Consider the following 72,089-nt stretch of genomic DNA (forward strand, 5'->3'; position numbering starts at 1 on the left):
ATACAGTAGGTCCTTATTAGTTATCTATTTTATATATAGATATAGTTATCTATTTTATATATAGATATAGTTATCCATTTTATATATAGTTATCTATTTTATATATATATATATATATATATATAAATGTGTATATGTCAATCCCAATCTCCCAATTTATCCCTCCCCCCACCCTTACCCCCTGGTAACCATCAATTTGTTTTGTACACCTGTAACATTTCTGTTTTGTAAATAAATTCAATTTGTGCCCTTTTTTAGAATCCACATATAAGCGATCTCATACGATATTTGTCTTTTTCTGTCTGACTTACTTCACTGAGTATAAGAAGCAGAGTGTACAGATTCAATGATTAACTTGAAATGAAAACAAAAGCCCCATCATAAGCAGGTCCCTGGGAGCACATTTGCTTGAGGGCGTTGGTCTGAGCTGGGCGTTGGCTGTGGCTGCGGGGAGGTGTGCCGGCTGATCTTTTGCAGTGCCTCCCCAGCAGGATTCCTGGGTGGGGAAGCCGGCTGTCAGTGAGCCATGATTTACTGCAGGCTGAGGGGCATTCCTGGCCTGAGAGAACCTCTTCCTGCCCGACCCGCCCTAATTCCCTACAATTCTCTCATTACTGGGGGCAAAGTCAGAGGCCCCCCCAGTGAAAATGCAAATGTTATCTGGACAGAAAGACCCATGAAACCCTCGCCAGCTAGTAACCAATTATCTTAAATCATTTTCCCCAAATAGCCACCTGGCCTCTTTAGATGGCCTAGAAAGAAATGGACGCAAGAGTTATGTCACGTGTCTTCCCCCCCCCCCCCCCCCCCCCCCCCGTTTACTAACACATTATCTTGTGCTACTAAGACAATAGCCTCTTCCCCAACTCACAGTGTGTTTCTCGGTCCTGGGGCTGTTTCTTGGGTCTGGAGATGTCTTGGCTGCATCCTCCAGGACCTGGCTCAATGCCTTAGGAAGCCTTTGTGAATTCCTCCCACCCTACCCTGGGGGATTAACCGCTGCTTTTATAGCCCTTTGTAGGTCCTGTAACACTTAGGAGAGCAGAGCGGCATCTGAGAGCACAGGTGACTCATTCATTCAGGCATTTATTCAACAGGAATGGGTTCCCACTGTGGGTCAGGCACTATGCCCTGTACCCGGAATAGAAGAGAGATCCTGGACAGAGACCCAGATCAGTGTGCTTTGTATCCAATTCTAATATGCTTTTCCAGGCGTCAGGGAAGCCTAGGTTCTGGTTCTCTGTGCAGAGAATGGGGGGCGGCCCTTGTTTCTTCATCAGTAGAGTGAGAGGGCTGCAGTAGATAACACAAACTTTCTCTCAACTCTGAAAGTCTGTGAACTGTCGAAATCTAAAACAGGAATACTTCTTAAAAATGTAATTCCTTCTGTCTCTGAATTCCTAAAAAAGTAAAATACTTTCCTTGTAGAAAGTTTATATGCACAGAGGATCAAAAAGAAAATAAAATCATCATGATTCTACACCTTAGGGATGTCCACCATTAACATTCTACTCTGGTAATTATGTTTTATTATGCATACATTCCGTTAACGAGGTCAAGAGCAGCTACTGTTTTGTTTCCCCATCAATTCCCACAGGTATGGCTTTTTCCATCTGTCTCTCTTCCCCTTGGACATGATTTTTATGGTTTACTATTACTACTGCTACCATTATTATTCTTACTCTTTTTACTAAGTAGTGTTTATCAAGTAATTACAACATGTCAGGCACTGTGCTGAGTGTGTTATATAGCTTAGGCGCTTTAATGACCCAATGACCAGATGAGGTAGGTACTGTTATTTCCATTTTACAAATGAGAAAGTTGAGGCTGACAGTGCTGTGCAATGTACTGAAGATTTACCCTGGTAAGTGGGTGTCCTGGCTGTGGAACCCAGATGTCATGGGTTCCGCGATGACCTGTCACTGCACGTCTTTTCCAGGTGTGAGTGCTAAGGTATCTGGTCAGCCCCCCACTGTCAGCCCTTTAGACGGCTTCCTGTTTCCCATTGTTATAAACAATACCCTGATGAAATCCTTGGAGCTAAAAATTTGCACAGGATCTGGTCTTATTCTCTTTAGATAAATCCTTAGCTGAAGAATTGCAAAATCAAAGGCCAGGTTAACTCTGAAATATATGTGGCCAAGTTGCTCTTCTGTCCACCACTAGAGGTGTAACAATGAACACTCCAGCCAGTGGTGTATGAAGTGCTCCAAACCTTGGTGAGCAGACAAAGGGAACCGGTAGAATGCTAAAGAAAAGAAGAAAAGATCAGACACATCCAAAGAGGGACAAGCATGCTGAGGATGGAGGGAGGCAACTGACCCCAAACTGGAAGCCTCCCAATTTTACTGGTACCTGGCACCCCTGATTTACAGCAGGTAGAAGGACCACCTTCCAGGTTATGCATTGTACCCAGTTGTATCATGTCCATTGACAGATGAATGGATAAAGACGTGGTACCTATAGACAATGGAATGTTACTCAGCCATTAAAAAGAATGAAATAATGCCATTTGCAACAACTTAGATGGACCTGGAGATTATCATACTAAGCAAAGTAAGTCAGAGAAAGGCAAATATCATATAATATTGCTTATATGCAGAATCTAAAAAAATGATATAAATGAACTTATTTACCAAACAGAAACAGACTCACAGACATAGAAAACAAATTTATGGTTACCACAGGGGTAAGGATGGGGGGGAGGGATAGATTGGGAGTTTGGGGTTGACATATACACACTACTCTATTTAAAATAGATAACCAACAAGGACCTATTGTAGAGCACAGGGAACTCTGCCCAGTATTCTATAATAACCTAAATGGGAAAAGAATTTGAAAAAGAATAGATATATGTATATGTACAACTGAATCACTTTGCCATACACTTGAAACTAACACAATATTGTAAATCGACTCTAATATAAAATAAAAATTTTAAAAATAATAAAATTAAAAATAAAGTTACTGATATTCAACAAATGCTGATTTTTCATTTGCCTTGAATTCAAAAGATAATACCGCCTTCATTGTCTTCTTCTGCTATCATCAAGGCTGATGCTTTTGCCAACTTTTCCCCTATAGAAATGTCAGAATAAATTCCAGGGCCATCAAGTGAGACCTTTATTCCTCCACCTGCACATTATGACTCTAATAAACAAGTTATCAGCTCACGAGAATGATGGCAAACAGGTGACTGAAGGATTTGATAAGTCAGCAGTGAAGATTAACTGTTCTTTTCAGAGAAAGCTGTGAGAGGTTCCCCTATTTAAAACAATTGTGGCGTGTGCATGTACAGCACTTAAATCATTATCAGCAATTAGTTCGTGTCAAAAAGGTTGCAGCTGGCTTCAATTACAGGTAAAATTTTTATAATTTGAACTTAGTAGTGTGTCTGATAAGTAGGACTTAGATGAACACCCTTAGAGGTATTTACAATTTGAGAAAAACTTCAAGGCATTTCAAAATTCAAAAATTCATTATTTTCAGCAACTCTTTGTTATTGACATTTATTATTAACTTCCAGAAAAATTTCCATAGACTTTATCCTTCTGCTGTTTTCTTCACTAACAGAAAAATTACTGATTAAAAATTGCTTTTATATTATAAAAGCACTACATGCACATTATAGAAAAAAATCTGAGTAGCACAGAAGATGCAAAATAAAAATAACTTTCTGAACATCTCCTCATCCTTAGTCCTCCTTGCCCCAAAGATAGGCACTTTTACTTTTAATTCTTCTAGAAATTGCCACCATAACTTCATATAGAATTATTTTTACCCTTATATCTTGATCAATCAACTTTGGACGGTGTGTATTAACTCTTAACTAGGAAAGATATGAAATTTAATGCCTTTACATATTCTTCCATCTCTCTTTTGCTTGTTAACTTTTGTTGATTATGTATTTTAAACATTTTTCCAATAGTTTCATAACTTTAATATGATTCTGTATTTCATGATCCATTAACTGTAGATTTTCACCATTTTAATAGGTTTATAGTGGTATCTCATTGTTTTAGTTTGCATTTCTCTGATGACATATGCTGTGAGCATCCTTTAAGATACTTATTTGCCATCTGTTTATCACCTTCCATGAAGTGTCTGTTCAGATCTTTCACCCATTTTTTTAATGGAGTTGTTTTTTTTCTTATTGTTGAATTTTAAGTGTTCTTAGTATATTCTGGGTGACAAGTTTTTCTCAGATATGTCTTTTGCAGATATTTTCTCCCAGGCTGTGGCTTGTCCTCTTATTCTCTTGACAATGTCTTTCACAGAGCAGAAGTTTTTAATTTTAATAAAGTCCAACCTATTATTTCTTTCATGGATGGTATCTTTGGTGTTGTAGATCCATTAACTTCAGATGGTACCTGTTGATACTCCACTAAGGAAGGTGGAAAAATCAGCATCTTTATAACTCGCATCTTTCTTTCCTCTCTGTCCAGCTGTGCCATTATATTTTTGTATTGTCAGAATCAAACATATTTATGTTTACTACTGTAACTATAGCTAAGTTTTCTATGCTTTTAAGGATCAATTATAAAAATTAAAATAAAAAAATAGCATTTATATTATTATGATTATTTAATATTTTATGTACTGCAAAATAAAGAAAAGTTATTTCTATGTTAACCAAACTGGTGTATTTGAAGGATGATCTCCTAAGAGTCAATATTAAATCTAATTTTCTTTTCCTAAACTCCATCTATTCCTCAAATTAGGGCACCTGTAAGTTTGCTTCATATTTGGAGCATGCATGTTTTGTACAGCTATCTTCCTCTTCCTCTAATTCCTCTGGTGTTTCCTTTTTTAAAAAATTTGTTTGTTTGTTTGTTTTTTGGTAAGTGTTGACCGCAGGGACATATGTAACCAACATGTCTTTTAGACCTTTCAGGTTATCATATAACGTGTGTGATTGGATTTGTTTCTGTCTTGAAGATGTTCTTCACAAGACATCTTACTTTCTCTTTTAAGGGGTCCATTGCTTTCTAGACATGCTGCACAGCTGTCAACATTGGATTTCTTTCCATTGGTCTCCTCCTTATTTCACTGTGAGTTAAATTTTATAGCATCTTTTTTCTTGAGTTCCCTTTTCAGTGTGTTAGAGTGTAGCCTCTCTGTGCCACTGTTTCTTCGTCTATAAATTTGGGATAAAAATAACATATAGGGTCAATGTGAAGATTCAAGGAGTTAAGTGCATGCTAAGTGCTAAGAGGAGTACCTTGCAAGTATTTACGACTCTGCAATTTTTTCAGAAAGGGAAGTAAAACTCTCTGAGTCCTACAACTCTTAAAATATCTTTATTTTTCATCACCCCATTTGGTTAATAGTTTGGAATATATTTTAGTTCAAAATAAGTTTCACTTAAAATATTTGTTTTTGTTTTTGTTTTGCGGTACGCGGGCCTCTCACTGTTGTGGCCTCTCCCGTTGTGGAGCACAGGCTCCGGACGCGCAGGCTCAGCGGCCATGGCTCACGGGCCCAGCCGCTCCGCGGCACGTGGGATCTTCCCGGACCGGGGCATGAACCCGTGTCCCCTGCATCGTCAGGCGGACTCTCAACCACTGCACCACCAGGGAAGCCCTCACTTAAAATTTTGAACGTCTTGATCCTTCGTCCTTCAGTGTTACATTCTATTGATAAATACCTGGGGATTTTTAGTTGAATCTTCATGAATGAAGGACTGTGTTGTGAGCAAAGGTAGTAGATGTGGTTTCCTTTGCAAAGGTATTGGTCTGTAAAGCAGAACCACCCCGCTCTTGACCCAGAAAGCTGCCTGCAGGCTCTATGCACATGGGCAGTTCTAGTGACACATGTGCTTCCCCTGAGGTATTAGAGAAGAGAGCAGGCAGGCTTGGGACCTTCCAGAACTGGCACTTTCCCCAAATTATCCCGATTCCTTGGAGTGAAAAAATATATCAATAAGGGCGATTATATAGTTGTCTCATTGTGCAAACCTGTATATTAACTAAATTTTATATTCTCTCATTGTTGAAGGGAGAAGGCACATTACAAGGGACTGACTCGTAATAAAGGATTAGATACAGAATTTGTAGATTAGCATAAAGGTTTATAGAGATGAAGCCCCGTCGCAAGTCTTCATTCATGATTGCCTATAGTTTATCCATCTTTTTGCTGTCATTGAAGCCGAACACTTGTTATTGAAGCTTCCACAGGCGTGGAGAAGCATGACCCTGGGGCTTGAATGGTGTTGCTGTGAGAACGGCTGTTTAATGATGATGTGTTCATTTCCTATTGCTGCTGTAACAAATTATCCAACCTGGTTACCTACAACAACAGACACTGATTCTCTGTCAGTTCTGGAGGGCAGGAGTCTGAAATCCATATCACCAGCTGAAGTCTGAGGGCCGCTCTCCCTCACAAGGCTCTGGGGGAGACTCTGTTTCTTGCCTCTTCCAGCTTCTGGTCACCGTTGGCGTTTCTTAGCTTCTGGACACATGACTCCAGCCTCTGCCTCCGTGGTCACGTGGCTTCCTCTTCTTCCCCACGTGTCAAGTCTCACTCTGCCTCTCTCCTAGTGACATTGTGATGTTATGTAAAGCCCACGCTGATGATGCAGGGTGACCTCCCCACTGCAAGATCCTTACCTTAATCACAGCTGTAAAATCCCATATAAGGTAACAGGTTTTCAGGTTCTGGGGATGGGGATGTGGATTTTGGGGGGCCGCTTCTCAGGAGACCACAGGTACTCTACACTGTGTCAGTGCTGAGTGTTGGGTAGTAAAGCACGGGGCTAGGCAGGGGTTCTCTCCTGGCTTGCCTGTCCTGAGGGCAGTACTGGCTACCTAGGTGACTGTGGCTCAGTCCTGGGAGCAGAGCCTGGCACACAGTGAGAGCTGTGTGAACATGAGCCCCTACAGTTAGGAGCACATCATGTCAGCGGCTCTCCAGCTGTTGCACAATGATCTTCGGGACAGGGCTTTTCCAGGTGTCCTCCTTTTAGCTGCATCCATCCCCTCTTGGGACCGCAGGTGACATGGTTCTGCTTCCTTGAATGCCTCTGGGTCTTTGGGAAGCTGGTAACCATCAAGTTTCAGGCACCACTTCTGGGAGTCTCTGAGGGCACATGGCCAGGAGAGCCATGAGGCTGCCAGGTAGCGGCTGCAGCCAACAGAATGGAGACCAGGGAACCAGTCTTCCCTGGAAGGAATTACCTTCCCTGCTCTCAACAGACGCCACACGCCCCGATTTAACCAATTCCTATCAAATCCCCTACCTCACACCAGACGTCGCGTGCTTGAAACAGAGATTCAAGGATGGTAAGACCAGGGCCCTGTCCCTCCGGGAGCTCTTGGTCTGGGGCAGTGTTTCTCAAACTCCAGAAATATAGTGATTCCTTTTAAAGGACCAAAAAAACCCCTGGGTCACCGGGTGTTGTTTTGAACAAGTTCTGTTTGTACAAACACAGCTAGGAGTCGACCTTTTTATGCTTGTCGCTCCCACATTTCTATAAAACAAAAACAGTTCTCCGGATCAGGTGTGAACCAAACTGAAATCCTCTAAAGTTCAGGTGTGTGCGCTGATCCTTTGCTGACGCACACGGGCCCCGGTGCTGGTGGCCGGGCAGATCCTGGTTAGTTTGGCCCCATCACTGCCCAGCTTGGGGTGACTCAGCCCTCCCGCTGGAGGCCTCTGTTTGAACTGCTGTGAAACTGTCGTTCATGCAGTGCTCAGTGATGTCATTCAGTCTTTCTCTCAGCCCAAGTTCATTACTTGCGTCTGGTCGGCCCGCATCTGTGAAAGCAGAGCTCCACACTCCAACATCGCTGTAAACACAGAGGTGGCAGAGCTGGGCTGTTAGGAGATTCGCCAGGTGACCAGGAGTACGTAAAGAGCAGCCTCTTCTTTGAAAATGATGATCACAGTGAAAACAGAAAATGTTAACTTTTTCTAAGAAAAGACACAGACTGTTAAGAATATGTCCTGGGATCTGAGTCTGGGAAATGTCAATCTAGCCACCATGGCTGGCATTTTCCAGGTCGTTCCCATTTCAAATGCTCTGCTTCCTTGTCTGTCTGTTTGCTACTCCAGCTTCTTTTGGTTTGAAGAAAGATGGCCCCAGACTTGAGTTCTGACCACCCTGAGTCACCTGTTTTGTGCCTTTGCTCACTCCCGCCTTCACCCTGGAAGGCTTCTGTCCCTTTATTCCTGTTGAAATTGTCTTCTCCTTCAAGGAGACCAGCTCAGATCGCACTTCCTCCAGGAAGCCCTCTCTGCCGTTGACTTGGTTCTTTTCCATCACGCCCTGACCTTGAGCGGCCGCGTGTGATCTGTCCATCTCCTGCTCTGAATCCTGTCTTTGCCCCACGGGATGAGGCAGTGTCTGCACTCACCAGGTGCTCAGTGCGCCTTTGGGATTCAACTGGATTTGCGGGTCCCTCTTCTGCATCGTGGATCAACCAGGGAACGAGTGAAATGCTGCTGTGGGAACAGGGATGGCTGCCCCTGTGTCCCTAGAATGAGTTTAATATAATTTTGCAACACTGACATGCTGAGGAAGACCCAGGAAGAGTCCTGAAGAGGGGCAGAGCTGGCACGGGCTGTGTGTCTGCACGTGTGTGTGTGTGTGTGTGTGTGTGTGTGTGAGGGTGAGCATCTTTAACTGTGTGCTATAGGTCAGTGTACCTGCTGGTGGAGGTGAGGACAGTGGGACATTCTTTTCACCAGGGAGGTGCCCTTTCTCAGGTCTCCCCCACAATCCTTTCCCCATTTTTCCTCCTCCTTCTTCCAGAGGGACTAGCGGTAAACAAAAGGGGCAGTGGGACTCTCTAGAGGATCTTTCTTATTGGCCATGTTTAAAATGGATCCTATGAAATGATTTACTGGGTGAACCCCTTTGCCACCGTCCTTTGATGTGTGATACCCTGATCACACCCTTGGGGAGATGCCAGACACAGGCTGCTTCTGAGCCTCTCTTCTTCCCAAATGGTGCGATTTTATCTCAGACTATTCATAACACTCCGTGGCGTTTTGGTTTTGTTTTTGTTTTTAACCGGTATAAGTTAATCAATTATTTAAGGCAATCACTTTGGTCATTACCAGCTGCCGGTTTGCGGTGGAGAATCTTAGCTGTTCTCGGAAGCCCCGTCCCCTCCCAGAACGCGGTGCAGCCCTGCCCTTCAGCGGGACACTTTATCATCATGCGTCCTGCTGTGGCCAGCAGCTTTGAAATCAGTCACCAGGCACCCCTCGGAACCCAGAGCAGTGTGGGCTTCGTGGAATTCCCACAGGAGGCCCTTCATCTGAGAACGTGGGCACAGTCTAGGCTGAGCAGATATTCCAGGGCATCCGTGATGCCTGTGATCTGCGCCCCCTTCAAAGGGGGTCCCCAGGGGAAACCTCTCCTGTCATCCTGGGAATCCGGGCGGTGTGTTCTCTGAAACAACACTGACACTGGTTGGGCAAAACCAGTGGGTTAGCATTATATCATAATGCTAATCACAAATTAGCATTTATATCATATTAATGAAGTGCTAATTGCTCTTGCAATCTTTTTAAGACACAGTCTTCTAGTCCTGTTTACACTGTCAGGTACCCAGTACAATATATTCTAGCCTGTCCATTATTGTCAAAGTCATTATCAGCGTGTCCGTGGATACGTAGCATCTTTCACTGCGGCTCTCCACTACACACTTGGCATCTTTGGGGGGAATAAGACTGTTCTAAGCCTGTTGGGGTTGTTTTAAAGTTACAGTGTCTCCCAAGGAGAGGGGCGTTGGAAAGGGTGCCACAGTGACATGCTCGTGTGGGATTTGCGTGGACGGGATGAGCCAGCTGGCCCTGAGCAAGTGGCACCGGTGACCCCGGGAGGCTGGGAGCTGGCTAATGCCATTGGAGGTCCTCATCCTTGTCTGTCTCCTCCCTGCTTTCTGGGTGCAAGAAACACTGAGCAGCTGGAGGGAGGGGGTCACACTGGGGCTTGAGGCAGTAATAGGAATAGGTACCCCATATATACTGAGCAAAACCTCCTCCCATGTTTCAAACCGGGCAGAACAAGTAAACAGAAGCTCTGATATCAGAAAACCATGACTATAGATAACCCCTCATTCCTCAGGCTGTTTGTGCCCTGACGTCAACCCTCACGGGGCTGAAGGCTGCCCCGGCCACAGTAGTGGGTCTGGGGACATGGGAACCATGGCCCGCTAGAAACCACTGTTTCAGAAACCGCAGAATCTAACACATAACAGCCTGCCTTTGTTTAAATGTTTGGATATTTTGTTCATGATGGATTTTGGGGTTAATTTTTATTTTTAAAGTTATTGCCTTAAAAATCATGTATCTTGATGACCGAGATTCCGGCTCCTTCTTCCGTGGTGCCTCACTTGCTGTACCCAATCCTGGCCCCGAGTTGAAAAGGGCATTCATCCAGTAGCAGAGGTGACAGCCCTGGCTTAGACGGAGTATTGTCAGAGGAGTTGGGAATTCTGGGTCTTTCTTGGACTTCTCATCTTCTTATACATTTGGGGAAAATCCCAACATTTTTGTTGTCTTTGAAAATGAGGGGAGGGTCGTTCAGCTACGTTTTTATAGAGGGTTTTTATAGAGGTAGCTGTTTCCAATCTCCTTAGATATAAGTGGGGTATTATGAATAATAAAAATCACTCTCCAGATAAAATTAGAGTCATCTGAACACGTGTAATGTTGAAGATGAACTTTGGATTTGGGTCGTGTTTGGGTTTTAGTTGGCTCTTCCCCTTTTTAGCTGAGTGACCTTAGACTTTGATTCAAGATCTTTGAGCCTGTTTTCTTATTGGTAAATGAAAATAATGCCTATGTATAGGGTTGTTATAAGGATTCAGTAAAACAATCTGGGCAAAGAATCTGGCATACCTTAGACTCGATAAATTTCTAGTTTCCCTCTTCATCTGAAAAAAAGACCTGTGTTTACAAATGAACTCTGAATTCATGCCCAGCGAATGGTCATTTGGTCTTTTATTTATTCAGTCACACAGCTAGTAGATTCTAGTTGCTGAAGGTCACTGTGCTTCCTGAGGCCCCAGAGCCCCAGGGTCCCAATGTAGCTTCATGCTACAGCAGGACCTCTGCACCCCGCCTCCCCCAGTCATTCCCTGCAGAACTGAGGGCCCCTTAGGGATGCGGGGCGGTCCCTGTTCTTTTCCCTGCAGCATCTCTCTTCTTCCCTCCTTTCCTGCCCCAGCTCCTTGGGGTGATCTTTGCGTGCCACAGAGCTTCTTCCGGGCTTCATGATGGCTCTCTGGGGCAGCCCATTGCTGTGGGAGGGGCACACCAGTGAGGGGGCCCCGTCACCGTGTGGGGTGGTCCTCGGTATGTCCAAGTCACTCTGCGCTCTTGGCAGGCGTCGGGGGAAGCTGCTTTCCAGGTCGGGGCTGCGGTCTTGCCGTTTACGCTAAAACTGAACCCCGTGTCGTAGGACTCCCCTTAGCAGCAGATGCCACAGGCTCACGGTCCCAAGCCCCATGTGCGATCCCCTTGATATCTGTTACCTCTCAGCTGGGGGCGGCCACCGGGTCTAGTGCCAGCCAAAGGGATGAGAGGAAGCAGAGTTCGCTTCGAGTTCCTGAAAACTTGTGCTGCAGGATGACTTCCTTTTTCTTTCTGATGGAGCACACGCAGACATGGTAGGTGGGACTGTTCTCACCAAACGCAGCCCATGACCGGGTCACCACGGCAGTCTCAGAATGGGGCCACTGAACCAGAAAAGTGAGCCCCTGATTTGTTTAAGCCACTGCGGTCAGGTTTGCTGTCACTTTCAGCCAAAAGTCTTCCTCTCTGGTACACCACCAACTCCTGCGATCCAGGGAGCACCCGAGGACTCCTGGAGGATGAATACGAGGCCAGGCCTGTCTAGTGCTTTGGATGGTCACCGCTGTGATCTGATGCAGCCGGGTTCCTGGCCTTCTCTAGACTTTGGATGAGTCACCCTGGTTTCTGATGCACATGGAGTCCTGGAAAGTCCACCTCACCTCCTGCCGGCCCTGCCCAGATGTGTCAGTTACAGCCGCAGACTTTGCTTGTGCTCCAGCTGGGCCCCCTGTTTCTAGAAATGCATTATGACCTCTTGACTGGGAAAAGACATGGTTTCCGCAGAGTGAATACCTGAAGAGGGGGGTGAGGTAGGCTTTGTGGACACCACCATTAAACGCGAAAATATGACCTTGTTCTAAGAAATTCTTAAAAACCTACTCTTATCCACTTAAAGTTTATTGATGAGATGACAAACGGTAACTTCTGTAACATTGGAGGGAAAAGGCATTGCAGAGACAGAATAAATCATGAACTGTGATTTTCAAGGAAGGTGCCTTCCAAATGGATTAAGCATGTCAGAGGGAGGGATGTCACATGCTGTCTACTTTGCAATCATGCTGGGAGGCTCTGATGCAGATGCAGGGGTCCTCGGGCTGCTCGTTCAGCGCCCCTCCCTCTTTGATCCTATAGCACCGCCTGGCCCTGGGGTCCCTCTGGCCTCCTTTGCTCCTCGGTCTGGCTGGGTCCTGCCCATCACTAACTGTTGGCAACTGAGCTGATCACTAACGTTGCCCCCAGGTGAACACAGCCGACACGAATTCAGTTTCCCAGTCGTCACTATAAGTTCTAACTCAAAGGCATGAATAGCATTGCAGGCACCAGGACAGACTTGATGGGGCTGGGGGGCTGATGGGCGCTGTCGAGTGGTGGGAGAAGGACATGTTTACCAGACGGAACAGTGCATAACCCCCTCCCAAAGTTCTGGTTATGTATAAGGGTGACGTATGTTTATCTAGAATAGCTCCTGAGGAATCTGCTTTTTAGAAAGCTCCAGACAAAAACAGTCTTTTGTAGGTTGTGCAACTGGGGGGAGGTTAATTGTACAGCGAGCCATGGGGCAGAAGATGATCCGTTCAGAGACTGAAGTTGGCCAGTAACAGGCGATGACTTGGGTAGCCGAGGGGCGGAGGGGGCTCGGAGCAGATACCAGGAAAACAAGCTGCGGGAGGGACTCCAACCAGAGGTCCTGTGGCTTAGGCCAGGGCTCCAGCTGGGCTTGGGAAAGAAGTGGCCCTGGAAGCCGACCCAACTGCACTCTCTAGGGGAGAGCCTTATTGAAGGGACTCTGGGGAAGGGGGTGCTTCCTGAGTGGAGGCCGAGGCACTTATACGGCTCAGGCACAAAGGATCAGGACGCCCATGACCTCCAGAGAGCTCAAACAAAACCAAAAACAAACCAACAAACAAAAAAACCTCCAACACTTTACTGGTCTGGGAAAAGGGGCAGAACAAGAGGAAGAGCCCAATCTATGGATTTTTAAATTTCATCTTTACCCCTGTGGTTTGCCTGCCTTTGTTACTTAAACTCGACATGGAGACTTGAGTGATCGCACCATCGGGGGTGGGGTGTTTTCACTCCGCTTGTCTCCACGTGAAGCCCAATGCTTTGTACGCGCGGCCCCCAGGGGTGTTTGCTGATTGGATGGGAAAGCTCACCTGGGCAGGCAGGCTGGACTGAGAAGCCTGGGGTCCAGGAGAGGAGAGGCCCTACTCCTCCCTCAGGCTGCTGGAGGCACTGGCTTCTGGTTGGGGAGACTTCCTGCTGTAGGAGTCTTTCTGTCCCTGTAGACTCCACCCTCCTGCAACAAATGGGAGAGAGACAAGCGATTTCACTTTCTGGGCCCAACATGTGCCTCTGGGGCTACTGCCCCTAATCAACGATTATAGCAACAGAAGAGGGGTGATCGGGGCACATTTTCTCATCGTTTTTCATGAACTGTCTTTGTTGGGAACATTTGGACACCATTCCAAGTGTGATCTTGAATAAACGTGAATTTTGACTTGATTTACTTTTTAAAATGGGCCCCATTCGTAGAGCTCACTTGTAAACTGAAATTAACCATTCCCTGCCTGTGGCCTCCACCGTACAAGCTTCCATCACAGCATCAATACGCCAGATTCACTTTGCTGTCCTTTTCATGCCCCCTCCCCCCCCATAAGATGGGGGCTTCTTTTTGGCATCTACACCTTTCCCAGCACCTGACACACAGTCAACTCTCATAGACATTTTGCTGAAAATGATTCCAGTGCTGAAGATTCCTTTAAAGTGTATCTTCCATATATGGTGGAAAATAGACGCTTCAATTATCTAGCTATTTCAAACCAAGAAATTCACCTTGACGTCAACTGTCTCTGTGTATAGGGCAAAATGTATTTTTGACCTGAAGCATATAGATAACTACCCTCTGCTTCCATGTTGCCCAAATAAACATGTCATTGGTCTTTCCAGGTACAGTGTAGCCTGTGGGTGATACTGTGTGAAGCGCTCACAAAATTAGATGCACGTATAATTATAATTCAACAGTTCACTTTGGCTGCCCCCTCCTCCGTGTGTGTGCACGTGTGTGCGTGCCTGTGTGTGCGCTGTGTGCATACTGACAGCCGGCATGCACATGGCATGACATGCATTATATTATATGGCAGCTCTCTGCCAGGCTAGTCCCCGAGCCTCTTGCTTCTCTGGGTTGCAGGTGCTGTAAGAAGTAAGATGATGTACAGAGGGTTACAAAATCCTGGAAGCCTGATACGGAAAGAGAAAAGAAAATTCCACATTTTTGTTTAGCAGTGTCTTCTAGTAATTAAAATATTTTTAACTTGATAGAAAGTTGGGTCAGAGTGTAAATTTAACAACATTAAATCAGTTAGCACTTAGTGACTGCCTTCTCTGACGGGTGCAAAGATGAATGAGGAATGGTACCTGCTCCCAAAAAGCTGATAGTCAATGAAAGCAAAAAAAATACAGATAGATACAGATATATAGAGACAGGTAAACAGAGAGTCGATAGATACAGTGTACATTTAACTGAGTGTTTATTGTGTGCCAGGCTCGGATGCCTTAATCATAGCATCACAATGAATCTTCATGACCCCCTGTGCGGTAGGTAATATTACTATTACTCTTTTTTAAAATTTTTATTTATTTATTTATTTATTTTGGGCTGTGTTGGGTCTTCGTTTCTGTGCGAGGGCTTTCTCTAGTTGCGGAGAGCGGGGGCCACTCTTCATCGCGGTGCGCGGGTCTCTCACTATCGTGGCCTCTCTCGTTGTGGAGCACAGGCTCCAGACGCGCAGGCTCAGTAGTTGTGGCGCACGGGCTCAGTTGCTCCGTGGCATGTGGGATCTTCCCAGACCAGGGCTCGAACCCGTGTCCCCTGCATTAGCAGGCAGATTCTCAACCACAGCGACACCAGGGAAGCCCCACTGTTACTCTTTTATATCTAAGTAACCTAGGCACAGAAAGGTGACAAAACGTGTGAAGGTGCCCAGAGCTAGTAAGCAGGAAAGCCAGAATCCAAGCCAGATACTATGACCATGAAGTCAGTGGTTGCCCTAGGTGTCAGGTGGACACCGTGTCATTTGCACTTCTGCTTTTAGCTCACTCAGGACAGGGAAGTGGGGGAGGGCAGACGGGCCCCTTCTCCCTGGCGGCAGCACCAGGGACAGGTCCTGGCCCATGGGGACAGAGCCAGGCACGGGCTGCCCGCGCTCCCCAGTCTAGTTATGGAATGTGACCATGTGTTGGCAGGGCAAGGGGTTTTAGAGGACATTTTAAAAATTGAAGTGCTGGTTAGAATCAAGTTGAATCAGAATCCCGAAAGTTAGAACCTGGTCAAGGTTAATGGGCGGTTCAAACTTTGGAAGCAACCACATGAAGTTATGGAAGGTTAAAGACTGATTCGTTTACAATTAAAATAACATTTTGGAGTCAGGGTACAGGTTCTTTGGCAACAATGTATCGGGGAGGGTAACAATAGAAAAACTGAGGTCACAAAGTAATTAAGTCCAGGTGACTGCTTGTTTCAGATAAGTGGAAACACTAAAATATATATGAAAAGAAGGCAGCTAGAAATCCTTTCCTTATGTAGTCACGGATTGCTTGCATTCATGGGCTAAATAATCCGTGCTGTTTTTAAGAGGGTCTTGACGTAAGCCCACCTTGAGAATATCAGGATTTTGTTCCGCTGCTTGGTTTATTGATGGTATTGGAATCCCTCTTTCCAGAAGATAAGCTATTGCTATGAACAGGCAGTATCACATATGAGATGTTGTTGCCACGAGGTGATTACAGATGCTTGAAGACGAGGTGGCGGTGGAAAGAGGCCAACTGAATATGGGGCCCAGCCCGGCACGATGTGAAGATGCCTGAGAAATTGCAGATGTGGGTCACAGAAACCGGAAGTTTCCTTGTCCACTCAGCTGAGGGACTTTCCATTCTGGGGAAGTAATAGCACCTTTGCAACTGCCTGGTAAAGCTGACATTAAAAAATGATATCTACACTCCAACGGGGCTGCAAAAACTGACGCAGGAGGACTGCTGGGCAAAAATGTGGCAGCCCTGATTTACTACTTAATTTCTGAGAGCCGGGAAGTTTCCATAAAGAGGAATGTACAGGAAAAAGTGCTTTCATTCATTCATTCATTCACTTATTCATTGAAGCACTATTGAGAGTTGAATTTGTGCCTAGTTCCTGGCAAGGCGCTGATAACTCCCAGAGACACAGGCTTGGTCCACTGCTAGTGGTGGAGAAAGACGATGAGGCACACGGTGACGTGCACAGGGCAGTGCAAATGGCAGGCACCCTGACGCGGTCATTAGAATGAAAGGGCCAGGATCCCCAGAGAGGCCCGTGGAGGAGTGGTTGAGCTGAGTTTTGCAGACCGCGAAGGTGACTGAAGCGGTGTGGAAGGGCTCTTCCAGCGCATGCAATGTCCCTGATTCGTGTATATTCCGCTTAGTCTCTTGCCTTGCTAAGGTTTTCTGTTTTGCTTGGGTTTAGCATCACAGAATTTGGGATCCAGTTATTCTCTAGTCTTGCCTCTGCAATTAGATTCACTTCCTCTGTAGGGCACAGGGCATGAGATTGGGCACAAAGACAGTGCTAAGTTGGGGAGCAACTGGAAATGTGTGTATCTTCACTTCTAACTCTAAAAAGCAGCTCCATCAATACCACCTTCTGCCGGGAGACTTGTATCAAACACTGTAAAATTCAGTTGTTAGTGTTTACTAGACACAGGACCCTTTTTGTTTCAGATTAAATGAGATGACATTCATTTGCAATAATTCAGGGAGCAAGCAGTCAGAATTAGACTTTTGAAAGAGTTACAGTAGCACTGCTAAGACAGAAACGTGACCTTTCGGAGTCTTCAGGGAGCTGCAATAGTGAATATTTAACTATGACTTATTTCCTGTAACAATTATTTTGTGAGTGAGTGCTTCCCATGTGCTGAAACGACGTCTTCCCTGATGCATTTTGACACTTTCCCCCCAAATACTGTTTATAAATTTAAATTGCTGTGTGAAAGAAGAAGAGGATTGCTGGGCAAAGTTAAACCTCAGCCCAGCACGAATGATTTCAAATCAGCAAATTCTGGGTTAATGAAATTTTACCCCGGGTCACAGTAATAGGTTTTGCTCTGTCAAAATGTGAAACATGCTTGGGGAAGGGGACGTGGTGGAGGCAACATTTTGGAGGATTGATGGGGCCAGTCAATGGAAAACAGTTCAGGGAAGTTCTATTTCTTTCCCAGGGTCTATGCAAAGGACATGTATTACACAGGGGAGCTTGGAGGGGCTGAGCTCTCAGCTGCCTGCTTTCTGCATGGTGTCTGCAGCTAAGGAGCAGCAGAGTCAGAGCCTGGTCTCAGGGGGACGCAGGACTTTCTCAAGACCCCTCAGCAGGTGTGCTGAGCCCAGAAGGGGGACTGGCTCACTCTATGCTACATGCACCGTGCAGGCTCGCTGGAAGCCCGCTGTCCAGCTCACAGCCTGGCAGTGACCGTGCTGTGGAGGAGCGAAACAGCTCTCCTTCCCTCCCGTGAACATCTCCACAGTACTTTCCTCATTAACCACAGTAGGCTCCACCCCCAGCATCTTCGTCATGAGATAAGGGGACTAAGCGAGAGGGGTGAGATGCTGGGGACCCCCCCTCTCCTTTAGATTTGCATGAAGTATGGCTCAAGACGACTCAGGTCTATTTATTTTTATTTTTTATTTGAGGAAAGGATTCAAGATCCAGGACTAAGAAATGTATTAGCTAATAGAAGAAAATGTTGCAAGACGATCCCCCTCTGTTTTTAAAGCTCTGTGGTCACCTTGATTTCAGATTTTTAGGGTGCTTTTATTTTGGGGTGGGGCTGGACTGGAAGAAGGCTTGTCTCAAATTACCTGCCCTTGAAGAAACAGACAAGGGCAGCGCTGTGGAATCAGTCTGTCTGTTCTGAAGTTCTGCAGGAAGCTTTGAAGTCACCAGCACGCATTTTCTGTATCCGATTGTCACCTCTTTTTCAACATCACCTGATTGGAATACAGATTATTTTTGCCATGCAGAAGCACTTGGACATGTGAGGCAAGGCTTCACTTTCACTTTTATGGCTTATTTTTAAAGGGGAGAAATGCTGATGAGTACCAGCTGACAGTTACCTTGGGGTCATCTGGCTGCATCTCTAACTAGCTTGTGCACCTCTTGCTAAATGTTTTCCTGTTTGCAGAAGCCCGCTGGTGTGGCGAAAGAATTTCACAAGAGCCCTGGCCCATTTCTCTTACAGTTCTTCCCATATTTTATTGTCTGCTTTTGCTGATAAGAAATGCCTATGTAATTTGGGTTGAAACCACATCAGGGAAAAGTCAAAGAACTAAGTCCAGAGAGACCTTCTTTTTAAAAAAGTACATTTTGGCTTTTATAATCTAGGTACACTTTGTCTTCCATCTGAGGGTTTATTTCACAGAGAACCACTAAGAGCCCTGGGGAGCATGCTTGCTCGTTTGCCTGGGCAGGACCGGTTAGCACCTTCTCTGTTTGCTCTCAGAAATGTTCTGCTTTGGACAATGTGTATATGAGACAGGCACCACACTCAGAGTGCACACCCTGGCGCGTCTCTGGCTCACGGATATTCTGAAACACTCCAGGTTTCTCCTGGTTTCTACAGCGCTTTCACTCTGCATTTTCAAAGGTGCAGCTTTACAGCTGGTCCCGTGTGGGGAAACAATCCCTTTTATTTCAGAGTTATTCATGGCATAGTGACCAGTTATTTTGCAGACCCCTGGCTCCTTTAGAAAAACCAACAAAAAATGTCAAAATGTACCTGATGCCTTTGGACCAGTTTTCAAGTGCAAACTTAGAGTAGGGAAATGTGCTTCCACAATTTCTCAAGCCCTCGAATGCCTGTGCGGTGGGGATAAAAGCCATCTTTCCGGCAACATTCAAGGGGGTTGGGGTGCGTGTGGACAGCCGGCCAGACCAGGGGCTGCGAGGTGTGCTTCCCTCCCCAGGAGTGGTGCTGTGTGGCCATGATGCTCTAACGGAGCTTGTTACTCTAGCCTGCCGTCTGTTGCAGTTTTATAATGTAATTTCCCCAGATTCCTTGAGGAATGTTTCATCACAAAGGCCTGCTCTTGCAATGCCCCGGGGAGTTGTTCTGTCTCTATTTTCCCCTGCACTTTTTATTGCCCCATGCTTAATGAACTTCTCTTGGCCATTTAATCTGTCAGTGTTTAAAGTCCACTGGTGAATGTTGGTTGGCTTTCTCTGCACTGAACTGGACTGTTCAGTGGCAATGATTGTTCTTAATCACCATGAGAAATTCGAGGGAAAGGTGAACCTTCCAAAAGTCTGTCAGTACAGCAGCAGGAACTGAGTCTGGCAGAAATGGGAGGGGAGGAAACGAAGGTCCATTCTATTCTCCTGAGACAGAATGTGGCATGCACTGGAAGGGTCTATGGAAATAAAGCCAAAAGGAAAGCAAAAGAGATGCCACACTGATTTCTCCCTTTGCTGGTATCGTTTATACGACACAATTGGCATTTGATCCATTCACTGCTGGGTTAATAAATCATTAATGGAATGCCTACTTTAGGCCAGGCAATGCCTAGGCTTTACTGCAGGGACTTCAAGATAAGCATGCGTAATTCTGGACTTCAGGGAACTCTGAGCTTAGTGGGATGACCAGCAATAAAAGGGCTCTTAGAGAATAGTCTCTGAAAGGGGAGATAGACCTGGGGAAGGCCTGGAAGCTGCTGCGCCAGCAGGGAGCCGGCTAGACTGGGATGAGGATGGGCAGAAGGCTGTCTTCCTGGATGACATGTCTACGGAATCAAAAAGAGTTCAGAAGGGCCACAGGGAAGTGCTGATGGGGAACCTACGGGAGATTCATTCATTCTTTCATTCATTCACTCATTCATTGATTCTTTCCAGCTGTTTATGGAGAGCCTGCTCTGTGCTAAGTAGGGGAAGCCCACATTTATGAAGATGCGGCTAGAAAAGCAGTAGAGATCATAAAGGGCCTTGAGTACAGACATTAGCCATGGAGAGCCTTGGGAGGGCTTAACCAAGAGAGCGATCTAAGTAGATCTGTGTGTTGGCTGTTGTGCGGGAGACATGCTGGAGGGGAAGACCCAGCCCAGAGGCAGCGGGGAAGGACAGAGGAGAAATGGTAAGTGGGTGGTAGTGGGAGTGGGAAGGGGTTCATCCCGTGTGATGTTTTATTCGTGCATCAGGTCTATTTAGGGTTAGAAAAGGAAGGGCAGGTCTAGGACCACCATCTGAGTTCTCTCATGGGTAAGAGCTACTCACCCAGATCGGGGAGGAAAGACAAAAGGTTGAAGAAAGATGATGAATCCAGTTTTAGATGGATCTGCAAAGCCGGAGGTGCCTGTCAGTATGGCGAGAGTTACAGGGCGATGCCCACAAGACCGCTGGGTTACAGGGCTGACTGTTAGGAAAGAGAGATGGGCCTTGGATACAGAATTGGGGGTTGTCAGCTTACAAACCATGGTGAGGGCATAGGTGTGAGTGAGATCACTTAGTAAGAAAATAATAACTAGTAAGAATTAAACTTTGTGAGCACTCACTCTGTGCTAAGTGTCCTGGGAAGGACCACCTGTTTCATCTTCAGTAGAATCCTATGAGATACTTTTTTTCACCATTTACAGAGGAGTCGTTTGAGGCAGAGAGCAGTTAAGTAGCTTGCCCAAGGTGGCACAGCATCTTAGGAGCATGTGGGGAGGTGCCCCCCAGGAGGCTGAAGAGGAAGTGCTGAGCCCGGGCAGGGAGTTGAGCAAACCGATGGGGCAGGGCCGCTCTCTCCTCACCCTGACTCTCCCGGGTTCCTGGTCTGATAACTGCCCCAGTCACTGCCGACTGCTGATGCCCTCCTTGTCAGCACAGAGGCCATAGCGCAAAATACCCCTCATGCTAAGAGAGCGAGGCTGTGTGCTCTGGATGCGACGTCTGCAAGGCGTGAGACTCCCTCCAGACCCCCAGTAAAGGAAAGGAAGCTCTGTATGTGCCTTTGTGCCCTCCCGAGGCTCCCAAGACTTCGGCCCAAACTAACCTCCCATCCCAGCCTGTTGAAACCCCACTGGTTCCTGGAGGCTCACTGCAGATGGCAACTTCTCTGGGAGACCCTCCAGACTGTCACAAACAGGGCTCCTCTGGACTCCACACTCCCCTGGTGCTTCGCATGAGCAAAGAACTTATGACAAATCCTTTTCCACTGTTGTTTGTGTCCCTGTCTTGAAGTCCTGAAGGGCAGAAACGATACCTTTTTTGTTTGTGTGCCTTGCAAGCAGTAGGGGCTTAGTAAATGCCTGTATTAGCTGGTGCCCAATAAATGGATTTGAATGGAGGGAGAGAAGGTCCTGGAAACTTTTTCTTCTTCCTTAACTTTCCCTTTTCTGGTTGATTTCGCAAGCAGGCTCTCCCTGCAGACTATTCTTCTGCTGTTTCTTGGTTTCCTCTCTTTATATTCCTGGGGTTCTTGACTGTTTCCTCATCTGTGCCTCCATTGGCCTGACATATATTAGAATTAGCTGTGTCTCTGTGTGTCTGAGACCGCCCCCCCACCTTGACTCTAAGTCCTTGGGGACTGGGTTCTTATTCTCCTTGAAGCGCCAAGTCAGTGGCAGTAAGGTAGGGGTGGGATTCTAGTCCCCCGAAGCCCCTCTCCAGTCTTCCCTGGCCCATCTCCCCCGCATAGACCATTCTCCCTAAGCCAATCAGCTGCGCCCTTTCCTCCCATCCTAATGGGGGGAGCAGGTGGCCCAGCCTTGCTCCGTGTCCCCTCTGTGCTTCTTCTGGGTCTTCCCAGGCCCAGGCTCACATGTGATGTTATGACGATATGGGCTTCAGCTCTGATCAAAGTTGAAAACTGCAGCTGAGACCTGAATTGGCTGATAAATGAGCAGGGACTTCAGCTAGTTGGGCCAGAGTCAGTAAATATGCAGGGCCGAGAGCCCTTGCCACAGCTACAAGTCAGACCCTCTAAGCCATTCCTCAAAGGGTGACACACCGTTGGGGGGTGGGGGGAAACAGGTGCATTGCCCAGGTAGGATGATAGCTAAGGGCCCCCGGTGACTGAGAGGCAGGCCGTTGCATTTGTCATGTTGATTTTCTGCCAGGTCACTCCCACTCTCTTGATAAAGAGCTGTAGGAAGAGGTAGAAAAAGAGCAAAAGCAAAGGAGAGAGCATGCATGTTTCTGTTACTTATTTCCAATGTAAACATTACATGCAAGCTCATGAGGGTAATATTCTCAGTGGAAATAACGGATTTCCACTGGACACAATGCAAGAATGTTTTGCTCATGGAATTTTCACTCAACAATAGGGAAAAAAAAAATGTTTTCACACAGGCAGTTTTGGCTCCAAATATGGCTTTGACAAGTGTTTCCCCAAATGCCACCAGGACTGAAGCATGCAGCTGCTATGGAAACTTCAGAACTCTCCAAAGAACCCCAAATGCAGTTTTTTAAAACTATCACTGAATCACATACCTAAACCGTACTTTCTATTGTTATTAACACTGGCGTATGATAATTGGAGAAACCTCAGAGATCTCGTTGAAGAAACACGAAACAATCATTTTGCTGCTGGACTTTTCTGCACTTTCATTTAGTGTCATGGCGAAATGAGAACCGTCTGTTTGGCTAGTTTCACATCCTATTCATTGTCAGTTTTACTTTCTGGGCCGAAGGCATTGATGTTTGGGTTTTCAGAACAGAAGGATGATCTTGAGTTTGAAACTCATGTATCTTTGTAGCATTTTCGCTGAAGTCTCACCTCTGGTCTCTGCATCCCAGGTCAGAAGCTGTCCACGCATCTCTCTCTTGATCTGATGTGATTTCCGGTCAGTTTAATGCAGTTCCCATACGGCCCGCCATCAAAAGCAAAGGAAGGCCATGTCTTCTATTCCGAGTCACCGTGTTATCAACTCGGCCAGGTGATGCCATCACCGCAGGGCTGGGTGCAGTTGGTTGGCTCCGAGAAGAAGACAATTGTGTGACCTTCCCTCCTATGCTCACGCTGGGGACTTCCACGGGGCCTTGAAATTCAGTCAAAAATGACTCAGCTTTCTCATGATTTTATTTTTCAAGCTTTTTTTTTTTTTTCCCCCTCAAGCCTGATATTGGTTTTCTCTCTCTGTTCCTTCTGGTTAATCTTATTATCTTCGAAATGTAAAATTAAGCTGCTCAATTTGAAATGAATTTGCATATGCTAAGGACTCTTTTTAGGTGACCTTCTGTCATGATGACATTCGGCAGGGAAAGATCTGCTGAATTCCTTGAGTCCATTCTGAGATGAATTGGCAATTCAGTTTACGCACGTTAAAAATCTGTATCAAAGTCTCCCCCGATATTCCCATGAACTGAATCGTGTGGCTTATTGAGGGTAACTTGGGCATTACTGTAAGGATAGAAACAGGAGGTCTCAATTGTTTTATGGGCTTTGCTATGTACCCATCACGGACAGGTAGGTAGTGGGATTGAGTAACTCAGTGAGAATAGCTTTTCATTTTAAAAGAACTTCTCTTTCTCAATGTTCAGTGTTACACCTGTAGAACTTTGACTCAATTTCACCTTTACCCAACGACCTGAATTAGCATCGTTCCGAAGTGTCAGGAAGTTCACTTTTTTTAAAAAATTAATTTTTATTGGAGTATAGTTGATTTACAGCGTTGAGTCAGTTTCTGCCGCACAGCAAAGTGAACCAGTTATACATACACACATGTCCACTCTTTTTTAGATTCTTTTCCCATCCAGGTCATTACTTCTCTGTGCTACACAGTAGGTTCTTATTAGTTATCTCTTTTATATATAGTAGTGTGTATATGTTAATCCCAATCTCCCAGTTTATCTCTCCCCTCCTTTCCCCCTTGGGAACCGTAAGTTTCACATGGGTTAAGAAGTTGCAAGGTGGCAAAACCTGTACCTCATAAAAAACGTTCCTATCTTGAAGCTCAGGAAGTATTTTCAGTGAATTGCTGGTTCTGGGGAAAGCCGGAGAGGAGAGTGATGATTTTGGACATAACTTCATCCGTGCTGGGTCTACCTGGGAAGCAGGCCTGCTCTGCAGTGTTCTGTGCGACTTTAACAAAGACCATGCTAGAATTCAGCTGTTTCCTTGATGGCTTTATCCGGTATGTTGAATAAGCGTGGAAATTCATGATGAATGGGAAGGCTGGCTTAGTCTCTTCACGTTGTCCTCTTACCTGAGAGGTAGGTCTGAGGCACCTGTGTCCTCCTCGGTGCCCAGGGTAGGCAAAGCATGAAACTGGGGCTCCACCTGCATCCCGAGGCTGTGACCTATCGGACGCCATTGTAAAGCAGTTCCTTTATTTGTGCAAGAACGAAGACACAGCGTTCTTTTTAAATTAGTCTGTGTGTGTGTGATGTCTGCCTACTTCCCCACGTGTGTCTACACTGGTGTGGCTTGTCTCCCAAGTTCCCGAAAGGAGTGGATGGTGGTCTTGACACCATTTGAATTGAAATTTCTTTAAGAATAATTTTAAAATAAAACATTTTCTAATTTGGAACAAGAACAGTTTTATTAGAAGATTTTTGTTTCAGGATCTTTTTTTTTTTAAAATTAATTTATTCATTTTTGGCTGTGTTGGGTCTTCATTTCTGTGCGAGGGCTTTCTCTAGCTGTGGCGAGCGGGGGCCACTATTCATCACGGCGCGCGGGCCTCTCACTGTTGTGGCCTCTCCCCGTTGCGGAGCACAGGCTCCAGACACACAGGCTCAGTAGTTGTGGCTCACAGGCCCAGCCGCTCCGTGGCACGTGGGATCCTCCCAGACCAGGGCTCAAACCCGTGTCCCCTGCATTGGCAGGCAGACTCTCAACCACTGTGACACCAGGGAAGCCCTTATTTCGGGATCTTATCCATAGGCCCTAAAGTGCTCGTCTTAGAGAAATCCCCTCGTGATATCCAGGTGAGACCACATGTGAAGGGCTCCTACGATACCCAGGCTTGTCTCAGTTGGACAAGAAGCCTGCATGCTTTGAAAAAGCACCTCCCCAGGAAATGGATTCCTTTCTCTGCTTCCTTATTGTAGGGAATTCTCGCATGTGTCTACCTTAATGAAACTTAAAACGAGTTTCTCTTCTTCCTTTAGTGAAGGAGCAGGAAGCTTAATGAGTTATTCTTAAAGCTCTTTATTAAATTACCCAGTTGAGTTTTTCCTTTTAATGCTAAAGTAATCATGGTTCTGTTAGCCTTTCCTCCTAGGTCTTAATCTCTTCTCTTTTAATCACTTCTGTAGATGGAAATTACCCTGTCGTGAACTTCACAGTCCCGAGGTCTCTCTCTCTCCCTGAACCACAGCCCAGGCGGCCTGTTAGTTGCCTTTCTGAGCCTCCTCATGGGGGTGTCACCCTACAGTGACAATGACTGCCATCCATTAAGGTGTGGAGTCGGAAAGAACGGGACTTGGATCCAACCAGCCATTCATTTTGCAACTGTTTATTGAGCACTTACTAAGTGCCAGGCATGGTAATGGAGCTTAAAGTCTACTGGGGAGCCAGCCTGCAGTACATAAGGACACATGGGGATTACAGTTTGTGATTGTAAATTACAGTTATAGCTCATAATCAGAATTTAAATATAACCAACAACAATCATTGTCGGTTATAAGTGCAATGAACATGATAGGAGAGAAGGACTCGTTGGGGGTGTCCTTCGAGGCCCAGGTCCAATGTCGCTCTTTCAGGCCTTCACTCCGACCCCTCCCATCCTTGGGCACTGGCGGGGACCCACTCCTTGGACCCTGGTCATAGTCTGTGTTCCTGCTACTTCAACATTTCACCCCACCCTTCTTGCTGTCTTGCTGTCGGCCCCATGGTGAGCCTAAGATCTTTGAGGGTCCAGGCCATATTACTTCTTTATCTCTTCACTTCCCAGCAGCCAAAGGGGCAGGGTAACAGTGAGGAACTAGAGGATTTGGAAGCTGAGACCCTAAGTTTGAGCACAGGGACTACCGATTATTAGCTGTGTGGTCCTTGTCACTCCAATGCCTTGGAGGCGTGATTTCCTCATGTATAAAATGGAGACAAAGGCCACTCCATTCCCATTTACCTCGTGATGACCCAGCGAGACCAGGACGGACGTCTGGCATTTCTACAACGCTGCACATATGCCAGTGATCTACCCAGCGCACTTTAGGTGCCGGACAAGGAATGGGTGAGTGCGGGGATGGCTGGCTGGCATATTTGTTCTATCTAATCTATTCCAGGCTACTAACACCATGGGAAAGATGGTGGATGTCAGAAGAAAGAGACGAAGCATATGAGGCAGAGAGGCGTGGCCCCATGGAGCTGGCCCCAGGAAGGCCTACTGTGTGGCCTGATGGACAGCTTAGCGTCTCTGACCCCACTGGATGTGGGCTTGGTCTGGGGACAGGGAAAGGGATGGTTGGCACGTCAGGACCATTGAGTGAGAGGGGATGAGCATGGGACAGGACCTGGGAGGTTCTCCAGGACTGCCCAGTGCCCCTCTGAGACAGCGGGCTGGAGTTCATAAGGCTGGAAAGGTGGTGGGTGGCCAGCATCGCAAGATCACTTCAGAAACTGGGGCCATTCATAGCAAGGACTTTGGCTCAAACACAAGTGTGAGCCTCAAATCCACTACAAATCAAAGACAATACCTTTGGGAGCCCCAAGGGCACAAGGCACTTAATGATCTCTCCTGCTCACGCACCCCATCACTGAGAGGAGGGTTGGGATTGAAAGCAGAAGATGGAAATACTTAAAAAAAAAAAAAAAAAGGAAGGGGGAAAGTAAGAGGAAACGATCAAAGTCAAGAGATGCGGCTTCAGAAAAATGTGTGATGGGAGGAGGGTGGCTCAAAGGGTTTCTATTGTGGGAATTCACTGCAAGAGGGGGTCTCCTTTTACTTCTTCTCCAAGGCTGAGCTTTAGACATCATTACGTCCAAACTGTGATTTTAATGTAATGAGGACTTGGGCACGCTGGGGGTGCGAAGAGCTCTCCGGCACTAAGAACGTCCTGAAACTTCTGTGTTGCTTCATTGAAGAGAGTCCCCTGGATCATTTCTTTCTGAACTGTAAGGGCTGTAGTTATTTTCCCTCCTGATCAACATTTTCCTTTTCCCTCTCAATCTCCATCATTGGTGCCGGGTTTTGGGGTTAAGGTGAGTAATTGAGTTGGGGATGTTTCCAAAGTGACCGAGCCAGGGTGGGAAAGGCACCAGATGCCCAATGTCAAGTCAACGGTCATTGGTCATTTTATGTCTCTCTATATTCTCCAAGTAGATGACTTCTGAACCAAAAGGCAGAACAGAAGCTATGTTAGAAAGGGAGGGTGAGGTTGAGTTTCCAACCAGTAGAGGCAGAGCAGAGACCCCGGATATCTGTCTCCCGTTCTGGGATTTTGTTATTAGCTGACTCAGAAAGAGAGGCGGCCCATTTCAGAAGATGCCGATTATCAAGGGACCTATAGGCAGCAGTGCCACTGACCTCCAGGGCAAGTGATGAGAGATGCGGGGACCTGCAAGGACAAATGCACCTGGTGAAATGACAGTTGGCACATAACTGGACACCTGGGTGGAGCAAACAGGTGAGAGGAGATTGGCTTTCAGGAGTTGAAGCTTTCACTAAATGGTGTCTGAAAAACATACTGAAACAGGCTTGTGAGAGTCGCAGATGAAGGAGAAACCTGTGGTTAGAGTGAGTCCACAGTCATTTTTTTTTTTTTTTAATTTTTATTGGAGTACAGTTGATTTACAGTGTTGTGTTAGTTTCAGGTTACAGCAAAGTGAATCAGTTATACATATACATATATCCACTCTTTTTTAGATTCTTTCCCTATGTAGGTCATGACAGAGGACTGAGTAGAGTTCCCTGTGCTCTACAGTAGGTCCTTATTAGTTATCTATTTTATACACAGTAGCGTGTATATGTCAATCCCAACCTCCCAATTTATCCCTCCCCCTCCCTTACCCCCTGGTAACCATATGTTTTTTTCTACATCTGTGACTTTATTTCTGTTTTGTAGATAAGTTCCTTTGTAACCTTTTTCAGATTCCACACACAAGTGATATCATACGATCTTTGTCTTTCTCTGATCTGACTTACTTCACTCAATATGACCACCTCTAGGTCCGTTGAGCCCACAGTCATTAAGGGGAGGCCAGGCACCATGGTGGGGTGAAGGTCACCTCTCTCTTCTTGAGAACTGCAGCTCCAGGAGTGCTGCCCACGTGGCCCGCTGGCCTCAGGGGTCCTGGCGCTGAGAGTGGTGACAACGTGGATGAGAAAGATAACTCCCCCTCCGGCTATGCACACCTGGAGGGCCAGCTCTTTTCTGCAAGAATGATTGAATTCCATGGGCGGGCGGGGTGAGGCCCAAAGTCGCTGAGTCCCCTCTGTGGACAGCTGGGCCCGAGGTGCACTGCGCTAAGGGCCCTGGTCGCAGTGCGGGCCTGGATTCTTGCCCAGGGGCAGTCAGGAATGGGGCTGTCCGGCCCCTGGCCCCAAAGCAGGGAGCAGGGGGCCCAGATACAGTGTGGGGTGCTCCAGCATCCTCGGGGCCCCAAGGCACAGAGGCACACGCTGGAGTTTCTGCTGGAAGGGCAGGCAAGGGGGCGTCACTCCTAGGGTCAGCCCAGAGCGCAGGTCACTTAGCACCAGTGCCCACCCCCCCCACCCCGTTCCCTCACAACACCCGCCCCCTGGGCACTCCCATCCCCTCCCCAGCTTGGCCCCTTTTCACCCAAGCCTGGGTGAGGCCTCTCTCCCTGGTTGTTCTGGTCTCAGTGCCCTTTCGCGGCCTAAATACGTTCTTTCTGGCACACAGGACCTCCGGTGTCACTGCCTTCCAGCTCTTCCAGCAACCCGCAGGCTAGAGACACCCCCCTTTTCCAGCCAGGGCTCCAGGAAACCACTCAGCGGGCTTCCCTCAAGCCCCGTCTGCCTGTCCTGTCTGCAGCTGGGAGAGGAGGAGCGAGAGGCTCCCGACTGGAGAACGACTTCCCCCAGAAACAGGGTGAACAACCCCTGCAGGGGTCCACAGGAGCGGTCAGTCAATTGTCATCAGGGCAAATGAGCATTTGTCAGCTGGCCTGAAAACATTTTTTCCACGGGACATTACAGTCCGAAATAAAAAATATCGACTAACAAATGCACTTTTAGAACAAGGGTTTTGTTTTTGACCACTTACAATTTTCATTTATTTATTTATTTATTTATTTATGGCTGCGTTGGGTCTCCGTTTCTGCGTGAGGGCTTTCTCTAGTTGTGGCAAGTGGGGGCCCCTCTTCATCATGGTGCACGGGCCTCTCAACACTTACAATTTGTAAAATTAATTTTGGACTGTAAACTAACGGGACTGCGTTATAGAAGTTGGAAAAGGAGGAGTGTGCACGCCCACCCTCCCAAGCCATCTATTCTTGTGCTTCTCAGCTCGTCGCTTCCCTGCGCGTCAGTATTTTACATCGTGGCGATCTTGGTGCTGATCCAATTTTGCATATTGCTTTTTTTCCCTTGAGGTTTGGATTCTAGGCCCATTCGATGTGGCTGTGAATCCCTGCGACCCAACAAGGATAGCGAGTGAAGAGCCTGGTCCTGAACGAATGGGCTGTGAGTCGCTCAGGTCGCTGAGACACCGTCTGTGTGAGACCTGGGAAGTGCCTATCATTGGAAGTGTCATTAATAGCCTCATTCAAAGTTCTAAAAAGGGAATGGAAAAATTAAATGTCAAGTCACAGGAGGTGGAACAATCAGGGTGTCTTGGCGTGTCCTCTCACCTAATTAGGCTACTGGCTGTGTCACCCATCACCTGCCAGAAAGTATGGTCGTACGAGAAACTTGGGATCTGGGAGTGTGTTTCAGTGAGTTTCCTCTCATCTTTTCTCCCCTCCTGCCCAGCAAACCCGAGCTCCTGATTCTCTCTCCCCTTCTTCCTGTTGCAGATTTTCGTTTTCATTTGTGCACCTGGGGATCCAGGCTATATAATAGGAGGGGGTCTCAAGACAAGTGGGTTTGTGAGTGCGGTGGCTCCCCTCTCCCTTCCTCCCTGGCTCCATCCTCAGAAGTTGGGATAAAGCTCAAATATGACACATTTGCCTAGATCTTTCTCTTACTGCCTGAGATATTGCATTATTTAGTAGCAGAAACACTGCCTTTTCAAAAATTATAATTTGGGTGCAGAGCCTTGTACACCCAGGCGGCATTTGGGGAGCATTGCTTTGGATATTATTTTGCGATGAGCCTTATTTTCTTGGGGAGCAGAGCTGCTTCCTGACATGTGAGGAGCTGATTCCGGTGACTTCTGCCTATTTATGATCTAGGAGCGGTGATCTAGCTGGATTCCGGTCCTGTGGCATTAAAAGCTAAATCAGACCCCAAAGTATACAGAAGGCAAGAGGCTTCCCTAGTCATTGTTGGGGAGCACAGGGAGGAGGGACAAGAGGTGAGCTTTCCTCCGGGGAGGTTCAGTGAAATGTCATCAGGACGAGGGAAGTGACCGCAGGCAGTGGCTGGTGGACCGTGTCAGGCACTGTGCTAGGAGATGCATTTGGGTCATCTTACATCCCCCAGCAGCCTTGCGAGGCTGGAGCTGGGGTCCCATCTTGCTGAGGAAGAAATGGCACTCGGAGACGGTCAGCCCATCACTCTGCAGCTTAGGGGCCAAGCCGAGCCTCTTCCTGGGTCTGGCTGAGTCTGCTGGCAAGGAGTCTGTGGCCGGCTTCCTCCTGTGTGCCAAGCGAGGGGGGAAGAGGAGGAAGGAGGGGAGAGAGATCCGGGAGCAGTGCCTGTGACTCAGGGCATAACCGGCGTGTCTGTTTTCAGGGAGGCTGCTGATTCCCACTGCAGAGCCATCTCCCACCGGTGCTGGTGCAGACCCGCCCGCCACCACCTTCTGGGGCTGGGCGTCTGGATCCTGAAGCCCCACGCATTGCCCAGCGCGGCTTTTGCATTCTTTTCAAAAACAGCTAAACGTGATCCGATTGTGGTCCCAGAAACAAAGAATTGAAGACCAGTTACCCACCGAACAGGCGATGTCATTCGTGGGCCATGTACAGTCTCTCTCACATTTTATAGCACAGAACAAAATAAATCAAGTCAGCTTAGAATTGAATAAAGCTGCCTTGACATGCACTTTAAGATGCTGAGCTGCGTACTGCAGTGAAGCTCCACTTAGAGACGGAAAATTAGAACAAAGCCACCTACTTATCTACTCACCGCTTGACGGTGAGCCCTTGTCGTATTTTGGGTCGGTCTCTGGATAGTTGACATGTGTCACCTTTCCTGTGGAAACCATAAAATTTACATCTTCTGGAGCATCTTGCCTTTGATGGACTTTCTTCTATGCTCTGTTTTAAGAGCTATGTTTCCTTTCATCCTATTTCTTTACTAAATATATGTTTCTAAGGTTTTGCGCTTCTCCTTTACGGAAACAACTTGATTTCACCGTGGTTCCTTCTGTGCTTTCAGGTTTACTGTAATTATTGGCTGCCAATTACTTTTTGATTAAGGGACACGCTAAGGCTTATTTTAAGAGCATTTCTGCTCGTAAAACTGACACAACAAAAAGGCCTCCGTGATAGTCAGGCCTAAACAAGAGACATGCCTGCTCTGAAGGCCGAGTGGCTTCTTTCTTTCCAAAGCAGTGTTGAACTCTGCAAAGAGGCAAAGGATGAAAAATGGCCCTCTGGCTCCTGAGGGGAGAGTGGAGATCACCCACTAAATAGTGCACTGAAAGTGGGGACCCAACCTTCCACCAGAAGGGAAATTGTCAAAGTGAGTGTTTCTGTCTAGGTAGCCAGTTCTTAAATTTTGAACACTGTAAACGTAGACCAAGTATCTGAGGAGGGCTAACGGAGAGCGTAAGCCATTCATTAATTCGTTTGTTCTTTGAAAGATTTGTCTGTTATCGAGTTGATACAACCAGAGGTCAGATATTCACACATCTTTAATTGCAATTCCACTGCGTGGAACAGTCCGTCCTTAAGGGAACGGTGGGACCAGGCAGCATCTGAACTGACTCCTCGGCCTTGGCTGAGTTATTTAGCATCTCTAAGCCATCAGTCTCCCTGCCCTCAAGTTGTTTTTACTCAATGGAGATACAGACAACAGCCAAACAGAGACCCAAATAAAACATGTAAGTTCACAGTTGGGTAGGTACTTAGGAGGCTGCATCGGGACTCTCTAAGAGGTTAGGGAGATGGGGAAAGCGTCCGGAGGACGTGAGGTTGAGCCGACCTGAAGGATGGGTGAGAGCTGACTGACGGGCGGGGTGGGGGTGGGGTGGGGTGGGGGGTTGGGGGTGTGGGGGGAGGGGAGGAAAGGGGGCTCTCGGCGGAAGAAGCGTGTGGGCAAAGGCCCTGTGGTCAGAGGGAGTGAGGCAAGTGTGGGGACTGGCCAGTGTGCTGGGAGGGAGGGCAGAGACCAGGACATACAGAGTCTCGAAGGCCAAGGTCAGAAGTTGCATTTCTCAAGAGCGCTGGAAAGCCAGGCGTGCATTCCTGTACGTGCGCGAGTGTGCAGGCAGCTGGGGGGAGGGGTAATCAGGACTCGATGTGCATTTGGAAGGGTCCCCGTGGCTCCAGCTGAGAGAGCCGAGCGGACGCAGGACGTCTAGAGGAGGGTGCACCACTGGGGCCCAGGTTAGGGCTGCCGGCAATTTGCGCAAGGGTGCGGTACCGAGATTGGAGAGAATTGGACGGGTTTGACAGTATTTTGGAAGTCACCGCACGTTTTGGTGATGGTTTAGTTATGGCCCTTGGGAAGAGTGAAGGGGAGAGAATGACCTTCACTCCAGCCCCACAACTGGGTAAATGGAAACCATCCCCAAGCCAGCCAGGGGGCGCTGGAAGGGGGCAGGGATGATGAGGGGAGATCAGGATTTCGGGTTATGTCTCAGGCATCTGTTTTAAGCTGCCTTCGAGGTGTCCTAGGGAGAGGACAGCCAGGCAGGCGGTTGATGCACGTGGAATGCAGAGTTTGGGCTGGAATCATACATGCTGAGTTGTCCATGCCGGGAGGCGTTTGAGGCTGAGGTGTGGCCGAGCTTTCCCAGGCAAAGAGCCCACCGGGAGAGAAGCAGAGGCTCTGGACTTGAGCCTTGAGGGCCTCCAGTGGCAACTGGCCTGGGGAAGGTCTTCGAAGTGGCAGAGAAGGTGGGGCTGCAGAGGTAGCAGGCAGACAGTCAGAGAAGTTTTCCGAGCTGGGAGCGTGGTGGGCTGGGCTGAATGCTGCCCAGAGGCCAAATGAGATGCAGGAGGAACATTTTTGGTTGGATTTAGGGATAGTGAGATCATTGACAATTTTTGATCACACTTGGATTTTGTAGAACACAAACTTTCAGGTCACATTACACAAGATTGTTTCAGATAGAAGCAGGATTAAATGAGATCATCTCAGCAAAGCACTGGTGCATTCAAAGCACTCAAGTCCAGGGAACTCTCTCTCTTATTTTCTGTAAGAAGGAGAGTTCCTGTTGATATATCAGATGTTATTGCCCTTGGGACTGTTGACATTCTGGGTGGGATGAATCTTGGTTATGGGGCTGTCCTCTGCATTGTAGGATGTCTAGAATCATCCCGGGCCTCTACCAGGTGCTGGTATATCCCCCCCTCAGCAGGAGTGACAACACAAAGTGACATTATCAAATGTCTCCTGGGGGCAGAGGGCAAAATTGCCCCTAGTTTAAATAAAATAAATTTTAGAAATGAGTTCGATAGGCTCATATTTTTTCTTACTTTTAGAACCAAACAGCTGTAAGGGTTTGGCATCTTTGAAGTAGCTATGATGTCACAAATATAAGTCACAGGGAGGGAAAAAAAATCATTGACTTAGTATATTTGAACGTCTTAGTTGCCACCAAATATGCAGCTACTGTGAAAGATAACATTAAAAATATGGATGGGCTGACTCTAAATGTTTTCTATTTCTTTAGGAATCATGAAAGCAGACAGTTTATGTCCTAGGGGAGAAACAAGCCAGCTCTCCCTAGGAAAGGCACAGTCCGTACCTGGGGGTACAATCTGCTAGTTGACCATCCCCCACACTTTGGGCTTATGCTTTGCAACAAATTTTGTTAATATTTATGAAGAGATTTAATGCCCTTTGGTGTTAAAAAAAAATCTAAATGAACATCACTCATAGGACAGTGCCCTATCTCCCCAAACATATAATCTCCTTTCTGGGGGTTGGCAAAGTTTGCAAAATACATCTCCTCCATGCCACACACTGACTGCAGGGTTTATCTCTGACACCCTGTGCTATTGAAGTTCTTAATGCCTTCCAGCTGACTTCAGCAAACAAATTTAACAACCTAGTTAAAACCAAATAGTTTTATAGAGATGCTGTAACTTCTTTTTTTAAGTTCTAGCAGGGCAGATTTAGACAGGCAGACAATAAAAGTCCTGTAGTTGCTCATATACTATATATCACTGCAGAACATGGACGCATAACTCCGACCCCAAGGCATCCCGGGACGGCTGGCTTCTGGAATCCAGGGCTCCTTTGGCTGGTCACTCTTTGATCCCAGAACAAAAGGCATTTCAGTTTCCTGCTATATTGCAGCATCACGGGACATGCATTTAAGGATTTTTTACCCTAAATGAACCATAACAGGAACGTACTAATAGGCTCTGATGATTCTGTGACAAAGGGAGAAGCTTCCCAACAGGGTGGCATGGATCCTATTTTCCTGCAGAAGCCATTCCCCCCGGAACAGGCACTTTAGGCTGTTCAGGTCGGGCAGTTCACAGAACAAGGCTCCTGAGCCTGTGGGTGAGGAATCCCAGGCTTTGCCTTGTCTTTCTTCTCTGAATTAGTTTCGAGAATATCGACTGATGATTGATTGATTGACTATGAGAAATTGGCTTGTACAATTAGGGAGTCCCATGGTCTGCCGTCTGCAGGCTGGACGCCCAGGGAAGCTGGAGGAGTAATTCAATCTGAGTCTGAAGGCCTGAGAACAGGACCACCAGGGACAGGAGGGGATCAAGGTCCCAGCTCTGTAGTCAGGCAGGAAGGGCCCAAGTTTCCCCTTCTCCACACCCTCAATGGATTGAATGAAATCCCCTCTACCCCACACTGGGGAGGGCAAAGTGCTTTCCAGAGTCCATCAATTCAAATGCTGATTTCATCTGGTAACACCTCACAGATACACCCAGAAAGTCCAGTTGACAGATAAAATGAACCATCATAATGGGTCTTTGGGGAAAGCTGTTCTCATTCTAGGAATGCTGGGATTTCTATCATGGAATGAGGGTATTGTTGCTGAAGGGAGCCCATAGAGCTTCAGATGCATCTAGCTCATGGGACAGAAGGGAAACTAAGACTCAGAGCGAGTCTCAGAGCGATGACCTGACTTGCCCTGAGTCTCGCACTAAGCGTGGCAGAGCGGGGCCAGGACCTCAGTCTTCGGAACCCCAAGCAGTGTACTTGTCACACTAGCATCTTGGGTTGATTCCTGGGCCTGGCCCCCCAAAAAAGGAGATATGCAAAAGGGCGCAGGAGCTCTGGGCTGCTGGGCAGGCCTAGGTGTCTGGGCCTGGGTGGTCAGCCTGTTTCATTGTCGCCAACGGTGGCAGTCCCCTGTGGACTGTGACCGAACTGTGGCGTGACGATGTTGCCTTTTTGGGCACCACTGAGCTTTCTCACCCTTTCTCTCCTTTTTCCATCATCTTTGCCTTCTTGTTGTCTGCCATTCATATCTTAGGAATTAGGTTAGTTACCTCTCCCAGGGGACGTTTGCCTGTGAAACCTTTTTCCTCATTGGATTCCAGCATTGATTTGAGCAGAAGCCTCCAGAGGCGCCCGCAAAGCCCTGTTCTGTGGGGTGAGGTTCTCTGTGTCAGGATCCCCTGCAGAGCGGGCGTCAAGGGGGCTTCTGAGTCGGTGGACCTCGCAAACCTCCCCTCAACCTAACCCACCGGCTAGAAACCTGGGAAAGCCTGTGGTCAGAGCTCCTGACCACAGAGGGGAGGGAGACTTCCTGTTTCCGGTTCTGGAAGATGGTGTCCATCCTGAGCTTCTGCAAATGACCCTGAAACGGCTCCCTGTGCCCCAGGCTGGGACGTGCCCTCCAGGAACAAGAAGCTACCTGTGCTGCTTTTGCCTGAGCTTAGCAGCTGGAGCAAAAGCACAGAGGATGCTGGCAACCTCTGCAGGCACCCCTCCTTTTACGGCGCTTCACAGATACGGCATTTTTTACAAATTGAAGGTTGGTGGCAGCCCTGCCTTGAGCAGGTCTCCTGGCGCCATTTCTCCAACACCATTTGCTCACTTTGTGTCTCTGTGTCATGTTTTGTTAATTCTCACAGTGTTTCAGATTTTTTTCTTTTATCATTGCTGTATTTGTCAGGGTGATCTGAGATCAGCGATGTCACTACTATGACTTGCTGAAGGCTGGGATGGTGGTTATAGCATTTTTAGCAAGAAAGGATTTTTTAAATTAAGATACGTACATTGTGTTTTAGACACAACGCTATTGCATACTTTATAGACCACAGTAGAGTGTAAACATGGCTATTTGTGTAAGTAAACTGTTTTATTTTTCAATAACTATGTTCACGACATACATAGCTCTCTTTAACCATCAAGGGTGTTAATGTTTCAGAGCATCTTTCTCTCACTAGATAAGGTTCTGAGAAGGAATGTAATACTTATATGCGCTGGGAATCAGAAAAATTCACGTGATTCACTTTACTGCAATATTTGCTTTATCACAGTGGGCTGGAACTAAACCAGTTTTATCTCCGAGATCTGTCCGTATAATGATTTTTCAAAGAGAACGTTAGTTTTGCGTCTCTATGTTTAGAACTTTTAATGTATTTAAAGAAATATCCTCTTTACTTTGCAAGTGTGAAATTCTTGCAGAGAAGTTTCCAATTTGTTAGTTTCATTTATTCTGAGGCTCTTTGGTATTTTCAAGTAAGTTTTTCAAACCCAGCAAATATTTACTGAGTGTGGAATGCAGGCTACCTATCATGGAGATTCAATGGAAGGTGTGATACAGTCCTGTCTTCATGGGGCTTCTAATCTAGAAGGAAAGAGAAGCTGAAGCCCGGACATGTCAACTGCCGATAAAGTAGCCACAATTTAAATAGTGCTGATTTCCCAGAGCTGTTAAAGAGCCCGAGGTCTAAAGCGCTGTGGTTTTGAGGTGAGCGGCATTTGTCTGGGACTCCAGGTCTGAGTCGGCTGCCTAATGGGAGACGCACAGAAAGGTCATCTGCGTCTGTACCTACAGTGGCAGGAACATGCTTTTCCTTATTTTTTAAATTTGCTCAATATTGGTTTCATCTTAGAACTTCAAACGATTTTATCCACAAAAGTCTTGTTGCAGGAGTTTTCTCGGAGGAGACTGGGATTCCCTTCCTTCTCAGGAGGTTACAGGAACCTAGAATCCACAGAGTGGGGACTTGGACAAAGCTGACGGCTGAGGCCGCCGCATGCGGGACAACAGCTGCTGGGGTGCCACCTGCCACGTGGCGAGGCAGTCATGATTGTCACTGCCTTCACCAGCCTCTACCACTGTGTCGCATACAAGGAAGACAGGGCCCAGGACCGCCTGTCCTGTCACGTGTATCGTGTGACTGCCCCTGGCCAGTGTCTGTCTTGGAGGATGCGAGTGCTGATGACATAGTCACGCTGCTTTTCAGGTTATAAAATGCCTCATTTTAGGACTGACGGCAAAGCCAGCGTGAAAAGATAAAGAAGCTGCGGGGGCTTTCAAGGCTGCACTCAATTTTATCGAGAACGTTTCTTTCTTCTTTGATTTTTTTCCCCTTCAGATCAAGATAGTGTGTTTTCCTGTAAATACTAAAAAAAAAAAAAAAAAAGAAAAAGAAAAAAATCAACCTTCTTCCCCCAATATACCTCATAACCTATTTTGAGGTCCTTGCTCCAGAAGCGTTCTGAAGCGGTTACCCCCGGGGGATGGGAGTGAAATTACAAGGACAGCGTGATCATTCGGGAAGGAACTGGTTCCCTCAAAAGCGAGAAACAGCTTACTGTATAGCACAAGGAACTCTACTCGATACTCTGTAATGACCTGTATGGGAGTAGAATCTAAAAAAGAGTGGATATCTGTATATGTATAACTCATTCACTTTGCTGTACAGCAGAAAGTCATGCAACATTGTAACTCAACTGTACTCCAATGAAAATTAATTAAAAAAACCACTGAGCATCAATCAGTCAACAGACTTACTGTGATTGAGACACTGTGTGAGATGAAACGGTGGGTAAAACAATTTGAGCGGTAAATAAACCAACGTTTGAAAAGGCATAAAAAAAAAAAAACAAAAAAAGAAAGTGAGCAACAGTTGCTTCGGATCTAACCCGTTTCTGGCCCCATTGCGCTAACATTTACTTCTTCGCATAAATGTCTCCTCCAGCCTGGGCCTCCGCCCATGCTTCTCGAGGGCACCCCTGTGTCCCCGGGACCCAGGCTGGAGACCAGGACTCCGTGTGACCCTTCCTTCTTCCAGCTCTCTGTCCACACTAAGCAGCTGCTGAATCCTCACCCCTCCAGCCTCTCATGCCTTCTCTCCCCAGAACCATCACCCAGGGCACCTTCCCTGGCCCTTTAGTGGGCTTGCCAAGGAGAGGGGGCAGACAGGAAGGCTCAGAGGTCTCCCTGCGGGCACCCAGGCCTGAGCCTTTCCCCAAAGCAGGATTAAAGTGGATGAGGATGGGGCTGACCAAGGGACCCCCCAGGATGCAGCAAAGGCCAGTGGAGAGTGGAGTGGGAGTTTTGGGGCCTCAGGGGAGCCAGGCAGGTGGGCTTGGCCTGGAGACCCCACTCTGTCTCAGAGCATGGCTGGCCAGCGGGCCCCTGTGTTACCCACGCACTGGGATCTCAGGGCCTCCAGGACAGGTATTGTCCCCCCAGACCTGGCAATGGAGCTTGAGCTCTTGCTGGGCCTGAAAGAATTAGGTTGAATCTAAGTGAGTTCTGGGGACCCGCATTCCACTAGCAGGGAACACACTCAGGTCTGGAAGTCCAGGTCTGCACAGACCACTCACCGCTTGTCCAATACCCACACGAGTACTGGCCCGGACTCTGAGAATTAGCTCAGGAAGGGGCTGCACATAGGCCCGCCTTGGGCCCCAGGGAGATACTGGAGGCTGGCTAATCCCTCTGGAGATGCGTTGAGTATTCCGATGGAGCAAGCCTTGTTTTGCCCAGTAGACGTTATTTGAAGAATCCTTTCCCCAAGCCCATTTCCAGAGCCCCCGGCTGGATAGGATTTTTCCAGGACTGCTTGATTCCTCTGAGCCTGGTTTGAGATGGAGACTACAGAAGACAAACGTTAAGTGCTTTCATCTCTAAAGTCCCGTGATTTATTTCTAAAAAGGGATTTCCTTATAAGGAGTTTGCCTTAGATAAGTGAATTCTGACTGTCCAGGGCATTAAAATATCCCAGAGTAGTTTCCTGTGCAGATGGTGACTGCGTGGAGCCCCCAGGTTGGCTCTCCGTAGGGTGGAGGCTGGTTCCCAAGCTCCTTAGATGCCTCTCTCCCCACATAGGGTCCCCATGGCTTCTGGGTTCCATCTTCTCCCAGGAACTGGCCTCCCGGTGTTACACCGGGAATACTGGCGCCGCTTTCAAGAAGGACCTCGAGGCCTGTCCCATGATTGGAAGCCGCAGGTCTAAGGAGCGTGGGCTGATGTTTAAGGAGGTATAATGAGATTTGGAGTCGTGTTTGGCCTGGACACTCGTCCCTCCTAAAAGTGGCAGAGGACCCCAGAAGGTGGCCCAGGAGGACCCTCTCCCTGGACATTCTGACTGGTGCATAGACTGTTTTGGCCAGATGTGACACTTTTTAACATCTGAAGGCCCACAGCAGGTTGACCATGTCTTGGTCCTTTGGGATGGGACTGAGAGCTCCTTGTTGAGAGGCTGACCTCTCAACCAAGAGCAGCTGCTGTTTAGGTCCAGGCTGCCTCTTTCTAGCTCCTTCCAACTCCCAGGCCCCACGGACTTCACAGATGGCTGGTGTCAGGGGACCTCTGAGCAGGGCCTCTGTGCCACCTCTGCCTTGGGTTCTGTGAGGAAACTGGAATCTTGTCCTGCTGTTTGCAAGCCTCGAAGACAAAACCAAACCCATGCTGCATTCTCTGGAAAGAAAATCGAACATTTTCCAGCACTTCACCTCTTCCAGGTACCTGGAGGAAAGACGTAAGGACAGGTGCGTGCAAGGTATGGAGCAGCAGGGGCCCCTCACCTGGTCCTCACCGTCTGTGTCCTGACATCCCCGTGGCTCCTGTCTCCAGAGCCAGCTGTGCATTCAGCTCATCCCATCCCCTTTCCCTGAATTCCCTTTGGTTGAACTCCCCCAGCCCCAGCCCCTCCGCGTTTATTAAACATCTTCTGTGCGGGACTGGTTCCACTGTCTGCACCCACTGCTGACTAGCTGTGTGTCCCTGGGCTGCTATTTCACCTCTCACAGCCTCAGTTTTCCCACCTGTATAAGGGGAGTTTACAAGTGATCCCCCTTTTGCGGGTGAGGAAGTACCTGGTGCCTAGTAAATGCTCTTTTGCTTGTTCCTGTGTCCACAAACAAGGCAGAACCTGACCTCTCCAACAAGTGTGAATCCAGCCCAGGGATCCAGGTCCAGGTGATGTCACTGAGTCTTTTCTCATACTCTCAGCCAGGTTCAGTTTTATGTTCTATCTGGGCCTCAGAAGAGATAATTGAAAAAAAAATTGAATTAGAAAAAAATAGAAGTTAAATACTACTTATAGCTTCTCAGCTGCTTCAACTGTTTCTGCCCTTTTTGAAGGAGCTGGGGGTGGAGGGTGTGCTTATCCGCCAGCTCTGTGGCTGTAAACACTGTCCACATTGTCACACAACTATTTGTACTACATGTCTCTCTCCTCCTAGGGTGTCAGCTACTCACAGCAGAATAAAGGAAGGAAGGAGGGAATAAATGAATAATTCTGCGCGTGCGATACATGACCCAAGATTTTGAAAGTGATTAATATGCTCTGCTGTCTTCTCCTTTTCTGGTTAGGGTTGATAATTCTCTACTGTGCAACAATTTATTTCTTTTAATTTAAACAATCCTACAGCTGAAGCTGTCTCAGAAATATTTAGAAGAATATGTTTCATATCACTTCTTTTTCTATGAATGTTGGGAGGAAGGTGTGGGATATGGACCCTGGTTGGAATTTGAGAGCATAAAGGGATCAAATCAGGTATTTTCTGAGGGCTCAGTTTCTATTTATAGTGCTGCAATGACTTTCCTTCACTACCAGCCAGGGTGGAATTTAAATGATTGACCAAGGAAGAAGTAATTCATTTCTCTCTGCCATCCTATCCCTTGCCCTCTCTTCTGCTGTTCAGCTCCTATTATGATCTTTCTTTGTCAAGGACATTTCTCAAAATTAAGTGCTTGTATCTGCTGCCCCCCATCATATCTGTTTAGATATATTTAGGACAGATACAAATGCTAAAAGCAGCCTGGATTCCCTCTGCTCTAGACAGAAATGCAAGGAAGATTGTTAACTAATGGCATTTGACTTGTTTCAATTTTTACAAAGTTATAAAGCTTTGAGTTCTATATGCCTCTAAAAGTCTAGATCTTTTTGGTATTGAAGAAAACATGAGAAGCTTGAGTGAACTACCCAGTTTCACCTAATCCTTTTTATTTGGCCACTGGGAAGACCCATACGAAACAAAGGGGGCTTTGATCCCGACCTGGACCCTGACTCTGTGTGAAATGTGTGATGGTGTTAATAAAAAGTTGTTGCTTTAAGCCAATTTCCTTCTGGTGAAGTCTGTACTTGAAGTTCCTCTGCTAACGTATGTTTGCAGGTGGGCAGAGCTGATGGAGAGCCTTGACCGACAACCCTCCCACCTTGGGGCCCTTCCAGTAACCACCAGGTCTATGGGGAAGTGCAACTCGAGGGCTCGTGGAAGTGAAAACTGCAGTGGGAGCCCAGAGCCCCAGTGTCTATTTAGAGGTTTCTGACTTGGGACACTCACCTATCTGAAGGGCTGGCTTCTAGCGGACTGACTTAGGACCTTTCTTTATAGAACTCAAAAGCTTTGGTTGGTAGCCTCATTTTATTTGTCCTTGTAAGGTCGCTTGTCATCAGAAGCAAAGACATCTTCAAGTACAGTTTTCCATAACTTACGTTTTTGTCCCATGTTCTGTGGTCATTGGTGGAACTGATGCTGGTCTTGTTGCCAGGTTGTAGCCTGGGTCTGAAGAGCTGGGACCAGGAATGTCTGACATGGTGGGGTTGGACCCCTGGCTCACAACTTACCTGTGTCACCAAAAAGGTACATTGATACACAGAAAATCATTACTGCCCTTCTCATTCCCTCATCCTTGAGAAGGGGCAGAAGCTGAATTTAAAGCAGCTAAAAAGTTGTAAAGGGTATTTGGCTTCTGTTTTTTCCCATTATGGTTTTTTGATGATTCATTCTGAAGTCCACTTAGAACATAGAGTGGAATTTGATAAGAGAAAAACCAGTGCAACTTGTATAACCTCCTTCAACCGCTTCAGATAAAAGATATCACTTTTATATTTCCAATTAATTTATTACAAGTCCATATGCCCCTGTATACCTGCATCTTGAGGGTATCCTCCAAAATGTATGTAAACTTGGGGAGGAGGGATTACTCAGTCCAAAGAGGTCCAGTCAATCCTGCTTCTAAATGTCAGCCCTGGAGGGAGTGAGAAGTTGCTCATCTCCACTGTTGTGGTTGTCCCTTCCTACCACATGGTGTCACTGTTGTGGTCAGCCCTGCGCAGCCCTGTGAATGCTTGCCTACTACGTGTCCTCCATCCCTGTATAGGCTGGTGTGGAGGTCCCTAAGTGGCCTCCCACACAGACAGGCTTAGCCAGGCTTTCCCAGGAGCAGGGTGCAGTGCCCGGGTACCATGCTCTGAGGAGCTACCAGCACAAGCTGTGCCAGACCAGCACCCCCTGCACCCACCGCAAGACTTCAGGTCGTGCGTTGAGCCCAAGCAAACAGTGAGACTCCCAATGACTCTCTGCTGAATTGTTCTTTGGGACCTTTGATATCTTTTCTTACAGACCTTGGGTCGGGGCCACCACAGTTCTTCCTGACAGGTCCTTAATTTTGAATGTCGGCCTCTGTATTTTATTTTCTCGACAGGCTTTGGGCTTCTTTTACAGATATCTCAACCCCGTCTTCAGTGGCCAGTTCATCATACCAAGGGGGAGGAGATGTTTTCTTTTGTTTGAATGCAAAATATTCATTAGGCCCTAAAGGAAACCCTCCAGAGACTCATCGCTGAGCAAATAAGAGGTGTTCTGGAGTGGATTGGTATTTTCACTTGGACAAAGAAAGATGTGTGTATCCCTGGAGAAGGGTGGTGGGTACGGTGGATAGCAAATAGTCTTTGACATTCAGTTACAAAAGAGTCAAAACCGCATAGACGGTGGTTTGAACATAGCACTTACGATCTGTGGGCTACAGAAGCCTTAATCTCTCTACAAACTCTGTTCAGTATCAGAAAGTCTCACTGGTTATTTGCTGGCAACTTGACCCATATTTCTGAAGTTTCAAAATTGGTTTCTAAAATTTAAGTAATTTCTTTTCACAAGAACAAAGCCTTTAAAATTGGGGGGGAATATTTCTTTAAAAATAACTTTTGGAATTTTTAATATTAGAAAGTAGACCTATGTTAAAGGATAATTTTTTAAAAGGGTTAAAATCCTGACCCTTAGACAAACACAAATGAATGCCTATCAGAGGTTTTATTTAGCTTATTAATTAATGAAGGAACAAATAAGATGTTATAAACAGTTCAAAAGAGAATTCAAAATGCACACATAGAGGTAATCAGGGACACTGAAGTGAATTTACAAATCGATGCAAAATTGATCAAAATCCAAAGAGCAGCAATCAATTGCATCAACACTAAACACAATTTGAATTTCTATGGAAAAGAATCATTTGAAGTTCTACCAGTTTCCTACAATTTTTTCTATTTCTACAACTATTGTAAAATAGCTCAAAGACAATAAAAGGTGGAGAGAACCTGAAAGGAAAACTAGACGAGGCACACAGTAATCTTTTTTTGGGTCCATTTCAAAGTCTTACAAAATTTTTATAGACACTAGACTGGTTCTGTGGTCAGAAAAGGGTTGATGGATAGCTGGAAAGATATGTTAATGATGGTGGTAATTGGCTTTGGTACCTGAACTTTAAATCAATACCTGTGTAATCAAAAGAGTAAATTTCTGATATGCTAATTTCAGATGATTCTTAGGCACTCTCTTCTTGGACTCTGTGTGCTTCTCAGTTTCTGTATGGCGTGGTGGAAAGGATACTAGATTTGGAGGAGGTGATTCTATTCTCAGAGATTTACTTGTTGCTGCAGCTTTAGTAGCGCTAACTCAATCTCTCTGAGGCTCAGTGTTCCCCCGGAAAATGGGGATAATAGTTACTCTGTGTACCTCACCATTAGCGGATTAAATGAGAGGCTGTGTGCTGATGAAGTAGAACAGTGTACCTCTTTTCAGGTCAGATGACAAGGAGTTTCAGATTCACGTATCCGATGATCTATTCTATGGCTCCACTTTGATGTCTTACCATCATCTCAAAGTTAACGAGGTCAAAAACTCAACTCCTGGTTGCCACTGCCCCTCCTCAAGCCTGTCCTCTCGTCTTACTTGTTTCGATTAATGGCACCACCATCCACCCAGTTGTTTGATCCAAAAACTCAAAGGATTGTCTGATTCCTTTACCCCTGATTCCATACATGGAATCTAACAATGTCTTGTTAGCTTTACTTCCAAAGTATCTTTCCAGTCTAACCAACCCCCATAATTTTCAATATTGCCACCCTGGACCAAGGCAACATCGGCTCTTTTCTGGGTTACAGTTCTTGAGTCTTAATCTCAAGTTGGTCTTTCTACACCCAGTCTTTCCCGTCTGAATTCCTTTCCCCCAAGGCAGCCAGATGACTTTTAAAAACTGTATAGCAGAGCATATTGCCCCTCTGCTTAAAATCTTCTGATGGGTTTTTCTTGCAGTTATAATAAAAATCTAAAGTCATCCTCCTTCACCCCTACCTCCCCACATCTCAGAAGGTCTACGTGATCTGCCTGCCATCCGACTCTCTGACTTTTTATCTTTATGGTCCAGCCGCACTGGTTTTCCTGCTCCAGGCCAGGCTCATTCCTGCTGTGAGGACCTCTGGTTGGCTGTGCCTTCCGCTGAGAACATTCCTTCTCAAGAGTCAGTCTCAGGGCAAACGTCACCTTCTCAAAGAAGTCTTCCTTCCCCATCCTTGTAGGATTTGTTATCGTTTTTGTCTGTCCTCTGATTTTGTGTTTTCTCCCTCTTTTCCCGACTCCTTCCCTCCTCCTCTCCTTCTCCCATTGCTTTTTCATCTGTTTTCCCTCTTTTCTTCCCTTTTCATCTATAACAGACCAGACATAGCACACACTGGGCTTGCCTATCGACGGTGCCTTTTACCGAAATCATTTTATGTGCCCCATTCTTAATTTTAAAGGCGATGAGTCACATTATTCATGTTTTTGGTCTCTAAAACACTCTTTGCACACCCAACCAAAACATGTGGATTTTAACATGTTTATAGTTCTTAGTGCATGTTTCTGTAAATCAATGGCTCTTAAGGAAAAAACCAACCAACCAAACAAACAAAAAACCCCAGGAGAACAGCAAGGGTCTTCATTGCTCTTCTAGACACAGGTCTTAGTTCCTGTCCTTCAAGGAGGAAATTCTAGAACAGTCAATTTCTGTTACTGGTGAAAAAATGCAATGACAAATGTTCTATGAAAACAGGCTTCAACTTAGGTTCATGCATTCTTGAACTTGACTTATTTTCCTTTCTAATTGTTGCACTGACAGGCTGCTTTTTACACAATTATTATTATTTTTCTCTCCCAGGAAGATAAAAAGTCTTTTCATGATTTCTAGAATCCTTTTCATTAATTCTAGAATCCTTAAAATAATTCAAAAAGGTGGGTGAGATAAATTTAGAAGTCATTAATAAATTTGTAGAATGGTTTGACTTTAGAAGACCTTTATAATTAAAATCTTTCTTTTTAGCCTTCAAAATATTGCCTGAATCAAACAAACAACTAAACAGAAAAATGGACTGTAAAGAAAGATGAACACACTGCTCCTGGGTGAACACATCCTTGAGCGAAGTTGATAAGATATACTCTTGCCTGAGGTCCCCACAGGCTGCTACTCATGGAACAGAGTGATGTGTAAGTCCTTCCCATAGGGAGCACCCAGCATCAACTTATAAAGTGTGAACGTGGCTTTAATTCAGTTGGAGTTTATAAACCGTCTTGCTGTATACATTAGCCTGGTCTGCTTTGACCACTAAACTATGCAGAGTCTGTATTCTATCCGGAAGGCAGCCTTGGCACCAAGCATTTTATCTGTCACTTTAGTCTTGGATTTGGGGAAGTTTCTCCATACACACGTCACAAGAGCAGCCTTTGTGTCACTACCAAGTGTTGAGTGCATTTTGAAAGACACTTGAACCTTACAAATCACGTGTGTGTGGATGACACACACTCAAGAGTCTAAGAAGGGTAAGAAGGGTGAAGCAAGGCAGGTGTTTTACAGTTTGACTTAATGCAGTTCTGGGGGTCACTTTACAGATATTGTTTTCATGGATTTTATTGCAAGGATTGTTGTCACTATTATTGTTTGGATTTTATTTGGGGTTTTGTTTTTGTCTCCACCTGCCTGTCGTTCTTCTGTTAGGACCTGCTCACTCAGCTGCGATGGTTTGAATGTAGGTTTGGCCTGCCTGTGGACTCCTGGAGGACACGGCGTCTGGCTTGTTCACAGGTGAGGAATTTGGGGCCTTGCTCATGATCAGGCATGGATACAGCTCCTGGTGAATGTCTAGTAAGTTATTGATAGTGCATCTTAGTGATGGATGGCTTCGTGGCCAAAGGGGAATTTTGTATTTCAGTATCAAATCTAGCTCAGTCTGTAACCTGAGAGACGTACAATATTTGTTCTCTTTCCCTGTGTTTTGTTTATAACACATTAACGTTGTTATTTATGTTTGGCAAATGTCCAAGATCACCAGGATGGTGAAGACACTGCCATCTGAGAATAGATCGAAGGTAGGACGGAAGGTGTGATCCAACGGCGATGTCAAGAATAGAACTGTTAGAGCGAAAACATTAGGGAGTGTACAGACCCCAAACCCTGCAGTTACCCTTAAATCTGGACGAGATCTCAGGTGTGCTGCCTGCATCCAGCCATCTTTGCCCTCGGTCAAGCTCACTCCCTCAATCCCTAAGAACTAGAATGTGGAACTTGAAGGAATGAAGTACGGAAACACCAGTGATGTCGTGAAAACATCACTTGGGTTTGCAGTTAGAGAGTTCCAGAGTCAAGGTTTCATACGCCTAGTCATGCAAACTGGAACCCTTGCAAAACAAAACGGGGGGAATATCACTGAATTCATAGACTGCTTTTCACATGGCTTAAATATTTATAAAATAATGTATGTGAAAGCATGTCTGGCACACATGAGTTGGGTCCCACCATGACCTGACCTGCTGTGGGGTGGCCAGCCCTCCAGTGTTCCAGTGCTCCTATTTATATTTTTTCACCCACAAGTCCGACTGTGCCAGCCAAGGCTGTGCTGTGAACGAGGGCTGCACGAGGGCTGCTCTAGGTGTCGGGGATATAAAGGGGAAAGCGCTATCCTTTGCTAGCCTTTTCGTGTGGGGCAGAGACGGTTTGATTTCATACCACCTTCACTGTCCCTCATGCAGGGAAGCCCCGAGGACACAGTGAGATGACAGTCCAGGTGAGTAGGACCCCCTAATGCTGGTTCCGAGCGCCTCCTCCAGAGAAGGCACGCAGATGATTTAGGAGATTCTCCAAAATCTTACTTAAAATGAGAGAATCCTGCAGTCTGGAAGCCAAATGGCGTAATATTTGTTGGCCAACCTGTAAATTAGGTGAAAGCATTCTATTCCATCCAAAGCAGACCTGCTCTCTCATTCAAGATCTCCCTTTGTATGTAGAGCAGAACAATATACCCACAAGACCCAGACCTGGGCGGTGCTCTATAGAAAAGTGTGCCCGGGTCCAACAATTTGGGGACACTTTTCTTGCTTCATCCCTCCTAGAGAGTCATGACCTATAAAGGTTGGAGAGGATGCAAGGACCTACCAAACCCTAGTGTGGTTACCTGGGGCGGGAGATAGAGTAGAGAAGGTGAGATTATCAGTATGGATTTTATAAAGCTCCAGATGGGTTTTTTACAAGGACCATGCCGTTGTCTTGTAAGTAAAAATATCCTGTAAAATAAATAAAAGTAATCATAAGAGGAGACCTGAAAAAGTTCCTGAGAAGTCCTATCATAAGGAAACCTAGCACTTCCCAAATGTCTCTGGTCATGCCACCCTTAGCTGGTTCTCTGGAACATTCTCTGGGCAGTGCTGCTCTAAAAAGCATCCGTCTTCCTCGACTGCATGAATCTTAGACTAGTGCAACTTGAGCGTTAGAAGAGAGTTAAAACATAACCCGAATGCCTCATACAAGGAGGCCTAAGGAGGTTGGTTAGAGCTCTTGCCTAAGGTGACATGGCTCAGTGGTGGCAGCAGGGGGGTGGTCTCCATGTCCTTCACCAGGAAGGAGAAGGGTCCGTAGGCCACTCCCATGGGGCACGGCACCCTTCCCACCATAGCATCAGCAACAGGGCAGCGCAAGCAGGGGTGTGCGCCGGGAATGCAGACCTCCAGCTTGCTGTGTGCTTTGCACAAGGGCATGGACCATCTCAGGCCTTCCTCAGAGATAAATACATTTCCAGATCTGGGTGCAGGGACCTGCTGTCACTACCCTGGGCGATGAGAATATAGTGTGTCTTTTTTCTCTCCCGACACAGCATCCTCTCTCAGGAGGGTCTGCCCTGCATCTGAGCCGCTCTCCCAGGCATTACAGCTGTGATCTTGTGTCCTTACTTCCTTGACATGCTTCCGCCTGGCTTCCCGGAGACCCTGCAGGGGCTGGACGGAAGCAGAAGGCACAGGAAATGACTGACTGGGCGTCTCTCACCCAAGTCCCAACAGGACATTTCGTGGGAAACTTTGTGGGTATGAACCAGCTCCCTCTACCAAATGGGAAAGCCGCCGGCCCTCAGCACTCCAGCTCCTGCAAAGGCCAGACTTCTGCCCCCTTCCACGTCCCAGGCAAGAGAAGAGACCCCCAGGTAAAGGAGCTGTCACTGCAAGCAGGGAACAACCGGCACGGCTGTATTTCTGTAGCTGTGAAAGTACAGGGGGCAGAGCCACAGATTTTAATGTCGACGTGCCTTAATTTAAGAAATAAAAACAAAACAGGCTTGCAAAAACTGGGTCTGAAGTCCCCGTGGGAATCACGAGCAAAGGCAGAGTGAAGGCGGCGAGGGGAGGCTGGGAGCACGTGGGGCAGCCTCACGATCAGAGGTCCCCCCCAGTCATTTATAAAAGGCAAGTGCTGCCTTCCCCGGGGGCCCCGAGCACCACATTGCAGGTGTGATTTACGAGGAAGAGACTGGCCATAAATCAAACCCCCTTGTTTTAAGCAGTAGTTTCGCTGTAGCCGATCAATTCACAAGCAAAAGAGAGTGAGGAAAAACCACACCATATTATAAGCTACAAATATCATAGATTCCAGTTTCAAACGTGAACCAAGTTTCCACTCTCTGACCAAGTGCCCTCCGTGGAGTTCTTTGCAGGGCAGAGACCAGAGAGCAACAGCTGGGGGCCTCCAGGTCACAGGAGGGTGGCTTGATGGGCCCCAGGTGAGGGGCTTCAGAGCTGGGACCTGAGGGGTTGGTTCCTTGTGGAGCTGACCTGACCCTCAGGGCTCTCAGAGCAACCTCATCAGGGACAGACCTTGGGCGGTGATTATCCTCATCACCATTTCTGCCCCTTGCTGTGTGGCCGCTCTGGTGTTTGTTGCATCAGGAAGGAGTAAAAAGAAAAAAAAGGCTCCAGGCGGATTCTTGTCAACCCCATGTATCTGGGGGTGAGAAAGAAGGTCTGGTTCAAGAACACCCAACTGGCTCTCGGAGTTTCTATGGGACACTTGTTCTACTGATTGGGACTTGGATACTGTTTACTGTCTTTTTTTTTTATATCTTTATTGGAGTATAATTGCTTTACAATGGTGTGTTAGTTTCTGCTTTATAACAAAGTGAATCAGCTATACATATACATATGTTCACATATCTCTTCCCTCTTACGTTTTCCTCCCTCCCATCCTCCCTATCCCACCCCTCCAGGCGGTCACAAAGCACTGAGCTGATCTCCTTGTGCTTTCCGGCTGCTTCCCACTATCTATCTATTTGACGTTTGGTAGTGTATATATGTCCATGCCTCTCTCTCGCTTTGTCCCAGCTTACCCTTCCCCCTCCCCATGTCCTCACATCCATTCTCTAGTAGGTCTGTGTCTTTATTCCTGTCTTACCCCTAGGTTTTTCATGACATTTTTTCCCCCCTTAAATTCCATATATATGTGTTAGCATACGGTATTTGTCTTTCTCTTTCTGACTTACTTCACTCTGTATGACAGACTCTAGGTCTATCCACCTCATTACAAATAGCTCAATTTCGTTTCTTTTTATGGCTGAGTAATATTCCATTGTATATATGTGCCACATCTTCTTTATCACTGAAGAAATCAAAGAGGAAATCAAAAAATACCTAGAAACAAATGACAATGGAGACACGACGACCCAAAACCTATATGCAGCAAAAGCAGTTCTAAGAAGGAAGTTTATAGCAATACAATCCTACCTTAAGAAACAGGAAACATCTCGAATAAACAATCTAACCTTGCACCTAAAGCAATTAGAGAAAGAAGAACAAAAAGACCCCAAAGTTAGCAGAAGGAAAGAAATCATAAATATCAGATCAGAAATAAATGAAAAAGAAATGAAGGAAACGATAGCAAAGATCAATAAAAGTAAAAGCTGGTTCTTTGAGAAGATAAAATTGATAAACCATTAGGTAGACTCATCAAGAAAAAAAGGGAGAAGACTCAAATCAATAGAATTAGAAATGAAAAAGGAGAAGTAACAACTGACACTGCAGAAATACAAAAGATCATGAGAGATTACTACAAGCAACTCTATGCCAATAAAATGGACAACCTGGAAGAAATGGACAAATTCTTAGAAATGCACAACCTGCCAAGACTGAATCAGGAAGAAATAGAAAATACGAACAGACCAATCACAAGCACTGAAATTGACACTGTGATTAAAAATCTTCCAACAAACAAAATCCCTGGACCAGATGGCTTCACAGGCGAATTCTATCAAACATTTAGAGAACAGCTAACACCTATCCTTCTCAAACTCTTCCAAAATATAGCAGAGGGAGGAACACTCCCAAACTCATTCTACGAGGCCACCATCACCTGTTTACTGTCTTAATGGTTCATAATTATTTCACTTCTTGTTTCCTTTGAGAGGTGAACTCCCCAGAGCAGGGCTCAGACTTTGGTCCTCTTGCATTTCCCAGAATGCCTAGTGCTTCGTTTGGGAAATAAGAGATTCTGCGCCATCCTTGTTGGCTTGAATATCCAAATATCTACGGAAACAGGGGAGAGCCATTGCATGAATCATCAAAACCCTGGGGAGATTCAAAGCCTTCATTTCAGCTCTGAAATTTTGTTCTATTTCCCCTCCAACCTTTTATCATAAATACCACTAGAAAAAAAAAGGGAGATTATGATGTCACCTCTTTTTGCTTCTCCTGGCCTCCTGCTGGTATTGAAATGATCAAGAGAGTAGAAAAGTGGCCAAAAACAGGTAGAAGGGAAGAGATGCAAAGGACTTAGAGAACCACAGAGAGGAGGCTGGTGTTGCCCTGACTGGCACCTTCTAAACACCTGCCTCTTTCTTTCGAAACTGTCATGTCTCAGAGTCCATAAATAACGGAGGCTTCTTTGTGGTGCAGTGATGGCTTTCCCAGTGGGGCAAACTTAATTTTACACATTTGCATATGTTTTCACATTAGGGTTTCAGGTTGACTTTGAAGTGCATTCTTTCAAGGACAGAAGGGAATTCCTAAGAATTCACTGACAGTAAAGTTTATGATAAAGCACTTCATCTGCATACCAGGGCTGTAGGTTTGGATGTTCTTGGAAACTGTTATCCTTTTCACTTTAAAAAAAAAAAATCTGTTTATTGAATACAAATGCTCAGTTTTTAATAAAATTTTGGAGTGTTATCGACATCTGTTAGAGGTGATCTACCGGTTATCAGTATTTTCTAGATTGTCATAATTGCTGGCGGGGAGAACCAGGCCATATTACCAGAGAGTAGCCTCAGTGGATTCCAGCTAAGACAGAGACCATGTGGGTCAAATCCCAGAGGGGAATTGAGGTTGAATTGGGTAAAGGGAAAGCCAGAAACTTTCTGGAACTGCTCGCTTGTTCCTTCAGCAACCATTTAAGGAGTGCCCTGCACGCGCTGAGAACAGTGATGAGGGCTTGGGCCTCTCAGGGTAGAGGGGCTGTGGTAATGGACGTGTCCAGGGCCACGGAAAGGAGAGGAGGGGCTGGAGGAAGGGCCCTTCCGGGCAGGACAACTGACCTACTTTTGAGAGATACACTCTTTAGGCAAAGAAGTGGGGAAGGGTGTTTCAGCTGTGTAGACACATGCCAGGATTTGTAAAGAAAATATCCAGGTAAGGCATTTTCCAAAACACAGCTATGATACAAAATCAAACCCTTTAATCTTAAAACACTGGTTACTGGCACGTTAGAGGAGGTACTGGACTGTGAATTGCTCAAAAGCATACCCTCCGGCATCTTTTCTGTATACTCAACAATTAGCACCACCTCCTGGCACAGAATAGGGCTCAGTTTGTGTTTATGGAAGAATCAGTTTACCTCTTTTTTTTTTTTTTTCTGGCCATGTGGCTTCTGGGATCTTAGTTCCCTAACCAGGGATCAAACCCATGCCCCCTGCAATGGAAGCACGGAGTCCTAACCACTGGACTGCCAGGGAAGTCCCTCAGTTTACCTCTTATATGTGTGTTTCCTTCATCTTCTTTTAACACTGAGCAATTAGTAGTAGAATAAAATGTCACCATAGCTGGTAATTCAATGGCTATCTTGGAGATAAGGATGAGATCTTTAATCACTAAGAAAGTTTACTCTGTTTGTAATAATCACATTTTCTCCATCTAAATCAGGATGGTTCTTCTAGGGTGATGAATGACTTTCCTAAGTGACCTACTGCTTCCAGGACCCGATGGAAGAAGGCAGTGGTTTTATTTTTGAGAGTGAGAATTTTAAAATAAGAGAAGTTTGTAAGCTGTGGGTTCCCTTTGTGCCAAACTCAGAAGGAGAGCACGGGTTTCTGGCTTTTCAGTCTCCTTACCTTCCCACACGAAGACACCGCAAACAAGGAATCAGGACCAAAAGAGTCCGGCATCACATACACAGCCGGGCTAACCCTTCCTCTGCTGGCAGCCTAAGAAGGCACTCACTTCTCAAAAGAGTTGAACTGAGGGACTTCCTTGGCCCAGCGGTTAAGACTTCATCTTCCAGTGCAGCGGGTGTGGGTTTGATCCCTGTTCAGGGAACTGAGATCCCACATGCCTTGCAGCCAAAACAAAACAAAACAAAACAAAAACAAAGAAACAAAACCCATAAAACAGAAGTAATAATGTAACAAATTCAATAGACCAAAAAAAAAAAAAAAAAGGTTCATGTCATGAGACCCCAAATCTGAAAAATAATCATTTGTCACTTCTGGGCCACTTGGCATGGGCTAGTCACCCTTAGGTGTTCTACAAGAATGAACTCATGTAATCCTCACAACAGATTTAGGACAAGGACACTGTAATCATCTTCATTTTACAGATGGGGAATCTGAGGCATGAGGAGGTTACAAATTGCTAAGGGTCACAGACTGGTAAATGCCAGGGCTGGGCTCTGAGGCCTGGCAGCCTGGCTGCTGGGTGATGTGCAGACTTCCCATCTCCGTTCTGAACAAGGCAAAATACTTGAAAATGGAGGAGACCATCCCACGGTAATGATGCTAGGGTGTTTTGTGGTCAAAACCAACATGGAAATAGCTGGCACTCTGTGTTTTGGTTTAAAACAACTTTAAGTGTTGTTATAAGAGCATAACAGAATGGCTATTGCTTTTTTTTCAACAGTTACTGAGATGTGAGTTTTGAGACCCAGAATTTTTATGAGCTTTTTAAGGCCCCAAAGATAAGAATCCTCAAGAACTAATCATGAAATGAGAAACACAGCCAGTAAGAATATACGCCTTTCCTATTGATTAGAATAGATTTTATTTATATTTTAGATAGTTCTTATATGCATGTGATACAACATTCAAAGCTACGAATAGAATACCATGAAAAGTGAGTCTCTTCCATTTCTGACTCCCATTCACCGAATTCCCTTCCTCAGAAGCAACCACAATTAGGTCTTGTGTACCCTTCTAGTGATAGCCTATGTGTATATAAGCCTATGTGTCTGTATAGTTTATTTTTGGGAGGGAGTGAGGCACAAATCGTAACTTACTATTTATAAATAGTTCAGGACTTTGCTATTTTTACTTAAGACTGTAGACTTTGCTATTTTTACTTCAGGCCGTATGCTGGAATTCAATATGAACTTGGTCCAAAGTAGTACACTGAATCTTATCAAACTAGTCATTATTTATAAAAGCAATGATTTTTCTACATAAAATTTGCATCTTACAAAATTATCTTATTCGCGATAGTTTCTCAATGATTCCTTTTTATTTTCCAAATTAGAGGTCAGAAAATCTGAATTCCTCTTTCAAATTTTTATACTTCATTTGTATTTCTTTGAGCAAATTGGATGGGCTACTACTGCTAGAACAATGTCAACAGCTGTGGTAACGGACATTCTTTTCTTTTTCTTGACTGAATTGGAAGCTACTAGCTTTTCTCCATTAAACATATTGCTAACTTTTGGGTTGATACACACACAAACTAAATATACATACACACATACTTAATTGACATTCTTTCAATAGATGTTATATCTTTATATCATGTTGAGGAATCATCCATCTTTTCCTATGTTTAAGAATATTTATTAAAAATAGATGTTAATGTATATAAAATGCTTCTTTATCTTACACGGAGATGATTATTTGTTTTTTTCTTTTGATATACTCATATGATGGCTTGTGAAAATTAACAATAAATTTTAACCATTCTTGCATTTTGAGATCAATGTTACTTGGTTGTTGTATATTTTTCTTTTAATATTTGGTTTGGGATTTTGAATTGCTATTCAGAAATGAGACTTTTCCATGTCCTCTTTGTTTTTATTGTTGCTGTTGTTCTTAATCAGTGTTATGCTAGCTTGAAGGAAAAAAAATGGATTGCCAGCCTCCGTTATTCTTCCATGATCTAGAATAGTTTGAAAGAACACTGGAGTGAATCTGTTTCTTAAGGGTTTGGTAGATGTCCATTATCAAACAATTGAAGCTCACTGCTTTTGGGGGATGTTAGCACTTAAACAATTCTTTCTACTTCCTCTATAGTAATTGATCTAATTTGAATTCTTAATTTTTTTTGATGTGAATTTTAGTGATTTATATTTTCCAGGAAATATTTCAACTCAGATTCTTAATTAGAGCCACATAGAAAACTGGTCTTGTATGATTCCTAAAATGTCTGCCCTTATCATTTCTTATAGTGTTTGTTTGTGGTTTCTTATTTGTTAAAATTAAGCTAATTAATAGCTGACTTATTTATTTACTTATTTAAGCACCTGTATTTATCATGACTATCATTTTTCAGTTTTCTAATTAATCAATTTCACATTTTATGTTTGTCAATTCCTTCCCTCTCATTCTTGGCTTTATCTATGTTCTTTCACCTTTCATTGGATGATCTATTCATGTATTTTTGTCTTTTTCTGTTTATTAACGTATCTAAGCAATTCTATGCCTTTTTCTCCTGAGCCCTGCTGTAAATGTAAACCATAGGTTCTGCTCTATAGCTTTTAAAATGATTGCTGTTTTCTAGTTCTAATAAAATTCCAGCTTTGATTTCTTCTTTGACTATGAATTGAAATTGTTTAAGTTTCCAAGTGGTTAGGACTTGTTTGTTTGTGTGTTTTTGTTTCATTGTTAATTTCTAGTTTGTTCATTGTGGTCAGGGCATTTGGTTTCATTATGTCTACTTTTGGGAGTTACTTGATTTTTTTGGGGGGGCCTAATTATCTTGGTATGTGTATGCATATTTCTTCCAATAGTTTCCAAGGTTTGCATTTTTGTGCTCATGTTCTTTATATTATTTTAGAATATACTTAATCCTCTATTTCTTCAATGTATCTATTGACCCTGTCAATTTTTCCTTGGACATATCTTTTGAGTCTGCATACTAAAGCCTTTTATTTCTGGAAAGTTTTCTTAACATATCATTTAAATATATGTATTTAACCCTGTTCCATCCTGGGGACACCAATTAGGCATATGTTGGATCTCTTGATCTGTCTTATTTATCTTTCATTTTCTTCCTAGCCCTTCCTAATTCTTTGTTTATTTTAATTTTATTTTGATTGTGCTTCTCTGTCTCTTGATTGCTGTGTCTTTTGCTAGGTTTTCAGTAGTTTCTTTACTCTTCAGAGCTGCTGTCAAAGTGGCCTTCATTTCTGTGATGGCTTCATTTTTCTCTCCCACATCTTTTCTGAGCTCTATTAACTTGTTTTATCTCCTGTTCTTAGAAAACCATGGATTCCCTGAGCTCCTGTATCTGCTTTGACATCATGTTTTGTCAAGGTGGTTGCTTTTTAGTTTTTTAAAATATGAGTTGATATGCTGTAGGTCACAATTTCAAGCTTCCCCTTAGTAACATTTTTCTGGTCAGTGTTTGTCTTTTCTTTGTTTTACTGGATCTTTACTTCCTTTTCATGCAGTATTTAAAAAAAATGATCTGGGTGTTGGATCCTTTTTGGTCATTAGTTATATTTGAAAGAGGCAAATTCTTTCTGGTCTAGCTAATTTCAAAGTGACACAATGGAGAGCAGGACCATGTATCATACAGCAGGAGTGACTACCTAACATAGACGCTTAGCAGAGTTCTTCAGAGGACACAAGGCCTTGTGTTTAAGAGCATTCTTTCCAGCCTTTACTTTCAAAATCACCTGACATGTTCAGAGGCAACTCTGCCCTGAATAATGCTGGGTTTCTCTTCTGCTTCCTGCTTCACTGATGGACAGCTTCCTGCAGATATGGTGGACCTGACTGATTTCCCATCCAGCCCACCACATCCTGCTTTCCTTTTGAGTTTTGTACGAATCTCAGTCCACGGAAACCTCCCACTTCCCACCTCTGCCTGCTGTCCTCAAGACAGGAGGTGAGCTTGACCCTTAGGCTTGCCACTTTCTTTGGGACCTTTACCCTCTCAGCCTTGTCTACAGTCTACAGCCATGGAATCCTCTCTCCTGTTTGACCATTACTGAATTTCACTTCCATTCCTTATACAGCATGGTTTGGGGCTTCCTGTGCCTCTGAGTTTTGTTAAAACTTGCAGGTTGATTTTGCAAGAATGTTGAAATATCTTCTTTACACTTCTGTATTAAAACTGGAGGTCTCCATCATGTTTCAAAAATATTTGTGTTTTAAATACAGAGAAATTCAAATTTTGGAAAGCGTTTTGTACTGTAACATGTGTAATATTTTAGGATTCTCTCTTGGCAGATATTTCCTAGCAATTCAAGAATTTTGTTAAATACGTAGTTTTGTACAGCTTATAAATTTAACTTAGATTATCAGATAAAATGTTTCGATATGAAGAAATAATGATGTGATTTATGAATTCTTATACTCAAATAGTTTTAGTTTATATTCTATATAAATACCATTTTGGTAGATTTTGCATGAAAATCTCTTACAAATTTTCAATTTCTAAGAAAATTGATGCCACATGCTGAAATCCTCAAAATGCTGTCTGTTGTAAAACATACACATTTATATTAAAAAAAATCATCATTTCCCTTTGCATGATTCAAACATTAAGACCTGTTCTCACCTCTCTTTTGTACCATCAGGTGGTGCTAAATATGTCATCTTCTGATGATTACATTTTCAGGAACGTTCTCTATGCATAGTTAATGAAGTCAGAACCTTTGAGTAGATTGACATGATTATTACATCAAAATTAAAAATAGCATGATTAGAAAGTACAACAGCTTAATATAATTACATAAACTATAGAGGATGCTAAGTATCAACAGCATTTTTAGTGTTTCAACATGAATATCATCATATGTGAAAGTGAATTCATGGCCTTTTGTAAGGAATGGCTCGGGCGTATCCTATCCATGTTTAACAGAGAAGTTATGTAACTTTCCTTCAATATCATTTCACCCCTTTGTTCTTTGGTAAGTGAAAGTTTGCTTAGTTTATTTGTCTAACATCAGCATATCTGATTTCTCCATGTCATATTTGATTGGGGTTTATTGCATTAATCTCGACCCTGGGATGAAAAATCGTTTCTATAATTTGCTTAACTGCAGAACCTGGAGGAGGAACTCCACATAACCGTGACCTCAACACATTCTTTTTCTTACATTTACTTTTCTGCTCATTATGGAGGTAGAAACATAATAGACCTTCCAGAGGGGAGCGGGTGACTTTTAGTGACTCTTGATTGAATTTCAGAGGCCAGACGTTATACTGAATAGTTTGCATTTAGCAGCAACATAATTACTAAATTTCTTTAGCAAGGGAAAAAAAGAGAGAGAGGTCATATGTTACTGATTTCCAAATCCCTGCGGAGCGCTTGCAGTTATTCAATGTTGTATGCTTTTTAAAACAGATTTTCTGCTTAAAAACAAATATTCACTTCCTATATTTCAAAACTACAGTATCACCATGAATGCAAATATTTGGTGATTCTCCATTATCTCATATTTAGTAAGTGTTTTTTATTTTATTATTTTTTTACATCTTTATTGGAGTATAATTGCTTTACGATGGTGTGTTAGTTTCTGCTTTATAACAAAGTGAATCAGTTATACATACACATAGGTTCCCATATCTCTTCCCTCTTGCGCCTCCCTCCCTCCCACCCTCCCTAACCCACCCCTCTAGATGGTCACAAAGCACCGAACTGATCTCCCTGTGCTATGCAGCTGCTTCCCACTAGCTATCTATTTTACATTTGGTAGTGTATATATGTCCATGCCACTCTCTCGCTTTGTCACAGCTTACCCTTCCCCCTCCCCATGTCCTCAAGTCCATTTTCTAGTAGGTCTGTGTCTTTATTCCTGTCTTACCCCTAGGTTTTTCATGACATTTTAATTTTTTCTTAAATTCCATATATATATGTGTTAGCATACGGTATTTGTTTTTCTCTTTCTGACTTCACTCTGTATGAAAGACTATAGGTCCATCCACCTCATTACAAATAGCTCAATTTCGTTTCTTTTTATGGTTGAGTAATATTCCATTGTATATATGTGCCACATCTTCTTTATCCATTGTTCATCATTGGGTGAATGGATAAAGTAAGTGTGTTTTAAATCATTAAAAGCTTTCATAGCTTCTCTGTTTAACCATCATCAGGCTACGCAGTGGAGAGCTGGATGTGGAAAGCACAGATGCAGGGATGTGGTTACCTGAGCTAAGTAAAAGTCAGTTTAGGGGCCAGAGGTCAGAAGAACAGGGACATTATGCACAGGCAGCTCACACACAGAAAGGATGGGATGACACTCAACTAGGATTTCATAGCCTCTCCCTGGCACTCCCCAGGCCATCCTTAATGATCGTGATTATCACAATCATGACAAAGACCCAGAAGAATAGCCCACTATGATTAGGTAACTGCCTGGCACACCTCCATGATGCATTTTCCCCCTAGAGTTTTTGGCTGTGTATCCGTTGCTTACCTCTTCATAGGACAAAAATTTTATAAAATTATTTTCTGTTTAGTGAGTAGAAAGAGAATCCAGTCTTTCTCCTGGTGTAAATGATGGATACTTGTTTCAGATTATTGGCGGTTTAGGGAGGGCTCTTTCAGCTGTGGGACTCCATGCTGGTGGTGACGCTTTCTGCAGAGCTGCTTCCCGGGATGGTCTGGGAGAAGGGCAGCCTCACACTTCCAGGTGTGGGCTAGTGCACGACTACCTTAGCAGCTCCGCCAGGTCCTTGCACCCCTGGTCCCCAAGCTCAAGAGCTGTTGGTGGTCAGCTGGCCCTTCCGACTGGGCTGTGATAGCCCCAAGCACAGAGCAAGATCCGCAGGACAGATGGCTGCTGTTCGGTTCCTTCCTGATGGTCAGACCTGGGGCCTGGATGCACAGTTTGGGCCAGTTTGTTGGCAGTGGGCTGGCCAGTGTGGCCACAGGGCTGCCACCTGAAGCTTCGGTCCATCCCCGCAACCATCCCCAGGGCAGAGAGGGAGGCCTGCAGACTGGGGCTGAGCTGCGTTCTTCCAGGGAGGGGCTGAAGGTGCTGCTTCCTCCCACGTCTGGGAAGAGAGCATGTGGGGCCTCGGAAGGGCACTGGCAAGTGATGGGCCCTGAAGCTTAGGCTGCGTAAGCAGATGGCATCTGCTTGGAGAGCATCGTTGGCTGTCATGACCCTCCCTGAAGGTGGAGATGGATGTGGGATTCTTTTCTTTCCCAAGCTCATAATATGGAACAGCTATGAGACGTGTAAGTGTGTATCTGAGCTTCTGTCTCATGGTAACGGCTCAATGGTTGGCAGCTATTATGGCTATTAGGAAATTACCATCTGCTTTAATCCTTATCCTGTGAGTTTTCTCTGAGCTGAGCGCCCCAGAGTCTGCTCATGCTGGGAGGACTCAACAGGCTGAGCACCAGCTTTGACCGGGGCTCTCCCGGCCCTGTCGTTGACACCCTTTGCTGGAACACCTTGAGTAGAAGTGTGGATCCTGCCTGGTGAACAGCGTGTGAATTACCCTTCAATGTCATGACCTGGACTGTCCATCCTCTCCGTAAGCACTGACTCAGTGGGTCCTCGGGGGAGCACTGTGCTGGGTCCAGTGGAGGATACAGGAGAAGATACAGGGCTCTTGCCCTAATCGATTACCCCAGAATCAAGTGGATTCAACACATCATTAATGTAGATGCTTTGATGGCAAGACAGAAATTCTCTTCTGTAGCTTAAGCCAAAGAAGGGAGTTTATTGATTCATGCAGTTGAAAAGTTTAGGGTTGGGCCACTTGGCTTACATGAGTAGAACTGGAGAAATGGGTTAAGAAACCGTCAGGACCTTGTGTCTCCCAGCCCGTGGCTTCGTGCTCAGCTGCATGTTCTCCACACAGTGGGTTCAGGCAATTTCAGCTTTACGGCCCCAGATCCAATAAAACAGAGAAAAGAAAACTGCAGTGTCCTAGTTTCCTCCCCTATTCTGGAGGCTGATGTTCTGGTTCTAACTGGCCTGTATGGGTCACACTGTCCCTCCATCCAGTTGCTGTGCCAGAGTGACAGAATGGTCCAATGGCCCAGGCCTGAGCACTCCGTCCACCCCGGGAGTCGGGCTGCTTGCCAGTCCAACCCTCGCCATCTGGCCTGAGAGTGGATGGGGGGGACCCCTAAGAGTAAGCTTGGTCCTTCCCCAAAGTGGAGGCTTAAGTAGGCAAATACTGTAAACACAATAAAACAATGTAAGATTTAACTGTATTAGAACTCAACTGCTGCTACTGCAGCATTCTACATAAATGACAGATTTGGTCACAGTTCTTAGCAAGTGATCAAAAAATGCTTCCTGATTTGATCAGCCACCAGATAAAAGAGTTCTGGCCACAAACACTGGTGTATCCTTGTCACCGAGCAGACTACTTAGCATGTACAGGTGTTTCTTAAGTATGTGTTGAGTGACTTTGCTATAGGATTTCCAGGAAGGAAGAGAGCATATCAAGACTGATTGCTTTAACTTGGTTAACTGGGAGGCTGAGATGATAAACTTTTGGGGTCACAGCTATATTTTTGTGAAAATGCAATGCTGCCATTTTCTCCTGCATTTAGAAGTTTTCCCATGAAAACGTGAGTGGAGCCATAGGTTTGTGGCCTCTGATAACAAGCTGTCAATTTTACGAACATTTGTCAAACCTATTTATTTATGCTGTGATAGGAGTGCTTACCTTTTCTTGTATTTTTAGGCTTTTTTTCACCTTGCAGTGGAGGCCATGGCAGATGGATTTCAACATTTGTTCCCTGATGCAAACAGTCCTGGTGTGTTCCTGTCTATAAACACATCTTCACCCTCGAGTGCTGCGTGGGAAGCCGAGAGGCAGATAGTTTAAAGTTGCAGAATTGGGGCTTCCTCTTTGGGGCTCCCACCCTCGTGCTCTGCCCTGATCTTTCTTACACTGCCGGGCATGTATATGTTATCTGGACTGTTCGCCTCTCCAGCTAGGCAGGAGCCCTGTCACACAGATACCTGGGTCACCGGCACACGGCACCAGCACATAGTAAGTGCTCAAGAAAATACATAGCGACTGAAAGAATGAGTGGGGCTATTTTGAGGGATATTGCCTTTCAAAGGCAGGGACAGATAGTAGTTGTTTGGGGAAAAATTCTATTGAAAACGAAGGCAGCACATCTAAGGTTATGCTAGATGGTACACACAGAAGGTTTACTTACTGAGCATTTATTACTGAGTACTTAGGCCACAGGAGTCCCAGGAGAGTGTAGAATCAGACACTCTGGTTGAGGCACTCAGGATATATTCAGGAAGGCGGTAGAGAAAAATGCAAAGCAGCATGTCCTCTATCCCACAGAAGTGATGCACGTGGGTTCTCTCTACACTTTTTAAGAGCTTCTGTGGAGATGGGGACAGTGAACTGTCAGAGGTCTGTTAGTCAGGATTCTTCCAGGGCAATGACAGGACACCTAATCAAAGCAGGCTTGGAATAAAAGAAAGGATGGGGGAGGGCTTTATTAGCTCAATTAACAGAAATGACCTGGGAGTTCGGGCCTGGAGAGCCTGGGGCTGGCACGATGTCATTGGGGGACCCCTTTGCTCTGTGTTCTGGCTCTGGTTTCCTCTGGGCCTTTGCTTCAGGCCATCACAACATAGCCCCACACTTACATCCACGTGGGTCTTGCTTAAGGTGGGGCTCTCTTTTCCGATGGCTCCAGCAAATGTCCAGGCTTAATTCTGGTCCTCTCCGGTCGTCTCTGCACCAAGCAAGGCTCTGTGTCTGAGCCTGTACCACATACTAACTCCCCGACCAGTGGTGGATCAGAAATTCCACCTGTCAGGGAAGTGCATTAGGTAAATAATGCTACATAAATAAACCGTGAGTGAGAGAATCCATGGCAGGATCAATTATGGATTTGGGGAGATCCAAGGACATAGCATAGAGAGGAAAGTGCCTCTGGCTTCTGTGGGTGTGAAACCCTCTCACTTGCAGCCCCAAAGGAAGCCCAAGCACGGGCTCAGAGATGCGTTGCCCATGTGGTCCCCATGTGCACAGTCTGGTCCGCTTACAATAGAGCCATACCCACTTTTTTTTTCACTGAGCAGGCGCAATGTCCGCGTAAGGCTGAAGCTACTGGAACTCTCTTGCCCCTGGATGCCTGAGGGCAGGAGTGGGCTCTGGGCACGGGAGGGGACAAGTGAGGTTGCCTAAGCCCTGAGGGGAGACAAAGCCTTGCCTTTGTCCCTGTCTAGTGGTTTGGACAGGCTTGCCCTTCCACGTGTTAGAATCCAGGATCTGAGGTTGGGAAGGTGAAGTTGAATGGAGATCTCAAAAATGCATGTTGCTTCGAACGGCCTGCAGGCCCTTCACTGATGGGTTCTCTGGTCGCTGGTGTACAGCGTGTCACATGTAACACCCGACCCTTACCACTAAGATCTAACTCAACATCTGGGGGTCAGAATATAAGCAGCGCTCTGCCCCGTCGGGTCCTGCAGGCTGCTTCCTGCCGAGGTGGCCGGGATCCAGCCCTTGGCCGGCAGCTGGTCTTGCCGGTAGTGAACTTGCACAACTGCCCCATGTGGAATGCTGATCACATAGACACCCCCTCTTCTCCATCTCCTGCCTTCGCTCTCCTTTCTTCTGGAAGTATTTTCAATGAAAATACTATGTGATATACAGAAATTAGCAGAGTGTTGTATCAAAGTGCGGATACCCCATACATCATACTATCACCAGTGGCGTTGGAGTCTCCTTTAATTATCTGTCAGCTTTCAGATTGAGCTGAAACAAATTTTTATTATTAGCCAGCTTCCCAAGTCAGTACCTGGGAGTTGCCCTGAAGTCTGTCTTCCCCTCGAGCTCTGGCCAGTCAATCACCAAGTCTAATCAATTTCGCATCCTTCAGATCTCTTGAAGTGCTTCTTGCGTGGCTCTTATTCAAATCACCTAATTGTCTCTCTGCCTTCAGTTCTGCTTACCATCCCATGCATTTTCCACACTTGCACCTGCGTGATATCACTGAAACCCCATCCGTCTACCACCTTTGCTGGTCTCCCCTATCTTAGGGGACACCTGCAGACCCCCGGGAACTGGTCTCCACCTCCTTCTGCAGTCCTAGCTCTCACCTGCTCCTGGCTCTGGATCCTCTGAGAAGAAAGGGGATGGTTTTTTGGCCAAAGGTCACCAGAAAGACCCTGATCTTTGGACCTTCTGGATTTCTTCCTTTGCTAGCTCCCAGGTTCAGGGCCAGCTTGGGATCAAAGGCTGTCTTGAGGCCATGTGTCTCTCTCCTCACCCTGATTTCTTTCACCCACCTGCAGGGTTCTGCATTGGCTCTTACACTGGCACCCTCAGTTTTACCCCATTGACTTAAACAGGGCAACACAAGTGGCACAGTCCCTGGTAGAGCTGGAGTCAATGTCACGACCAGTTTCTGTTCAGCCCAACTTCCCGATCTGTTATACATTCTCCTGCCCATCTTTATGTCCTCCATAAACATAAGCTGTGACCGTATTTATGCCCATCTGAGTTATTGACCAAGATCTGGATACTGGTTGTGCTGGGGACAGACCTCTTGTGCCTCAGAGAAGACTTTGCTCTGGCTTAATAGAAATCCTTTAATTGGCTCGGCACTCATGGGTTCAGTTTTGCAGCCAGCTACTCCTATGTTTCTTTTCTTTTCAAGGAAAACACAAGAGATTATGTCAAATTAAATGCTGAACTCCAGAACTATCCTGCGTAAGGTATAGGCTGGTATCTGATGGAGTGGGCTTTGAGTCATAGCTTCCTGACACGGACCCGTGTGAGCCTGAACAAGTGGGCAGTGTTCCTCAGCATTTCCGTCTGCCCTGTGGGAGCAATGACCTGGGGGTAGGTCCTGGCTCCACCACTGTTTTCTTGTATGACGCTTGCTGAGTATGAGTGCCGTTTTGAAAGCTGGGGTAGGAACAGTGACAATAACCCATGCAAATGGCTCTGGAAATGTAGCCCGTAGGAAACACTCAGAAGCAGGAGTGTCAGCTCTTGTTTCGGTTATAGTTACCATCATTAAACTTCTCCACGCCTCAGACCCCCATGCACAAAACGGGAGTATGCTACTAAAAACACTTGTTGGGCTGTCCAAGAAACGTGGGAAATGTCCAAGCCAGCCTCCAGCCCGCGTAAATCCTCCGTCAGTGGCGCTGGTTAAATTCACGGCACTCGTTTCCTCTGTCCCTTCAGTGATATTAGAAGAGAAATGATATGGCGGTGGCTTGGGAGGAAAGGGACAGTGTGAGTGTGTGTGTGTGTGTGTGTGTGTGTGTGTGTGTGGGTGGGTGGGTGTTCATGCTCTATGGTAACAGATTTCCTCCTGTGTTTTGAAAAGTGTGATGGCTCCTTGATTTCACAAGTTCGATCCTCTCAGTGTGCCCCAAAACAGGCTGGTAATTACCTCCTTGGCAATTGGTATTCCCTAAGGATTAATGTGTGATGCCAGCTTTAACATTAGAGCCATAATTAGAATATTCATTATGCTGTTAGTGTTACACCATTCATCGTATGTATGTTTACGTACGAGAAGATAAGATAATTCTGTGTAACTTACTCGGGGAGCAGGTAGGCTCCTGGACCATGTGAAACATTCTTTTCCTAATCAGCTAAGACAGGAAGGAGGAGGAAATAAACATTGGCCGAGGACCCGAGATGTACCCAGACCTGTGTTAAGTGCTGTGAATACATGATTTTGCAGAATACTCACAATAGTGTCCAGAATGCGCATTACTGTTTTCTCCATTTTCAGAGGTTTGGGGCAGGAAGGGACTGACTTCATGTCACAATAGTTAACTGGTGCTTAAGTCAGGGGTTGAGCCCAAGGCATTTGTGAATCAAGATGCCAGGTCTCTGTCCAGCTAAGAGGACCACTCCATTTTCACCTTCCTCGTGAAGGGCGTGGCCGGACTCAGCTATGATTTTTGCAAAGCAGTTGGGGAGATTTTAGCAAGAGAGGGATTGAGGCAAACATGAAGCACCGTTTAAATAATGCAGGATCTCATGACTTAAGTCCTTCGTTAAAGGCATAGAAATGTGTTAATTCGTACAAACCAGAAGCAGCAGTAAGAGAATGGCTGGATTCTCAGTTTGGGGCATTTTTAAGAGATTTCCAGGAGCGACCTAGTCTTTCTGTTGCCGTGACTCTAGGTCAAGAGTGGTCAGGAGAAGGGCTGGAGGGGGCGGGAGGGGACGTGTGAAAGATGCCGGTCACTCATCTTCCTGGGGGTCCACTCTGAGCACAGGCCCTTGGTCGCCTCTCAGCCCATGCAGGGGAGCTGGTGCAGCAGGAAGGCCCTGGCCGGGCCTTGGGAGTCCTAAGGTCTCCTTGCTGTGACCTCGGGAAGTTACTTTGCCCACCTGGTCCTCTTTCTCCTGCCTTGTAAGATGAGATTGTGCTAGTTGGGGTTCTGATCTGTAGGTGACAGAAACTCACATAATAATTGCTGAAACATCTCTCTTTTTATGACCTGCAGATGAGCTTCCTTTAGGCAGTGAGAAGGCAGTGGCTACAGGTTTACCCTGCCCCCCAGATGAGGACCTGATCCAGACCTAAAATTCCAAGGAAGGATCTGGATGGTCTGTCCTGGTCTCAGCTTTACTCAGGTGCCCGTGACCAAGAGAATGGAATAGTGAGGCTGATTTTTATCAGAAGGTAAGGAGCAGAGATGCTGGGCAGGCAGTAACGACCGCTGTCTGCCAAAGAGAAGGAATAATCACCGTGAATTCCAAATTAAGCAAAATATGTTTGCCCATTTTATCAATTAAATATTTACTGATTTCTCCCAACAAGCACTTTCTTCTTTCCTGTTTTCTTCCTTCTTTAGTGTGACCGAAATTGTTTATAGAGTAGGTTGGAGTTTTATCTTCCTGTTCAGCATTTCTTCTGCTAAGAATTCGTTTGATCACTGACCTCTCTTCCCTTCAGCGGGTGCAGAAGACCCTCCCCACTGCCACCCCCCCCACCATAAGGCCTGGGCATCTGTAGTCATGATAGACAGACTCCCAGTGCGTAAAGGGGCCCCTTTCACTGCAGTTATCAAGACAGTGAATTTACTCTTCTCTCCATCTTGTTAAAACACACCTAGGTGAAAAGAGATCAACTTCCAAACTTTAAATTTTATTATGTGACTCCATTTGCAAAAGAATCTGCCGCAACTCACCCCTAAACACTCACACATACACACACAGACAAACAAACAGCAAATCAACCAACCAACCAGCCAACCAGCCAACCAACCAACGAACCAGCCAAAACAACTTCAGCACCAACACAGTAAGTTCATCAAAAATCGGGTAGAAAGAGACATTTGAGGGAATAAAGAAGAGGGCAGCTGGGTCGTCACTGAACATAAGGGTGATAACGGTCCTTGGATTTAACATCACATCAGTCCCAGGTTCTTGGTGTCCAGGACAAAGACAGAGACATCCTGTGTGTGACCTTAGAGAACATCCCAGTTTATAGGGAACTATAAAGATCCTCCCCCCTTGAGACAGGCATTATTATCCTCATCTTTTCTAGCTCTATATTCTCAAAGAGATTTCACGTCTGAATTTCTGCTTAAACGTCCATGAATGGCACAAGGGCCTATTTCCTCAACTGCAGGAACAGACTGCATGTGACAGGTTCCTGTGACTCCTACTGACAAGAAATGCTGGTCATGACATTGAGGACTTCTGGCTGGCTCTGCATGGAGCTCACTTGGGGGCATTGGTGGGGCACTTGCTGTAGAAACTGAGCTGTGGTTACACACATCTGTCACTGTCAAGTTCCAGGCCCGTGGATGCACGGCCTGAGTGATTTCGCATCTTCCCTCGTGGCCATGGGCCACGCCTCCTTCCTGAAATGCCCTGAGGTCCTTCAGGTGCCCCTTCTGGGGAGGTGTCTGATCTCTCCCAAGGCTGGCGGCTGCCCCTTCCCCGTGGCTGTCTTCCCGCACTCAGCGCTCCCAGAGCCCAGCTGTCTGCACACGCCTCCAGCGGGTCCTGGAAGCGCCTTAGCAAGTATTTGTCTACTGAATGGACAGAGGCTAAAGGCCCAGGATCTTCAGAGAGAGACACTACCTGGACAAACTTCAGGGGAGCCACCATACGGCCTTGAACTAGACACCACTTTTAGTGCCATGGGATGAGAAGGATGAAATGTATCCGCCAAGGGAATCAGAGGTAGGAACTTTCCAAAAGTCTGAATATACTGGTTTTTTAAAATTTATTTTATTTTATTTTTTACTTTTTGGGTCTGCCACACGGTATGGGAGATCTTAGCTCCCCGACCAGGGATCGAACCTATGCCCCCTGCAGTGGCAGCGCAGAGTTTTAACCCCTGGACCGCCAGGGAAGCCCCTCAATATACTTTTATTTAAGTGGCTCATCTACAGAAAACTGAAATACTGGTTATATTGGAAGAATCCACCAGTCAGCTGACGGTAGTTATTGAGTGTCTACCATGGGCTGGTGTCATGGGCGGCGTGAGCGTCGGCTGGATGGCCGTGCAGTGCTGGGGTCCCCACTCGCAGGACCCACGGCTCCTAAGTTCCTGCCTAAGCAGCTGGTGGTGATCCGGCTGTTTCCTGAGAGAGAAGAAACAAGAGGAGACCTGATCTTGGTGATGGGCTTGTAAGGAAGGGGCTGGGTGGGAGGGTCAGGTAATAGGGTTTTTTTGGGGAACACATTACATTTGAGATGTCTATTGGATGTCCTGTCAGTTATAACCAATGGGAAGCTGCTTAATGCCAAGTGCATCTTCCCGAAGATCTTGGAATACACTGTATTCCACTTCTGTTATAGGGGTCTTAATTTTTGTTTGACTTTTCACCAACCGAATGCTGCTCAGGCACCACCTCATTCCTCCTCCACTTCCTTCCATCCTTCTCTTTCTGTTTACTTTGCTTCCTTTCTGTTGATTTGGGGGAAAGAAAATAAGCCCTGTCCTTCTCTACTCTCCTCAGGTACGGTATTTCTAGATAACGGATGCCTGCAATGCATTCATTCATTCAACAGGCCTTTACCGACCGCCTTGCTCTGCACTAGGCTAGCATGAGAAGTTGAAAGGGGTAAATACAAAGAAGAATAAAGCAGAATACGAAGTGATGTGAGGATACAGAATGGTAACCAAGTAACTGGGACATTCAGTTGCAAGCAAACATGAAGAGCACAGGGAACCTCGGAGGGGTGGCTCTAGGTGTGCCAGAAAAGCTGCACAGCGGAAGTGTCTTTGAGGTGCTCTTTGAAGAATGCGAGTCCATGAAGCAGAGGGGAGAGGGGAGCAGCTGGGGCCGGGCTGGAAGAGTCCTGGGGGCCGGGCAAAGGGATTTGCACTTTGAGAGTCTGGAGCTGGTCAAAGTTTAAAATAATAACCTAATGACACCATCAGGTTGGACGATGTCTTACCTGCTGATTCCACAGTAACCCTGTGTCTGGGGAGAGGTTTACTGCTCTCCTCCTGTGTTACAATGAGACCCAAAATTCCAGAACCTTCTGCACTGGCAGACTCTTCTATCCTGGGGACATAGGGGTGCAGCCATTACTCCCTCACCATGGGAACACAGCTCGCTCTCTAGACCCCTGTTACGCTGACCCTCACTTCCAATTCTAGAAGGAATTAAATGTAAAAACTACGGTTGGAGGTAAGATTGCTCACCGCTTTCTGTGGCCAACAAAGTGGGGTCCCATCTGCCAGCATTTCGAAATAAGTATTCTATTTTTTACATCTGGTCAGACCCCCTCTACCCCAGGTGGTGATACACCAGTGTGTGTGCTAGGGATATTTTATATTGGTGTTGTGGTCATGTGTGAGTGTGAGTATTTGTGGGTGTATGTGTGTCTCAGGGTGGCAGCCACAGCTGACCTGCCCTGAAAGACGGCATGTCAAAATCAAGGTAAAATGCTCGTCAAGCTGATTCACAGGCAAAGAAAAGGATTGCTTTTGTTGTGAGAGTATTTTCACAGTTTAGAACCAGAGGCTTCCAGACATGGTTGAAAGCTATGCTGGGCAGGAAACATAAACCTTCCTTGCGAACCTCCTATGAAGGGCATGCCAACCATAAATATTTAGCATTATTAAATGCAAGTATTTATTAAAAACATGGGGCTTTATTTTAAAGGATTTCTGGGCTTATTGTACTTCGTGTCAACAAACGTTAGCATGTATGGCTTTACCTCCCAGAGAAAAGTTTCAGTAGCGGGCATTTAGTGAGATCTGTACACCTACACGTTGCAGATGGTCTCGTTCTATAAGAGATGAAACTGCATTTGGTGGAGCTGATTAAATATAAAAACACCACCATCTGCCATTTATTCTAATAGAAAATGGTTTGGGCAGATGCTGACATCTTTGGAGATGATTGATTCATCCCTGACAAGAGAAGAGGCTCAGAGCCATCCAGCTGCCCACGGCTCAGACAATCCCTGTTCACAACACAAGGGCCAAGCCGGGCGCTCTGATTTGGATGTAGCAGGTGAACAGACAGCACTTCAATAACGAAAAGCCAAGAATTTCTAAGCGCATCGACTGTCTTCTCCCCACTCCCTGCCTCTCTTGACTTCTGGCCTATATTTAGCTGGAAGAATATTCTAGCCACACGCTGCATTGTATTAAGTGCCGGTTACTCCAGCACCGGGATACCTGGAGGAGAGTCTATTCTCATTTTAGTGTCAAAAACTTTCAAATGCTCTCTTCATGTGCTACTGCTGAGTAGAGAATTATTTTCCCTAAGCCGACTGTAGGGTTTCATTAAAAAATATATTGTTTACAAAGCAACCATGACACCTGTTCCAAACTGACTTGGAAACAGCTGTATCCATACTGTGAAACATCTATGGTGATCAAATGCCCTTTACAAGGAGATAACAAACTGTGTCTTTCTGTAGGAATATTTTTGTAACAATTTTTTTACAGCCTAAATATTTTCAGGAAGAAAACTTAGACATCAAGACATTTATTTGGTGCTACGTTTATAAAATATCTTTCTATTTATGTAGTGATCGTTAGATGTGAACTAATTTTTTTTTTCTCTGATAGAATTAAATTCAGAGGTGAAGCTGGGTTTTCCCATCTTGTTCATCACATTTTAAAATATTTGAATTCTTTATGTTGTGTTAGGCAAAGTGATTTAAGACTATTTCTTGATATTATTTTCAATTAAATGCAGCCAACCTACACCCCAGTGCATTTGTGCTGCAATTAAATATATTTGTGTGCCTAAAATTATGCCTGTTTGTACAGATATGTTTCCATTTTGTGCTCATAGAAAATTCTGTTATTTTGAATTAGGTGCTCGTCCACTTAGTGCCTCTCTATTTCTCTATTTCCTGTTGTCTATTTCTTCTAACCGCTGTCTACTCTAATAATCAAAGCAGCAGAATTAAAGTTCATCTATTTCTCTGCCAGCATTT

This window comes from Pseudorca crassidens, chromosome 14, assembly GCF_039906515.1.
Source record: "Pseudorca crassidens isolate mPseCra1 chromosome 14, mPseCra1.hap1, whole genome shotgun sequence".
NCBI classification, from domain to species: Eukaryota; Metazoa; Chordata; class Mammalia; order Artiodactyla; family Delphinidae; genus Pseudorca; species Pseudorca crassidens.